The sequence below is a fragment of the Aulonocara stuartgranti genome (assembly GCF_965226115.1).
Source record: "Aulonocara stuartgranti genome assembly, chromosome: 15".
NCBI lineage: Eukaryota > Metazoa > Chordata > Actinopteri > Cichliformes > Cichlidae > Aulonocara > Aulonocara stuartgranti.
This window is the reverse complement of record NC_138951.1, coordinates 2,175,678-2,247,599: the sequence shown is the minus strand read 5'-3', so window position 1 is coordinate 2,247,599 and position 71,922 is coordinate 2,175,678. Positions and strand designations below refer to the sequence as shown.

At 42.9% G+C, this 71,922-nt stretch overlaps 3 protein-coding genes across 4 annotated transcripts; all 3 read left to right on the top strand.

The window, feature by feature from the left end:
* The first annotated feature begins 20,351 nt into the window (after window positions 1–20,351).
* On the top strand, window positions 20,352–32,453 carry LOC309689866 (potassium channel subfamily K member 13-like). Of its 2 annotated transcripts, XR_014271541.1 has the most exons (4): window positions 20,352–21,281; window positions 25,519–26,285; window positions 30,285–30,691; window positions 32,142–32,165. XR_014271541.1 is itself a non-coding variant. In XM_082506520.1 (3 exons), exons 1-3 carry the CDS (start codon window positions 20,945–20,947, stop codon window positions 30,438–30,440), a joined length of 1,260 nt encoding a protein of 419 aa, XP_082362646.1. In that variant the 5' UTR covers window positions 20,352–20,944; the 3' UTR covers window positions 30,441–32,453. The 2 variants fall into 2 exon arrangements, 1 of the variants encoding a protein (XP_082362646.1); XM_082506520.1 differs by having other exon boundaries at window positions 30,285–32,453.
* Window positions 32,454–36,727: 4,274 nt separating this feature from the next.
* Window positions 36,728–46,364, top strand: LOC309689865 (26S proteasome regulatory subunit 4). The gene is made up of 11 exons (XM_082506519.1): window positions 36,728–36,780; window positions 37,295–37,348; window positions 37,956–38,052; window positions 38,345–38,469; window positions 38,960–39,145; window positions 39,854–39,982; window positions 40,079–40,175; window positions 42,873–43,062; window positions 43,914–44,065; window positions 44,428–44,582; window positions 46,038–46,364. The coding sequence occupies exons 1-11, from the start codon at window positions 36,778–36,780 to the stop codon at window positions 46,170–46,172; spliced, it is 1,323 nt and encodes a 440-aa protein (XP_082362645.1). The 5' UTR covers window positions 36,728–36,777; the 3' UTR covers window positions 46,173–46,364.
* A 3,672-nt stretch (window positions 46,365–50,036) lies between these two features.
* On the top strand, window positions 50,037–62,424 carry LOC309689867 (calmodulin-1). Its single transcript, XM_082506521.1, has 6 exons — window positions 50,037–50,161; window positions 54,793–54,823; window positions 55,566–55,709; window positions 59,482–59,588; window positions 60,476–60,611; window positions 61,328–62,424. The coding sequence occupies exons 1-6, from the start codon at window positions 50,159–50,161 to the stop codon at window positions 61,354–61,356; spliced, it is 450 nt and encodes a 149-aa protein (XP_082362647.1). The 5' UTR covers window positions 50,037–50,158; the 3' UTR covers window positions 61,357–62,424.
* Window positions 62,425–71,922: the final 9,498 nt, after the last annotated feature.

Here is a 71,922-nt window from a genome sequence, read left to right as displayed (position 1 = left end):
ATTAGAATGCTACTCTTTACGCTACTTTTCTTTTTGATCTTCTAACTGTCCCTCTTGGCAGGCCGACGCTGTTTGAGCCCAATTAGACTGTTACAAATGCTGCTCTCGCATGTCTTTGTTCCCCCTTTTTGTTTTGTTCTATGCACCACTACAGACACTAATGTTTCTCTTTGTACATATTCATGCTCTACTGAAGAGAATGGAGTTAATGAGTCACTTGGTGTATTGGCTGCGTCAGATTAAAAAAAAAGAGAAAAAACTATGAAAGTATAAATAGTTTTGTTTATGTGAAGTCAGCAGAAGTGACCTGTCTGAAAACAGTCCTTGCTGAGCACTATTTAAATATACAGGCAATATTTTTTTTTTTTACAAAGCTTTCCATCATGACCTTGGATGATATCCCACATAGCAGACAGGTGTGGCCCAGATCTGGTGTCAATCCAGCACTGCTTGCTGACTTCTGGCATGGTAAGTGGTATGTCGTCCAGATATGGGCCAGGCCCGGTATAGATGGCACTGTCTATGTGATGGCATGGCATATCTGGCCCGATTATTGTTTGGTTTATGTGGCCCAGGCTCATAGAAAACAGGTCTGGCCCGGATGTGGCATCAAGCTGGCACTTCTGACTGACCGATGTCATGGCAGGGTGTATGTCCACCAGATGTGGGCCAGGTCTGGCAATGATGGCACTGTTTATGTTCCTATTTTCCTATTTTAGTTAGAAGACCCAAATGTCATGTTGCAATACTATACTATACTATACAGGTTTGACTGCATTTGAAATGTGCATAGGCTGATATCTGGGGCCAGTGCTGAAACTGTTCTGGGCCAGCACAGGGCCAGCAGTATGTCTGCAAATGCCCTTGTGCTGGCCCATGTGTGGGCCACCTCTGGCAAACCAGGTCTGGGCCACCAAAGGGCCGTCATTCTTTGCGGTATGTGGGCTACGTGTAAGCACATTGTGTGGGCCCAATCCGGGCCATACAAATTTTGCTATGCAGGATGGTTCACTTCATGCATCATTACTATCCACCCCAGTTCATTTAAGGGTTTCTGTGTATAAGTCCGCCTGCAGGGCCGAAGTTGATCCCCCTTTGTGTATTTGTATCAAGTATTAATCTCTGTTATTTTTTTTAGTTATTTGCAGTATATTAACAGTTCAGCAGTGAAGAGTAGACAAGAAAGAAGGAGCAGGGGAAAACACACAGCGAAGAGCCACAGGTCAGCCTCAAACCCGCCACTGTATTTTGGCTATAAGGCATATGGGCACCTGCTCATCCAGGCACCCCAGTATTATGTCTTTTAAGCCTACGAATCCTATTAAAAGAATTCTCCTCTTGCCCCTGCGGTCTTTATCCTTCAAGCTAGGGTCTTTAAGGCCTGGGAGCTTCAAGGTCTTGCGCAGTATCTTAGCTGTTCCTAGGATTGCGCTCCTCTGGACAGAGATCTCTGATGTTGTTCCTGGGATCTGCTGGAGCCACTCGCCTAGTTTGGGAGTCACTAGACCTAGTTCTCCGATTACTACTGGGACCGCTGTTACCTTCACCCTTCAAATCTTCTTGAGCTCTTCTCTGAGGCCTTGGTACTTCTCAAGCTTCTCGTGTTCCTTCTTCCTGATGTTGCTGTCATTTGGTATCGCTGCAATCAGATGTTTTCCTCAACACCAGATGGAGAGCAAAACAAAGCAAAGAGTGAGGAAATATTTCCAAGTCCGACTCTAGATGCAGGTAAACGAATGCTTGGTGTTTACTGGATAAGTGCCAGGGCTTCTGTTGGCTAACACGTGCTTGAATGTGTTAGAAACAGAATGCTTGTTGAACATACTCATGCTCTCAGTGATTGGTTAACTAAACTAACAGAGTTCACAGCTAATGAATGGCGACCCTGTGCAATTCATTATGAAGCACAGCTTGTGAGCATAAATGGTGTCCGTGGCAGTTCAGACAGCAACGGCACGACTACCAGTCTTAGTGCTGAAGCCAAGTCCATATGAACATTTGAACAAAGAAATCCTGGCAGAAATCCCTCCTTTTAATGCAAATTCTGCCCAGAAGCAAAGTCAGAATATCAGCTGGACTGGCAACTGAGTTGGAACAATCACACTGAGATGAAGCATCCAACTGGTCTTTGGAAATTTTTGCCAGTGAACAACGGTGGCAAGAAATCATCACCAAAGAATAAGATGGTGACTAAAGTGCCACAAAATTTCCTAAAGAGCTGAATTACATTTATAAACTTGCATGTTTTAAGGCGTCCTGCTGGTTTACATGCTAACAGTATTATACCGTAATTCTTTTGGTGAGGTAAGTGGAAAACGGTAGAGATCTGTGTGAATGGAAGGAGGAGGTTCTACTGGAAAAGAAGAGCTCACAGCATCTCCAAAAATGTTAGGAACGTGACTAAAAACTGAAACAGCAGCACTCACCTCTCTGTTTGCATAAGGCTTATCCATGAAACATTCGATGTGCCTTACTGTTCAAGTTCCTAAGCAAAAAGGATGAGCACGCTGAATCGACAACCAAGAGACACAGACTTAAAACAAGGGGAAGCAGGTAGTTTGGCTCTGCCCAAAGTTCAACACAATCCCCCAAGGCTCCCTAACTGACATGTTATCTTGTTTGTTGCATCAGTACACAAAGTCTCTGCTGCTGGTTGCCAGGCTACCAGACTATCAGACTCCTGGAAGTTCCCAACATGTAACTCGACCCTGAAAAACAATTTATTTTCACGTGTTAAATAAATGAGATAAAGTGTAATAGAGTGAGGACATTTACAGCTTAATCGCTTATAACTATATTGGGATGACAGTGCATTCACCCTCCTATCAAACTGTCTGCAACAATAGGGAGTAGAATATTTCCCAAGTGTCACAGAAATCACTAATAGCAGCTGGACGATTACATCCATGAAATACTATATAAGTAACCTGTGATGTCACATTGTGGAAGTTACGTTTTTCAGATGTAAAGACACTAAACACCCCCCCACACCCACTCAAAAAAGTAGATCTTTTGTTTCAGTCGTTTCCACTGCGCAAACATGTCCAAATGTAACTGTGAAAGAGGTGACACACGGTGGCAATAAAAGCAAAAGACGCAAATTGTCATGACTACACAGCCTCCCCACCCCTCTTTTCAATATCAGTCCAATAGCTTTAGATCCCCAGGTCCCTGACAAGGTTTATTAGAGTGCGGTGCTGCTGGCTAACTGCTGAGAGGCTGAATGAGGAAGGGAAAAGTGTTAATTTACAGCTGTTGCAGTGACAGCATAATCACTGAGGCTGGGGGGGCACGGATTGCTTCTTTACCAGCTGGATGGGGTGATGATGGTTGGTTGGTTAGTTAGCGTGTGTAAAGTTAATAATACAGCTTGGCAGTGTAATTGATTTGTTGTTCGTTAATTAGTTGTTTATCATTCAGAAAGATGCCGTCTGAAGCAGAGCCAATCCGCTGTGAGCGCTGCTGCTTCGGCTAATAGGTCATTACCAGTACAGTGTTTTCAGGCAATCTCATTTAACATGCATGGATGTTCTATTTCAAACAAAGCTTGTTTTTCTGCTTTCTGTTCAGTTATGACTTGCTTTGCAATATGAAAGCAGGGCACATACCATTCAAACCATTAGCGTATTTGTGTTTGACATCAAACGCACATCTTTGTGGACTCTGAGCACTTTCACCTCATCCAGTCTGTAGGAGATGACCGCAAGGCTATTATGCTGACCTGCTGATTCCTGGCAGTCTGGGAAAGTATATCAAGTCTTTTTTATCACTGTGCTTTGAAAAGAGAGCAGAAAGGAGTGGGCTGGGTTATTTAAAAAAATGGCCCTTGTGGAGCATTAGCGGATTTTATCCAGAAATCCCATTTGAGCAAGTAGTTGGTGAGGGTAAGGGGGGTAAGGGTGGAGAAAGACCAGAGTGAGTATAAAAAGATAGGAAACATCACACAGCCTGACAACAAACACCACAGGAAAGTAACGTGCAGAGTCTGGACCCTAAGAAGAAAAAACCCAGCATGTAGTGTTCACATAGAAATGCAAAGAGACTGAAGAATGGAGGACAGGTTCCCTTTGGATTACAGGAGCTCCAACTGTGTTCACTGAGGCTGTTATTTCTTTTTCTCATGTGTTGTAATGCTTTGTATCTGGTTTTATTTAACATAATCAAACCCTTAAAAATATCAGTGGTCATTTTCGGCTTCCTTCATGTGCATCGCCTCTTTAAGGTCAGTTTTTAAAACCTTGTGATGTCCCTCCAGCCTATGTGCTCACATTTTTCCAGACAACGAAATTTTGGAAAGCTTTAGAAAAAGAATCACTCTGATGTAAACTAAGATTTCCAAGGACACATGAAGATGAGGGTCAGGAATTTTTCATAGCAAGTCATCCAAACTTACCTCATGCTGTGGATGAATCATCTCACGTGTTCTCTTGACTTAAGCCTACAAGGTTTTCAGCATCATTTCACTGCCATGTGATTGCACTTATTTCTGTCACACTGACTTAAAGTTATGCTAACGTGTTTACAATATTCTAACCATTTGCTCTAACCATTTCTAACCACTTGCCCGCCCTGCAGCCACGCTGCAGGGCGGGTCCACTAGCTCGGCTAAAGAAACAGCCATTTAAGCCACCGCTTCCGAGTATTTTCCTCTCCAACGTCAGGTCCATAACCAACAAAATCGACGAACTGAGATTACAAATTGCAGTCAATAAGTGTGTACGGGACAGCAGCATAATATTACTCACAGAGACTTGGCTGCAGCCATCAATTCCGGACTCGGCTATTGAGCTAGCAGGCCGCACGGTTCACCGTCACGACAGGAACGGCCACTCCGGTAAGATCAAAGGAGGGGGTTTATGCATCTACACCAATGACAGCTGGTGCAAAAACACAAAGACTGTAGACAGCCACTGTTCCCCGGATTTGGAATACTTGACTGTGAAGTGCAGACCCGTCTACATACCTCGCGAGTTTACTGTTGTCATGGTAACGGCCGTGTATGTACCACCCGATGCTAATGCTAACTCTGCCATGGAGGAGCTGCACAAGACAATAAGCAACCAGCAGAACTCCCATCCAAACGCAGTGCACATTATAGCTGGGGACTTCAACCATGCTGATTTAAGGTCAGTATTCCCCAGATTTGAACAGCATATTAAATGTGCAACGAGGGGGAAAAACACATTGGATAAAGCCTACAGCAACATCCAAAAAGGCTACAGAGCAACCCCTCTACCACATCTAGGTTTGTCAGACCACATGTCCATGCTGTTGATCCCTGCATACACTCCCATTAGGAGAAGAGCCCCCCCAGTCACAAAAACTGTGAAAACCTGGCCAGAAGGTGCATCACATCAGCTGCAGGACTGTTTTGAAAACACGGACTGGAGCGTGTTCGAACATCAGGACCTTGAAGAGCACACAACATCAGTGCTCTCATATATTAACTTCTGTGTCAACAGTGTCACTGTGGACAAACGTCTCCGGGTGTATTCCAGCCAGAAACCCTGGATGACTAAAGAGGTCCAGGTCCTGCTGAAGCAACGTGACGCCGCTTTTAGATCCGGTGATGGTATGCAGTACAGTGCAGCCAGATCTCAGTTGAAAAGAGGCATCAGAGAGGCCAAGGCAGCGTACAAGAGAAGGATCGAAGACCACTTCACCACCAACAACTCACGACAGGTATGGCAGGGAGTTCAGCACTTAACCAACTACAAACCTGGCAATACCACGTTGACTGAGGGTAACGCGGAGCTTGCAGAGGAGCTGAACCACTTCTTCGCACGCTTTGAGGTGAAGGGACCAGAGGCAGCAGCAGCAAAAACATCGGACAGCAGCAGCCCAAGCCTCATAGTGCAGGAATATGAGGTGAGGCGCACACTGAGGGCAGTGAACCCCAGGAAGGCCACCGGACCAGATGGGGTAACCGCAAAGGTCCTAAAAGAGTGTGCAGACCAGCTGGCTGGGGTCTTCACTAAGATCTTCAACACTTCACTGTCCCAGTCCTGCATCCCGCCGTGCCTAAAGTCAGCCACAATTGTCCCACTGCCAAAGCGTACTAACATTAGCAGCCTCAACGACTACCGACCAGTTGCTCTAACACCTGTTATAATGAAGTGCTTTGAGAAACTGGTCCGACGCCACATCATGTCCTGCCTGCCACCCACACTCGACCCGCTCCAGTTTGCATACAGAGCTAACAGATCAACTGAAGATGCCATTGCTACAACGCTCCACACCACCATCTCTCACCTGGAAGTGCAGGGCCGTTACGCCAGGCTGCTCTTTGTTGACTTTAGCTCTGCTTTCAATACGATACTCCCGGACAGACTAATAGATAAACTGCTGGAAATTGGACTTCCTTCCACCACCTGCCGCTGGATCAGAGACTTCCTCTCAGACCGTGCACAGAGAGTTAGAGTGGGGCCTCATCTTTCCTCAGCCCTCAGCCTCAACACTGGCTCTCCACAAGGCTGTGTACTGAGTCCCCTACTGTACACTCTGTACACACATGACTGTGTTAGTTCCCACCCAGACAACACAGTCATCAAGTTTGCAGATGATACCACTGTGGTGGGGCTCATCTCAGGGGGAGATGAGACTGCATACAGAGCTGAAGTTCAGAGGCTGTCAGATTGGTGTGCAGACAACAACCTGGACCTCAATACCACCAAAACAAAAGAACTGGTAGTTGACTTCAGAAGGAGGAAGTCCGAGCTGCAGCCTGTCAGCATCAACGGGGAGTGCGTGGAAAGGGTCTCCAGTTTCAAGTTTCTGGGTGTGCACATAGACACAGACCTCCAATGGAGCTCTAACACCTCTGCGGTCTTAAAGAAGGCCCAACAGCGTCTCCACTTTCTGAGAATCCTCAGAAAAATGGACCTGAAGAAGGAGCTGCTGACCGTCTTCTACCGCTGCTCCATTGAAAGTGTGCTGACATATTGCATCGGTGTGTGGTTCTCCAGCTGCACCACAGCACACAGAAAGGCACTCCAGAGGGTCATCAACATGGCCCAAAAAATCATTGGACATCCTCTTCCCTCCCTGAAGGACCTGTACAGCACTCGCTGTCTCAAGAGGGCACGCAGCATCCTACGGGACTGCACACACCCAGGACACCGGGTGTTTAAGCTGCTGCCGTCTGGCAGGAGGTTCAGGCTGCTGAGGTCCCGAACAAATAGACTCAAGGACAGCTTTTACAACAGGGCAATAGCCCTGATCAATGTAAATAGCTGACCTGACTGGATACCTCCCTGGACTTTTTAGGGGGAGGTAACAATGTTTAAAACGATAACAATAATATTTATATTTATAACAAGGTGCAATAATAATTAATGTGCAATAATAACAGTGTGCAATACACATACACTTATTCTTCTTTTTTATACTAAGTTAATATACTGTGTTGTGTTGTTTGTTACGTTGTGATGTGTCATATCGTGTCGTGTTGTGTCATATGTAGTGCCGACGTAGGACAGTTTTTCCAATTTCATTGTACTACTGTACTATGTATGACTGTGCAATGACAATAAAGAGTTATCTTATCTTATCTTATCTTATCTTATCTTATCTTATCTTTAGCTAGACATCACTATATGTCAGTTAGCCCAACTTTAATAACCTCCAAACATCGCTGCTGTTTAGTTTTTTATTTGATTCATGTCTGTGTTTTGGCTTTTTATAAATCCAACATGGTTTAACATCATTAGGTGGGAACTAGCACAAGCTAACCTCCTGCTACCTTCAAATTCTGTTAAACTTCATAAATCCTCTTTTTCATGGATGCCTGGGTATAAAACTTTATTGTAACACCTGGGAAAGCAGCAGCACTGACCATTTTATTAAAGATGAAAGAATTTGGCTATTTTTCAACTTTCAGTAAGAGATGGTTTATTATCACCTGACGCTGTCGCCGTGGCTACGTGCTTGAATGTGGGAAATACACTATAAAGATCGCGCATCAGCTTGTGCAGCCTGAAATCATGACCCTACCAGAAAGGTTATGAATGTACATGCAAAAAGTGGTTCATGTAGTTTGGCCCCAGTCACACATGCTCAGAAGCCAGTTAGCGGAAACCAGTCATCGGGTATGTCAATCTGGCTGCAACCAAACTTATCCCAAAAAGGTTTTTTGGTGAAGCTCTTTGCGAATGAATTCAGCAATCAGTTGTCAGCTGATCAAGTTGACAAGTGGTGGTTGGCAGGGGGTTGCTGATCAGTCTCTAAGACTAGAAAAGCTCTATTATATACCAGTGATTTCGATGCAGTCTGCTATGCAATGATTTACCCAATGAGCCATTATTATTGGTACAAACGTTTGTGTCCACATCTGTCATCATTTAAAGGATATACCTTTTGGTGTGTTGCATGTAGAAATCACATCACCATTTGCCCTCCGGGGTGACGTTATCACATCCACCCACTGTGTATCCCACCATGTAGTTGTTGCTTAAACTGGTGGATCAATCAAACACGAAGTATAAGTAAACAAATTATATTAATTTGTGTAATAATAAAAATTGCACTGATAAATGTGATGCATATGTCACTAACATATGCATGACATATGCATATCAGATCCATAGACGCACACACATACAAGAATGCAATGTGCACACACACTGGTGGGCTGCTCTAATAAAGTGTCTGATTTCCACGCTGCTTAGTGGAAAAAGAACCATCTGCTACCTCTAAATCATCAGAAAACGAAGAGCATCTGTTTTTTAACACTTCCTCTGAAAAACAGCAACTTTTCAACACCTCCTACTGTGCATGAGCTTCAGCTTGAAACCATGGTGATGGTATTTATTATTAGGATGCTGGGTGAAGTGTTAGACTACAGTGGCATAAATGCTGCTAATCTAGTACTTTCTATTTCTTTTGATACTTAGTTTTCCTCTCTTAATCTGAACACAACTATTCATTCATCTTCACTTAAACACAGTTCTACCTGCAACACGGATGTGAAAGGTTGAACAGAGGCTAAGCAAGGCCTGACTTCCTACTTCCTACTGTTCTATTTGGGAGGCAACTTGTCTTCTAGTTTGCTTAACTAAACACACATGTGCATGAAAGTGGTTTAAAAGGTGCATCGCTGCCATATCGATAAGAACCTGTGTTGGAGTCACAGGGCAGGGTGGTACAGCACGGGTAGGAAAAGCTGCAATGATACATCAAAGGGCCCGTTACTGGAAATAGCCATGACAACCAGTGTGCCTCACCATGACATCCCCACAGAGGGCAAAAACACCGTGCGTGGCCTTTCGGATTTTTCTCCTGCTACGTCTGATTCACTGGAACAGAGGAAAGATAAGAAAGAAGAAGAAAGTATTTGATATGTGTCCCTTTGAATTTGCAAGATCATTTGATCAAATGGACGGCAGGTAATAAATATGCAGCCCTGCTGAAACATGATCCGCTTTATCTGTGCAAAAATGTGCATCAGTAAAGATACTTCAGTCTAGCAGTTTCTGTCACAGTCTTCAGGTAACAAACACAGTTCTCACAGCCAGTACTAGTATTTTCAAATCGCACTGATAGAGCTGAATGCACATAACAGCAGAATAAAGAGAATCTTTCGTGAAACGGCAAAAAAATAGTGTCTGCAGAAAAAGGACTGCTGCACAAATGTGCAAATCAGAAATGCTGTGGCTGCGTTAATCACCGAGAGGACAGCAGAATAATGTTCAAGGTCAAGGCAGATGTTAGAAATCGATTGGCTTCACTCTTTTTATGAAGTTGAGTGAGCGATAACTACTAACTGAGTTTTTTAAGAAACTGGAAAACTTCAAGCTAACAAGGACATCTCACACTTGAGGGTTGGCTATTGGTAAAATTCAGATTCCGACTACAAAGTCAGTCCGAAGTAGTGAAGTCATTATGACACGGATCAAGGAATGCCAGATTTCTATTGTATTTTTTCAGTTGCTCTGAATACGATTGCCTGTCAGCATTCACGCAGGCCTCCGAACATCGCTGAGCCATTAATTTATACAGTGTAATTGCCTCATTATTTGCTTATCGCCACATAATGACTCGTGCACGTTGCCCCAAATGTTAAAAAATGAGCCCGCCACGTGTTGAGCAAACATCTCCGATGTGTTTGGATCTTTGCTGACCAGCAGCTACAGTAAAATCCCAGAGGGGCAAAAACGAATCAACCTAGCAGCAGTGCAACACTGATCTGTGGCTGCTGCTTTTTTGCCATCTTGGCAAATTGGGATCCTGCTGTAGAAAAACCACAGAGGCACGTTTTGAGCATCTTGACAGGTGGTTAAATAACTGTTTCCTCATATGAACTCTTAATCTGTCGTAGTGAATAGCAGCAGATACTCTGCTTTACAGGCGCTCTCACTACAGGAAAACTGTGATTGGTGTAGGCGAGGCTGCTGCCAGCGTAGAGCTCGCAGGAGGCAGGGTTACCCTTAAAGGTAGGTTTTTACATCCTTTACTGACCTATGATGCAGGGCGGGTTCAAGGTTTATTTTAAGTGTGGTGGCACGTTCCCATCTGCCTTATCTGTAACTATCCAACAAAGGCAAAAAGGTCAGTAAATGTTCCCGTTCATAGTTGATACCTGGTGTTGTGTCTGCTGCAGCAGTCCATCTGCTTCAGGTTTGATGTGTTGTGCATTCACAGAAGCACTTCTGCATACGTTGGTTGTAACAGGTGGTTATCTGACATACTGTTGCCCTTCTACCAGCTCAGAACAGGTGTTCATTTTCAATCAAGAAGGTATTTTCACCTGGATGTTCACTTTTTCAGACCATTCTCTGTGAACTCCATGGATGGTTGTGTGGGAAAGTCCCAGTAGATCAGCTCTTACTGCTACACTCAGACTAACCTCTGACCTCTAACAAGACTGATTCTGTGAGAAATACACAATTTTAAAAAAACATCAAAAATTTGATGACATTCAAAGAAAAGTGGAGCAATCTCTAAAGTCACTGCTGACACGTTGTCGTGCACAGACCCACGCTGGTAGTTTGTCAAACAGCCGTATTCAATTCCCACATGAGTAGCCTAAAGCTGATGAATAGCTCTAGCAATATTGCAGTTGCTGCTATATACTGTCTGTGTTTGTGATAATTACCAGCTCATAATGCACACGTGCGCTCTTTGCTTTAGAAATGAAAAGAAGAAAAGGCAACAGGGCAAAAAAAAAAGGCAATACAGGTGGGAGAGGTTTCATCGCTATTACAGACCACTAATAAGCTGCCATCACCTTTCTCGCTCATGAATGATGAATCATTTCATTGACACTGGTTATATCAAAGAACCAGTTTGAAGGGCAGCTCTCTGCGAGTCAGTCAAAGTTTCCCTTTTTCTGTGGCCGGCGATACCTCCGCAAATTGAGCAAGTTCATTATCCGTGCCCGAGCAGTTACGCCGGGCTTGTGAAGCCACGGACTCTACTGGCTGCTGATTGTCACGTGCCACAGTGTGAACCCCCCCCCCCCCCCTTACAAAAGAGAGCAAAAAGCTGTGAGCATCAAAGGCATTGGAGATGAAGGCCTTTTACACTAATACCCAGAGTTGCACACAGTCACACAGACTCCCTCAAAGAAAACGTCTCATGGATACACAAACTAATTGGCTCGACAACTAATCCCAGCTCTGCGTGGCTGCTGATACAACTCCTGTGCAGTAAGAACATGAAGTGAGCAGGCCAGGAAACAGGGATGCAACCCTGAAGAACAACACATTCAGGCATTTACACGAGCAAAGGTGAAAATTTAATAAACCTAGTTATTTCTTTTTATATGAACTTTGTGCGAGTGTGAGTGCAGCTGGTTTTTAGATGAATGCAGATTTATTTAATTATTTTTAAAAACAAAGCTTTAGCACTTCTTAGAGGATCTGAGGCGTAACAAATGAGTCTGGCAACATTTTGTTTCTGTCAGTCCAAAAGATGAAAAGACTAAAACCAGCTGGGTTTGATGGCCTTTGATACATTGATTCCTTCAACAGAGTAAATCTTTAATCATTCAGTTTTGTTTTGTTTATTCTTTTATGAAGAGACTGTGAGCAAACATCACGCAGACAATAAAGACAGAGAGAGACATGGTTACACTATGGAAAACTACATTGATTGACACCCTTCATGCTGAATGAAGAAACATATTACTGAGTGTAAAGACATGTTTCAAATTAAGCAGTTTAAAAAGGTCATAGTATTGTATCCCTCCACAAAAGCACTTTTCCTTCACTCTGCTGCTTTTCTTGTGTTTCCTGGAGTGTTTAGAGGTAGAATGGGAGGCAGAGCCTTCAGCTTTCATGCCCCTCTCCTGTGCGACCAGCTCCCAGTTTGGCCTTCCCAGTTTAACAGACACCCTCTCTACTTTTAAGATTAGATCATCCCCAACTGGTTGCAGCAATATAAAGTGCCTTGAGTGCTGTTGTTGTGATTTGGTGCTTATTAAAGTTGAAGAAGAACTGAAAATGATGAAGTGCGGCCCAGTTCCCACAGGCCTGTCGCTAAGGAAAAAAAAGAGTGTTCCCCAATCGGCTTTAAGTAATTGCTGGTAGCTGCTAGCATGAAATTGGTCACAAACAGACATACAGTGCTGCAGTGAAAACCTCCATGCAATTGTTTTGTTCAATAACAGGTTGTTGTAGTCACCTGTAGTTTGCATGGACGACATCAACTTGTGTGCAGTGACTCACAAACTACAAATAATGAAAGCAGAGAAGATTCGTCTTCAAAGTAAAAGTTGTGCTGTTTAAAATGTGACGGTAAGATACAGCTTTTACTTTTGCAGACAAACATTTCAGCTTTGAGACTAAACAGCAAGTCTGTGCAGATAGGTCAATATAGCTTATGCAAACTATAGATGATTGTGGAAATCTGCCAGCAACCAAAGCACCTGCAAGTGCAGCTTCTTCTTCTTCTTCTTCTTCTTCTTCTTCTTCTTCACTATCTGAAACAAGCTGTTTGTTGCAGTTTGAAAACAAACAAAACTGACAATAGAGATGGTCATCTATCTGTGGAGAGGATAGATAGATCTGTCTGTCTCAAAAATTTGAACAAACTAAAGGACTAAAGATTAAATCACACAATGCATCATTTTCCTGAAAATGATGAACTATGAATTCAAATCAAAAATGTCACTTTTTATATTGGACGTTTTTAAATCATATTCCTGATGATGTATCAACTTGTTTATTGGTTGACCAGCACTCCCCCACCCAGCACCAGGAAGTCACTGAATATTGTTTCCTGGGCTTAATCTGGTTAGTCAGTCACATCCATTTTACATCTAAATTTGAAAGATGAAAAGTGGTGTTTTCGGGCCATTATAACGACTACAATGTAACCAATTTCTCACTGAGTAATTTTCCCTTGATTAAAAGTCTAAAAAGCATCTAGGTGATACACAGCAGTCAAGATCAGATTATCTTTGAAACAGAAAATGTATTTCTATATAAAATGTAAACGTGTTTTCTGTGCGTCTGGATTTTAAATACATTTGATTTGGTTGTAAAAGATGTTCAGATCAGCCGTCTCACAAAAGCTGCCTTCAGTGTCTGAGTTTTTGCAGATTAGATTTAATCTACAAAGCGCTCACCCTGGTGATTTCCATACAGTATTTACTGTAGCTTCTGTACAGACAGACTGCCTCATGTTTCTTTAAAAAGCTTTGCAGCCAGAGATGCTGTAATATGTGAAAGTGAGTCAGACGGTGAATAAAGACAAAGCCAGACACACATCCTGACAAAGATTTCTATTGACTGATGTGAGGCAGTGCGCTCTACGCTCCTGTGCACTCTACTGTTGTTTATATACTGTACTTTATAACCTAGTTTCTAGTTACTATGGTTACCTCATGCTCAGTGCATAGATGTCTCACTCCAGAGCGATCGAGTGAAAGAGAGAGAGAGAGAGGGAGTTGGTTTGTGTCTGTGCTCAGCAAATTTCACCTTAATTTAGTAATTTAGCCAAAACGGAATAAAGATTGTTCATTTGCCGTGTTGTCACTGGCTTAAAATTAAAGTCCAGAGACATAATTATTCAAATGCAGATGTTAAAGCTCTGCAAGTAGTACTCAATATCCAGCTAAAAGTGATTTTATGATTATTTCTATGATTAAATTATAAACAGATTTTATGTGCTGAGGACTCTAAAGAAGAAAATGATTGTTATATTTATATATATATATGTATATATATATATATATATATATATATATATATATATATATATATATATATATATATATACACACACACATATATATTTATTTATTTATTTTTTCTCTGTTTTCTGTTTGCATCAGACTAATTCTATTATCACTTAAGGGTTTATTAACAAGTGTTTGCAGACAAATTGGTGTCTTTCATGCAAACTACCACTGACTGCAATAATCTGCTTGCAGCCAAAGCAACCACACGGGTATTTTGGTGCAGCAGCCTTTACGTATGGCACTGATTTCATCCACCAGCAATCTCGAGCAACTATTCTCCAGCTAGAAAGATAATGCATATTTTTTCCTGGTAATGTGAGGTTGCCAGGGGGGTTGTTAACTGGTCTCTATGCCTGTGTGACTAAATCCTCAGTAGTTCAGCTTCTTGCTAACCTGATTTTTTCACTCTTATTTTGCTACACAGTGAGGTCAAAGGTCAGGATCAGCTAAATAAGAGCAGCTACCCTGGAGCAGCTCGAAATGTTTAGATCTTCGCTCAGAGATATTTCAACGATGCAAATGAGTGTGGACCCACAGGAGCTTAAATTAGAGCTGTGTGTGTTTGTGTAGCAGTTATTAGCACACTAGCCTAATGATGCTGCTTTTAAACTGGGGCGAAATAAGGCGAAGTGGCCACTTAGAGCTCGAGAGATGATGACAAATGGCTCTGACCTTGCCAAATTACAGCGTTGCTAATGTTGGAGTCAAAGTAAAGCTTCAAGGGTGTCATCGTGTCAACTTGTAAAAAACAAAAACAACAACAAAAAAGGAAAACCTGGACTCGTGCACTTTTACACTTTAAACAAATGTTTTGTGATTAAAAAAATGACAAAGAAGGTTGTTATTAGGATGGAGCAGGTCTGTTGCTGTGGTTACAAAATGTCGTAACGCTCATGAATAACCAGTTTGAATATTCCCAATTTCCATGGAAACAGATCTCATTCCTACCACAAAATAACAACAACAGTAAATTACATGAAGTAATTGCATGCTTGTGGATATGTTAATTATATAAATTAATAAAGCCCACAAACACATCTCGCAGGTTAATTCTTCTTCTCCTTCTTCTTCTGAATTTATACATACACACACACGGCCATAACAACGACATCAGAAATTTAAAAAAAATTATATTCAAAATATATCTCATATGAATGAAACCATTATGTCTAAATTATTCTGCTGTGTGTCTAAAACTATCATTTGAGTCGTTCGTCCGTCTTCGTGCTGAATGTAAAACAGGTTTTGATGCTTCAGTAGCCAAGTTTATACTCAAATGATTCCTGAAAATTGGCCAAGGAAAATACAAATTAATTTCTCTTCATGTTCACTTGCTATGAAGGAATATCAGGATTTGAGTGCATCGAGATAAACAGCAGGTTCATTCACTGCAAGCCAAATCTCAGCGGGTAGAGGACCTGATGAAACATGACGGAAATACAGCAGATTTTGTTTTAAATTTTCAATAATTTGTTTTTCACAAACTCAAAGTGTGCAAAAGAAATCTAATAAACTAAGTTACACTAACTAAAAACTCAAATACTTTATAAAGTGTTTCTGTAAATATAAAGTAACGTATTTTCTCACAGTTTAGAACAGGCTACATTAAAGATTTGCGATCTTGGAAACAGTTACATTTTTGCAGTGACTTTGTTTTTCCCATGACTACATAAAGCTCGATTTTTCAGACTTTCCAGAAAATAATAAATAAAGTGGTATCCTAGCTCACTACCACATGTGCAGCTTTGTAGCATGTCCTGTCAAAGGATCAATTTTTCCGCATATTGTAATGCTTGCTTTAAGCTAACCAAGTAGATTTGTTGGCTAAAACTAACCAAACACATGTTAAAACAAAAGGCTACACAGTACTTGGACCAGTTAGCCTCCATCCATCAATCTCATCTTCCAGTTGTCCAGTTCAAAGTCACATATAGTTACATAAATGTGATGTACGTGATATCTGATGTAAATCTACATGATATGTGATATATCATGTAGATCATACAGAGTTACATATAGTCATATAAATGAATACATCACATATCATAGAGAGTCATATATGTACTGTATCAGATCTATCTCAGATGTGCCATGTTTTAGAGCAGGGGTGGGCAATTCCAGGCCCCGAGGGCCGGTGTCCTGCAGGTTTCAGATCTCACCTTGGGTCAACACACCTGAATCACATGATGAGTTCGTTACCAGGCCTCTGGAGAACTGCAGGAGCTAATTTAGCCATTTAAATCAGCTGTGTTGGTTCAAGGACACATCTAAAACCTGCAGGGACACCGGCCCTCGAGGCCTGGAGTTGCCCACCCCTGTTTTAGAGCCATGTTTTACTTCAATTCACAACATTTGGAGCTTTGTGACAACATATTATGCCGTCTTTCAGTCACAAGCGCACAACAGTGTTTAAGTTTTGTCCTGAAAGTCCCATCATGCCCACTGATGTAGAATATGCGAGTTTAATTACACTCACATGATAAATATATAAATTCATAACAAACTGACTTTTTAATGAAAGAGTATGACAGACACCAAAAAAAAAACACATCACAGAAAAACCCATAAAAAATTAATTGTCTAAACGGCAACACAAGATGCTTGAAAGACATTTAGGGAGCATTATTTAAAAAAACTTTATTGAGAAGTCGTCATTCAGTCCAACTGGAAATTAAACCTTTTCTCTTTTCCCTGAGAAAATTCTTCTTCCCATCGCTTTGGCTGGTCTAATTGCTTCTGTTCCTATAAAAACAGAGATGAAATGTGATGTTGCTTTTAATTTAAATGTCTTGCAACAGGACTGGTTGCATCATTCCTCTTAATGGAGCTCCTGTGCTCACTCCAGAGATACGAAGCAAGCATATCACGACCTACAGAGCTCACATAGTTTGGTATTTTGCACAATTTACACAGACGCAGGTTCGGTCTTTCTATCTGCTAGCCTGAATAAAAGACTTTTTGCTCCTGCTAAGCATTAAAAGCAGTTGGCAAATTTTCTAAAATGCTGAAAAGCTGCTGTAAAAGTGCCAGCTGCTTGTGTCAGCGCTGCTCTACCTGTTAAAAGTAAGACAGTATTCACGCAAGTAGCAGAATTGCGACCCTTAAAGCTTGAGTCTTAATGACATGGTACTAAATGTCAAAAGAGTGGTCCAAGCAATCCATCCAATCATCTAATGCCAAACCATCTCAACTGGCTCCTCTCAGTGTTGAGGAGCAGCGGCTCTGTACTCTGAGCCTGTCTCGAATGACTGTACTCTTCACTTTATCCCTGATTGAGAGGCCAGCTCATTTGTGTCTTTCAGTCACAACCCAAAGCTAGCATCCATGGTTAAGGTTGGGGACATAGACCGACTGATCATAAGCTTCCAAAACAAAACACACAAAAAATGATGGTCTTTTCTACACATGGGGCTATTTTTTAAGTAAATATTGACTGTGACAGTGACACGGTCAGAGTCTTACAAGGCGGTCAGGTCTTTGCATTTAAAAATATCAAATGCACATCCATAACGTGCTAGACCAGGCTAGGTCACAAATGACCACCTCTAATCGAGGCCATAAAAGCACAAACAGGAGAATATAGATGCAAAGTCCTGTTAGTAAAGCTGCTGTTTGGAAAATCTACATTATAACATTTACATTTCATTTACAGTGGGGAGAAGGGTGGCTGATCATGCCTCTTCCAGTAATGGAGTGCTAATGAAACATTTACTGCTTGAACTAATATGCAGCGACTCCTGTCTGAACCCAGAATTAAGGGGAAGATTTTCAAATGTGATGTTGGTTCACTGGACTCTACTGTGATTTATATTATTCATTAATCCACCATCGCTCTGCTATTCTTCCATGCTTCATGAAACAAGACCAGAATGGTTAAATGAATCTAATTTTATTTATGCAGCAGCTGTCTGTTAGTGCTGCAAAATCAGAGTCACTAAAAAGTATTTAAAAGGAAATGAAAGTGTTCTGGAAGAACAAGATTTGAGTTGCACAAGCATAAATGTGGGCGAGGAGCAAAGGAAATTGCAGCTGAGAGCATTTTTCAGATTTTCATCTAAATTGTACAGCTTTGAATTGTTACTAGATAGCCTTCATTTTCTGCTTTTTTAGCACTTGGCAAATTGCTGGAGCGAGACAGTCAGTTTGCCGTCTCTGCAAGGAACTACGGCTACTTTTGCAAAAGCAGACTTTGCTTTGATTCAGAGGAAGACGTGGAGAAGCACAGCTCCTGACAGCTCCTGCAGCAAGTTATGTAAAACATAAATGTTTAGGGGTAATAAATCATATTTATTATCCCGGTCCCTGGGGTGCAAAGTCATAGAATAATTAACAGCACGCACTTTAGTGTGAAGGGAGCTTCAGCTGTTATATTTCACTGTGAGAAACAAGATACGACACAGATTTCATTAAATCAGAACCAAACATATGCAAACAGAGTTGATCAGTATTAAAGTTTAATTTTAGGTTGTCAGTTCAGTGCAGCATGGTTTAGCATAGTGAATAGTAGACTGTAATAAAATGTATATATTTTCTATTTATACATAGGGGATGTAGTCTAGTTTAATCATTAATAAATTGAGGAATGTTTGTGTGTGCTCTCATCTTTCTCACCGGTCTCAACATCTGTTTATCCTGCTTACTTCAGACTTGGCAGGTGTCGTGCTGGATACATGAATATGAAAAGCACAAAACTGAAGTTTTTCGGATGATTGGTGTTTTCATTTGCTGTCTGTTCCCTGTTGGAATGACTGGCTGGAGTCAAACTAATCCTGTCATGTGATAATGTGATCAGGTGTGTTGTAGCATTTAATGGTTGGAAGCTTCCAGAGGATGTCACAGAAACATCTGCCAGGGAACTAGAAGATCTGACTCACACGAATGCATAAGATTTACTTTATTTATCGCAGATTTGATCAATTATATTATCCACAAAGCAGTCCTCTTCATAAGAGTAAGTGTTATCACTTGGCAGCCACCTTGAAACTCCCACAGGTGCTTGTGTTGTTGTTGCTGTTATCTTCGAAATCTGTTTTTAAAACTTAAAGGTTTTGCTGATGTTGCCTCGCTGGAATTTATACTTCTAACACAATCTCTGCTGCTGTTGCATTCTCCCACAGATTTTAGCTCAGCTTTCTTTAAGTGTCTCGACCTTGTATCAGTTGTCCTGTCTTTAGTAGTTTGATGTAACTACTAAAGAAATGAATCTCTGTATGTGTGCTTGTTGCTACTGATGTCAAAGCACTGACCTTAACATTTACCTTTACTGATGCGGGCAGCGTTAATGCTGTATAGTATAATATGCCCGACTATACTTTAGTGTAGCGCAGTATAGTGTAGACTTTCTGTGTGGAGTCTGCATGTTACCTGTGCTGTGTGGGTTCTCTCCCACAGTCATGCATGCTAGGTTAATTTGTGGGTGTAAATGGTTGTCAGTCTCTCCGTGTCATCCCTGTGATGGACCAGCGATCAGTCTGAGGTGTACCCCTCATCCAGTAATAGCTGTGATAGGTTCCAGGTGCCTTAGGATGCTACTGGATAAGTGGTTACAAACAAAAAAAAAAACAGATGGATGGTAAAGTATTTGTCAATAGAAAACACGGTGTTTCAACCCTGAGTGTGAAGAATTGCAATTCGTATTTTGTCTCAGTGACCTAAGTGCTTATTTATCACTTGTCGATTTCAGATCCATGTCAGCTTCTATGAGTGAAGAACCTCTTGTCAACACTAATCTCCAAATAATTGCCTGTGAAACATCAATAATTTGCTGTGTGTTATGGATTCGAAACTAACAGCGCGTAATGATGCTGTGAGTCGTGCATACACGTAAAGATTCAAGTACATAATATTCAGTTCTGTTTGTTTTATTTCAGGTGTCTCTAGAATGTTTTCGAATATTTAAAAAAAATATTTAAACAAACATTAATATTAATTCGAAGCAGCTCTTAGTTGCTGCGCATGTTAAAAGTTAAGATCGAGGCATTTAGGGAGCGATGCTGCTCTGTCCGTGGTTCTGAAACGGCCTCGACTCGTCCTCATTTTGTTGAATTCCCAATTTTACAGAAATAGCTCCTTTGTTGTCCCTGTGATCCTGAATTATTTATTTCAGACCGTCTTTCCGCTGTGACATTTGCTCACATCGTCCCCGGGTAAGCATGTGCGGGAGCGTGAATCCCCCGTCAGAATTCGGAAATGTCAAGTGATTGATTTCACTATGCAAACACGCTCTATATTGTCAGGATCAAACCTCCAAAGTTACGGATCGGGTGGAACATGACAGGTGACATCGGGGCTCGTTGTGAGTGTTTGCTCTCGACATGCAAACTGAACGGACAGCTGTTTTAAGTTTACGCACATGTAAGTGGCCGATCCGTGATGCGTAAAAGGTGCGCTCCGGGGTGGAGACTTTCTCTGGAGAGGCAGCGGTAGAGAGCGCAACAGCACGACTCTCTGCATCCACAGGTTGCATCTCTCCTCTTCTCTGAACATCTTAGCAACCCGCTGCAGAGTGCAGTCACAGGACATGAAGTCATTTGAGCACGCGCCGGGCTGAGCACTCCGGACCCAGGCTGCAAACAGAAGCTCGCGAGCACGATGCCAAACCCAGGAAGAACTGCAAGACCTGATTCATCAATTTAAAAACGCATCTTTCTGATTTAACCGGTTGTCATGTGAGCGTCTCCTCCGAGGACTGCGCGTTGTGTTCGAGAGCACCATGCTACGGGTCCCTCACTGCAGCGGCACCACGGAGACAACGGCGGCATAATGGCATGCAGGAGCGGCTGCTGCTGCGGCTCCGGTCCGATAAACGAGGATAACGCGCGGTTCCTGCTGCTGGCGCTGTTCATCGTTGTCTATCTCCTGTGCGGGGCCGCCGTCTTCTCTGCGCTGGAACACCCAAAGGAGAGAGAAGCGAAGGAGCGCTGGGCGCAGAGGTTCGAACATTTCAGCCAGAAGTACAACCTGAGTAAGAAAGAGCTGAATAACTTCCTGAGGAACTACGAGGAGGCGAACGTGGCGGGGATCCGCGTGGACGCAATCAGACCTCGATGGGACTTCACGGGCGCTTTTTACTTCGTAGGAACTGTGGTGTCAACCATCGGTGAGATGAAGATGCTGGCCTCTGCAAACTCAGTCAGATACATCACTTTTTCGTTCTTTTACATAATCAGTTTCTGGCTTTTTGTTTCGTGACTCTGTGCTTTTGGTGGATGCAAATAGCAAACTCCCACATCAATGCGTCTCTTCATCACTTTATATTCCTTTCTCCCGGGAATGTAAAGACTGGCCAGGTTCAGTTTGATCAAACTTTTATACAGGCCAAATGAAACGCAGTAGCAGTCTTTACTGAAAAGTAGGCAGATCCACTTCAGCATCAGTTTAGAGAGTTGACTCAGTGCTTACAGTGTGGTTCAGTGGGTTCAACAGAACTACACACCCTCTCTCACACACAAACCTTTTAATGCCTACTTCAGAGATTTGTCCTTGACTGTTATTTCTCCATTTCAGGACTGGCTGCCCGTTTGAGAGCATTCAAGTCTTTAGTGTCAGTGAGGCAGACAAAAACACAGCCATCACTCACCGTTCTGCAGCTGATCCTTTTTTTTTTGTCAAAACTGCTCCTCTGATTTGTGCTTTTTAAGTCTTTTCAGATTTTTTCATGTTGTGGACAGGTCATGTTTGCAGCCATTATAACAACTTGATTGGAGTTAATTTGTTTGTAATGACTGTAACTGGCTTGCCCGTGGCAGTTTAAATGAGTGGACTAGCTGAACATATTTTATATAGAAGTACTCTCCTTATACAGCTTAATTCTTTGGGTTTTCAGGTGAAAGTGCCTCAAAAACAGACCTGAAACCACACTTTCCTCTGCTCGAGTGTCAGCCGTTGTGCACTTTTCCCTCTGACAGTGCACAACAGCTTTATTTAAACAGACATTTAATCCCACCTTAGTTTAGCTTCTAAGGATTAAAAAAACAAAACAGGATTGTCTTTTTGAGGTATGACTTCACAGTTATTCATGATACAAGCGCAGGGGGAAACAGCACCTTTGATCATGTTATAAGTAACAAGAGACGATCTCTGATCTTACAAATGACCTTAAAGTAATTTGATGGTATATTAATCGCTGTGTCCAGCCACTTCAAAACAATCATATGTAAATTGTTATAATATTTAATTCTTCCCCAGTTTCATCAGTCCCTCCTCATCTTTATTTCCAACAATCACCTCTCAGTGTTTGCCAGGGAAAGCCCCGTTAGGAACACATCATCATTTTGCATCTTCTCTGAGAGCACTGTGTGTATCACAGCTTGGATGAATGTGTCTCGATTATCAAAGAACAGCAGCCTGAGTGTATACGTAGGCACAAGAAGTCTATTTCAAAGGCATCTCGTATGTGTGCTGTATAATTCATTATGTTTAGAGGTCGACTTCACCGAGTAGACTGGTGAAAAAAATCCCTTCTCTTCAGTTTCTTCTGAGTATTTGAGTATTTTTATTACAGATATGTAATAATGTCGTCTGTTGACTGGTTAACTGTCAAATTTAAAGCATCACTGCGACGTTTAAGACAGCGGATCTATTATTTGATGGAAAACTAGATGACAGTTTCAAATCTATATTAAACAAACTTATGAGGTGCTTTAGACTGTCAGGGGGAACTGTAAAAAAAAAAAAGGTAAAAAAGAGCATAAACATTATGAACAATTTATGAGTACAACACATTAAAAACTGGGTAAGAAAAAACAAGTGTATCCAGAAAGGAGGCCGTTACAGCTGAGTAACTGCAGGCTTAATAATGTAGCAAACATCCAATCGCAGTTTAAATTTGAATCCTGAGTCGAATTTACAAATGTAGAAGAAGTGATGTGATGTTGGACTCCACTGTGGCAGGACTCCCACAAATTAGTGGCTTCACTGTAAGACTTTGTCATATTTTATATCCTCTGCAGTAACACTGGTATAATCACTAAAACACATTCATAAAGATCCTATTTTTACATTTCTGTTTTTCTATTTGTAAAAAAAAACTTGCCAACTACGCTAAAGGGTTGTTTCATGCTGCGTACATCCTGTAAAGACACAATCGAGTTATTATTTAATGATTATTATTGATCAAGAAGCAAATAATCACCCAAAAAAGACAAACTTTAGCTGTGCAACCCCAAATAACCCCGACTGTGTCCTGAGAGCGCTGTAATGGCGCTGAAATTTTACCTTTGTTCACAGGACTCATCAACATCAAATTTACAAAACAAGTGGAAAGAAATACACATCTATAAAATCCAGGCCATTTGGCTTTATTGTTGCATTTGGATGAAATCTCTGTTTCAATTAGCACCTTGAGATCCTTTCTGAATGTGAAGGCAATCAAACCCTCCACAAGACGCCTGCCTCTGGCATGGAGGCAGCTAGTCACGCTGCACCGTGTGTTTTTCCTGAGTGGATACAGTCATGTTTAACTTTGTTTTTAGTAAAAAGGACAATCATATTGTTAAACAATAATTTGTCGCACGAGCGTGTATAACTATGACGTTTCCACTCTAAAATAAAAGCCAGAGTTCGATTTTTCAACAATTGGTCAAGAAGAAGAAGAAGAGCAGCAGAGAGACAGACGGCACTTCATGAGCTTTAGTGTTAAATGAGGGATGAAAAGACATCAGTGAGAGTGGTGCAGCTGAAAGACCTCATGTTCTGACTCCCATTTTCTTCATCTGCCAGTTCAGAAGAGACAAAGTCAGTCACAGAAAAACATCTTCAGATCCCGTTGGAATAAAAATCTGCAAAATCTGTTTGACCTTTAAAAATCTGGAGAAAAAAAAGCTACACCTGAGGCGTGGGGTGTCTCCACTGCGTCTTTCATTTGCCAAAATAGTGTGGAAAAAAATACAGTGAAATGTGAGACTGGAACACCTCGGCTCTCAAACTGAGTGTTGCTGCACAGAGAGACAAAGCGAGAGAGGGTTAGCATGTCACCAATGGCAACCCTGTGGAGGAAAGCAGTCGCATGAGCACGTTTTTCACTTAGTAGGAGTAGAGAGTTGTAATTGGCCGTCTTTGTTGATGGCAGATAGGAAGAGAGCTTGATTTAAAAGATAAAGCAGCTGCAGGTTGGTAGCCACTTTTCTCTAGTTTGCTTGTGTGTAAGAAAAAACCCAGAAGTTATGGGCAGGACTCGCATTTTCAAGTGAAGGTGACGTTTTAACGTACGAGAACTCTTTTAGTCTGTCCTTTCATTCAAAGATGATCCGTACAAGCTGAGGATTTAAAGTTCTCTCATTAATCATTTTTCCTCTGACTTTGTCCTTTTTTACATGTAGCACAGTGTAGCGACAGCATGATGCTGCTTTGAGCGTGTAAGGAAGGAAACAAAATAGCCTCATACAGTTTTAAACTAGTTTCATGAAGTAGACGTGTGGTATGCAGCCTTGGTTATACTCTGCTAACACAGCCAGCAGCCTGACAGCAAAGCAGTCCTTCCTGTTTAGTCTCAGTTACACTTTCCGTGTCCGTGATTTCGCTTCGGTCCAAATGTTGTTATCAGATGGAGAGTGTCAGGGTCTGTGTGCATGACCTCACAGGTCTGACCACACAGAGTTTAGATTACAATACCCCAACTACACATGCTCCCCAGTCAGGTGGCAGACTTCAAACTGGGCGCCAGCAGAGTTGGCGAGCTTAGCTCCTAGCATCGTTGCAGACATGGCAAGTAAAATCGAGAGTCCACAGATGCGACAAGCCACAGCTCAGTCATCAACGCCTTTGGTAAAAAGAAAAAAAAGAAGCTTGATGTTTGTGAAAATGTGCATCAAACCAAATTCTTTTAAGGTTTCTGTCTTGATTTTAGTTGCTGATGATGATGAGGATGATTTTCCTCTAAGAGTGACCATAAAGTAATCTTATCACATCAAACCATTATCTTTTCCTAAACGTCTTCAAACAGATTTGGTGTCTAAAAGTAACAATAGTGTAACATCCATCAACCTTCACCTTAAGGCAGTGGGGGAGACTATCCTGGAGGACATTAGGTGAAAAGCTAGATCAGACTCTGTTGGTCTTTATATGACCTCTGGCTTCTGTTAGTCTATTTTAAAAGGCTTTTGTCAGAAGGTCTTTCTGCTAAAAAGCACTGAAGGCAGACTTCTACCGCTACAATCTTTGTCAGTGTAGCTACAAAGCTCACATCACAACACTGAGAGTGTTCGGTTGTAGTACTAGAGAGGGTAAAGACCAATAAATGTGAGCTTCCACTGCTATTGTCATCTTATAATGATAGCAGTAACACTGTGTAAATTTACTCTCACTACGTGATCTATTTCTCTGTGTGTGAACGTCAGGGTTTGGGATGACAACCCCGGCCACCATTGGAGGAAAAGTCTTCCTGATGTTTTATGGCCTGCTCGGCTGTGCGGCTACCATCCTGTTCTTCAACCTCTTCCTGGAGCGTGTCATCACCGTCATTGCCTTTGTCCTTAAGTCGTGCTACGAAAGACGTCATAACAAGGCTGTGCTGCCACAAAACGGACGTCAAGTCTCTGAGGGAAACAGAGCAAGTGGAGCCGGGGAGGAACTTGCAGGCTGGAAGCCCTCAGTCTACTGCGTTATGCTCATTTTAGGAGCGGCAGCCGTTTTGGTGTCTTGCTGCGCCTCGCTGATGTACTCCGCAGCGGAGGGTTGGGGCTACCTGGACTCGCTTTACTTCTGCTTTGTAGCCTTCAGCACCATTGGGTTTGGAGATATGGTTAGCAGTCAGCGAGTCGCCTACGAAGGCCACGCTACGGTTGCGTACAGGCTGGGCAACTTCTTCTTCATCCTGACCGGCGTCTGCTGCATCTACTCCCTCTTCAATGTCATCTCCATCGTCATCAAGCAGGTACTCAACTGGCTGCTGAGGAGGCTGGAGGCCCCCTGTCGCTGCTGTTTCCCCAGGAGGGGTCACCACCCGCACCGGCATCCCCGTCGGAATGTGGTGGCCCCGGGCCACCTCCGTGCCCGCAGAGACCCATCCATCGAGACAGACGCCATTAACGAGAGCGAGACCGACACTGGACGCAGGTTGTCTGGGGAAATGATTTCCATGAGGGACTTCTTAGCAGCCAACAAGGTGAGAGTAGACTGACCACTCGTGTGACTCTGCACCTGATGAATGAAATCACACCTGTCTTTACAAGCAAGCAGTTCATTCTTAGAGTAATCTGATGACTGATGCGAGTAGTGGAGGGAAAACTCCTTTGTCCTGCTGCTGTCAGATGTCTCTTTATGAGCCATAACCTCCACGTGATTACCGGTGCATATATGTTCTTATTAAAACTGATCAAAATATTTGTATTCGCTGTACATATGTGTGAGAAAATACGGGGGAGAATTCCTATTTTGATACAAGCTTATGCTTCATATTCAGTGTCTTATGTTTGGCTGCTGAACTGCTGGGCTGCATGCATATGCAGCGTCAAAGTTCTTTGAATATCAACAGCTAAGCAACCACCGGCACTGCTTATTCAGCAGCTCTTGTGGCCCCTCAGGAGTGTCAGTTGTCCATACATTTCCATATCTACTACTCCACCATGTAGACAAGACTAATGAGCAGTGTGAGCTACAATTAAATGTCAAAAGTGCGCGCCCTTCTGCACTGGATCAGAAATCCTTCTTAGATCTTTCTTTACAGGTCCTGGAAGTCCTGACTGAGAAAATTAGAAGGCCGAATGGTTTAATTCTGCTGAACTGACACAACCAAGAATAAGTTAACTGTCTTGTGTTGTGTTAGGATTGTTAGTGAAATATAAGATGAATGAAATTTTGTACAGTTCAGGAAACTGAGTTTAATCGTCTGATTCAGCCTCAGAACAAGCTGATGACATCAGAAACCTGTGTGAATACTTTTTATCAAGCTGTAGGAACTCATGTCTTTGTGTGTTGGTTGATGGTAAAATTTATTGCAAATTATGATATTTCCCTGTTAGAGTGAAGCACGGTTTCTAACCTCTGAAGCACCACATGTTCATTTGCGCTTCTTTTTTACGTAAAACATAATAATTTATGGGTAATTGATGGTAATCGATTTCACTCTGAAAATGTGAGCCTGGAATTTCACTGGAGCACCTGCTAAATCTGAGAGACCACCTTTGAATGTTATGTACTGCTAATACAACAATAACAGAGAGAAAAGGGGCGGGGGGGATATATCACAGAAATCAGCAACTTATAACAAAACTTATAACCTTCTTTACAAGTACAAACACTTTATAGTAATCTCCACTGCACAGTTAAAATAACTTAGCACTACCAAAGGCTTTAACTTTTTATTAAGGTGGAAATGCTGTTTGCACGATAAACCTGCAGCAGAATAATGGGCAGAGTTTGCTTTTCGGCCGGTTCCCTGTAAGCTCTGCTTTCATTATAAGATAAGATAAGATAAGATAAGATAAGATAAGATAGAACTTTATTAATCCCTCGGGTGGGTTCCTCTGGGAAATTCGACTTCCAAAAAGCACAGCAACGACCGAAGTTACAGTTACAGAATTGTTATATATATATATACACACACACACACACACACACACACACACACACACACACACACATATATAAATACAGAGACAAATATAATATATATATATATATATGACAGTCCGTCTACCACTGTGTGCCCGTCTCAGGGGAAAGCAAAGGCTTAATTGTGAAACCAAAACAGGAAGAGGACAGTGCGTTTGTGTTCCCTGGTGTCTATCTGTAGCTTTCCCCAGCTAGCTAAAACGGTGGATGCTGGAGCAGTTGGAGTAGCTGTGAAAAGTCTACGAGATAAAAGAGAAAGAGTCGAGGTAAACAAGGTGAAGTGAGCGAGTGATGGTTTAATAAGGCTGTACCCCAGATGGGTATTCATTCATGGAGAAAGATCTGATGGTTTAGAGGGTTCAAAAGCTCTGGTGGCGTGACTTCCACGAGCTCATTAAGTTACAAAAGCTCTGTACTTATTAACCTGATACAACTGGGTGTTTAAAAACTGTGAGGTCTCTGAGACAGCAGCGAAGGGGGTGTGTGTGTGTGTGTGTCTAAGGCATGTTAATGTAAGTCTGTCCGTTCCACATCAAAGCGTTGCTTTCACTAACAGCAAAGGAACAAGAAGGGAGGTTGAGGCTTGGAAATTCAGCTAGAAATATGTACATTTGCAACATTTTTCCAAATTTCAAAGGACGACTTTGTATCCAGGTTAGGAGGTGGCTGATGTAACTTGTAGTTGGTAACACAAACGAGCTTTTGCTTTGGGGTGAATATTTCAAGGAACGAACACCGTCCACCATCTGTGAACCATACATGACAGCAGGCCTCACTACACTCGTCTCCACCCACTCCACCCTACCTGTGCTCTCTTGCTTTCCATGGTTGATCTCAGGCATTTAAACACATCTACCTTCACTATCTCTACTCCCTCCATGTTCAACTTTCCACCTGTCTCCCTCTAATCCACAGTCTTGTATTCTGTCTTGCTTCTACTGCCCTTCATTCCTCTTTTCTCCGGAGCATACCTCCACCTCGCCATACTCTCGTCCACCTGCTCCCTACTCTACAGATCAAAGTGTTATCTGCAAACATTATAGTCCACGTCTGCCTGGCCTCATCTGTCAGTCTGTCCATCAATTTTCAATTCAATTCAATTCAATTTATATAGCGCCAAATCACAACAAAAGTCGCCTCAAGGCGCTTCATAGATACAGAGAAAAGCCCAACAATCATATGACCCCCTATGAGCAGCACTTTGGCAACAGTGGGAAGGAAAAACTCCCTTTTAACAGGAAGAAACCTCCGGCAGAACCAGGCTCAGGGAGGGGCGGGGCCATCTGCTGCGACCGGTTGGGGTGAGAGAAGGAAGACAGGATAAAGACATCACCACTGCAAACAACAAGGTGCTGATGGAATCCACTTGTTACTCCTACCTCACCACTTTCTTGTCCTGCACCACCCTCACATACTTCTCTGCACCTCCTGACTTCCTCATACAATGCCACAGTTCCTCTTTTGGTACCTATCGTATAGTTTCTCTAGTTCCATAGAGGCAGAGTGAAGTTTTTACTGACCTCTATACTTCTCCATCAACACTCTCAAAGCAAACATTGCATCTGCTCTTTGTCAGATTAAAGCAATACTGCAGCTCACTGATTGTCACCTCCCTTCTCAGTGTAGCTTCAACAACTATTTCACACGTCTTCATGGTGTGTCTGATCGGTTTTATCCCTCTGTAGTTACTACAGCTCTTCCCATCATCCTTGTTCTTGTAAACTGGTACCAGTACACATCTTCTCCATCCTCTCATTCTCCTCATAATAAACCATGATGTGCCAAAACAAACAAAACAGTCTAAAAATTGTGCCTCAATTTGGATCATCTGCAGGAGCGGCCACATTTTTGTAAACATTTGCAGCTTTCTAACCTCCGCGCTAGCTTACGCACTCACAATATATCCTCTTTCTGCTGGCTGAAAAATGTATCCTTTGATTGGCCTCTTGATTTCTGCTATAAAGCCAAAATGGCAAGCAACGGGCGTCAGAGGTGTGTGGTGTTTCAAGTGTTTGTGGTGCACTTATTCACCCAAAACAGTATGGAGGTGAACCGTGTGCCAGGTTTGCCAAAGTCAGCAGATACACTGTATTCACTCACTCATCCAATTCATTGAATTCAGGTGTTCCAATCACTTCCATGGCCACAGGTAAAATAAAGCAGCTGGGAATGGAGAAAGCAAAGTCCTTAAAACCATAAAGTCCTGACCTGACAGTGGATACATTTACACCCGATTATATACAAAACAAGCCTGTTGCATTTTCTGCTCTTTGTTGTGCAGAAAAAAAATCAAAGGTAAAAGTTGCTGAGTGGCAAAAGTTAAATCACTGACACTCGCGTCAATACTTTTCACCTTTGTTTGCTTAAAGCAGCCCACTAAAGAAGAAATACCATCTGGCAGCTTTTTAATGCACCTGTGAAATCAGATGCTGCCGTTCGATCTGTGTTTGTTTGCCAAGACTTTATAGCTTGAATGTACCACTTCACTTTCCCCAGTTTTCTGCAGTTTCCGTTTCCTCTTGTGATGATTTTTTTTAATCTCTTCCTCTAGGTGAACTTGGCCATTATGCAAAAGCAGCTTTCGGAGATGGCAGTCGGGAACCAGCGCCAGTCCAGCTCCAGTTCACGTCAGAACGGCTTCTCGGGAGGGGTGGGTGCACTGGGCATCATGAACAACCGCCTGGCAGAGACTAGTGTGGACAGATAGGGAGAAACAGCGCGAGATCCTTTTAAAGGAAACAAAAGACACACGAGAAAGAGTATGACACTTACACTGAGCGCCGCCTCCCCGAGGAAGAAGAAGCTTTGATGTTGGAGGAGGAAGGCTGACCCCAGCAGCTACTGCTTAGACGGAAACCATCTCAGCCCAGCTTCTTGCCAAGAACTTGGCAAGATGAAAGATGCACGATAGCGTGCTGGATTTCCACATCTGGACCAGGCGTGCTGGAATGTTCCCCTGTGAGGAATCCAGTTTCCATGGTGATAAATAAAAGCCTGCCTAAAGCCTGTATCTAAGCTTTAAAGCCTGATGCACTACGTGCTGCTTCACATAGACCTGCAACTTTCACTCATTCACAGCACTTCACAACACTTACTACGACTCTGCCCGGTCCATGAAAGGTATTATTGTCAGAGAAGTAGCTTTAATAAAGTCTCACAGCAGTCATTGCACAAAGCCCTGTGTCATGTTTGGAAAGTTAAAAAAGACGGGAAAACATGACTAACTAAAAAGATTTTAGTTCTACGCTCACAGCATTTGTGGTAAATGTTTCACAGCCATGTTGTTACACTATTCAGTGGCTCGCATCCATTCATTAAAACAACAAATAGCAACAACAAAGACAGAATCTCCCTCATTACAACCCTGAGCAGCCCTGCCCTCTGCAGAATCAGAGAGCCTGCACTGATCCCCATTATGTAGGATTTCTGTTTACTCCGAGTTTGTTTCACATTAGTCAAGCACAAATACAGAAATTATGGCATTTTCATATTTTGTTGTGACACAGGCCTGCTGGTGTTTGGTACTGATACAAATGAGGTAAAAACATGTAGTTCCAGGGCTCATTATTACATTTTGGCTCAGTGCTGCTTGCTGTTTCTTTTTTCTGTTAGTCTGGATCCACACGACAAGTGCAGTAAACAATTAGAAGAATATTCGAGGAGCCAAAGCCAATCCTTGTGTTGCAAATTTAAAACCAAAAGTGATCTGCAGCAACTCCAAAGTGTTTTACCTCCAATGTTTTACCTCCTCGCCAGGTTTCATGAAATTCGGCCTGATAGTTTTTGTCTAACCCGGCTGACAGACGACAGACTCTGTATCCTCAGCAGAGGAAAATAACTGAGGTAAATACTTCTGACTCGGCCTCAGGCACAGAGTGAGCATTGTCAGATCTGTTGTCAGAGGTTTGGGTTCTAAGGAGAATATTATGGATCCAAAATGTAGCCAAGCATACAGCATGGAATTATATCTGGGATATTTTCCCCATTGAGATCTGATGAGCTTTCAAAGTGCTCCTTTAATTTTTTTTAGCAGTTCATATTTTGACCATATTAAGATATTTTCCCCTTCAACATGTATTACAATAATGGTCTGGCTTTCTGCACTGAAATTACAGGGTTGTTATCCTCCGGGCTCCACCTCTGATAGTACCTGCTGTACATGTGACTTAAAGCGTGTAGAAGAGGCTCATCAGAAATGTTGATGACATGAATTCATTTAAATGTCAGTATTTTAAAATAGGCATGGCTTTCCCTGCAGCTCTCCCCACTACTTCACATGGGGTTCAAATCTCAGTCTCTCCAGGGAGACGTCCTGTACACGTTGCATCTACGGAGTTATTTTTTTCTCTTCATGCTTCTTTATACAGCTCATCTGATTTGTTCTGAAAAGACCTGTATTTTTTCACAGACTTTCTGCAGCTTGACGACAGAGCCGAGAAGGGGTGCAGGAGTGCAGTTCACTCTCAGACCACTTGAATTATAATATGCTGAAAGGTTATTATGGATGTTTTTGTCTGCCCCAGCTTTAAGTGCGTCTCATGACCGAAGATGAAGAGCAGAGAGAGAATACTCTTGAGTTTTGTCTTGATGAGATGACAGCCATGCAAACCTGCCAGGGAAGTAAGATCCCTGCATGTAGTATTAGTACAACACAAACTGCCAATTGTAGTTTTTTTTCTGTCTACTTCTCTTTGAAATAAAGAAAATACCCCAAATTTAATATGGTGCATCTACCATTGTACATGTTGGTTTTTGGGTGTCACTGGTTGCTTCAAAGAAAAGCTGTGGTCCTGACAGCAGACCACTGTGCTGAATTTCCCCACTGAATGCCACCTGATTTTAGCTTCACCACAGACTGAGTGAAAGCACAGAGAAGTGGGGGGGGGTGCAAAAAATTTAAAATGGTAAAACTGGGAGCACACACTTTTTTTTTAGAAACACAATCAAAGTTTGCAAAAAATGGCAGGTTGATCCTTTAGAAAGTTGGCTCGTTGTCAAAGTCAGCTGGCTCTGCTACTGCACGTTCATTATGGGCTGACAGAATGCCCGGGTGTTTCATGGACGAAGCCTGGAAAACTTTTCGCTGTAGAACAAACAAGGACATTTCTATATTTTCATCAAATAAACTAACCTGAAAATACACATTTAGACTGATTCTTTGCTACGGACACACAAACGCAATCACAAACTGCAACACACACAAACTATTCAAACGGAGAAGAATTATGAATATGTCAATATGCCTACATGGATAATAACAGCTTTGAAGAAATGTGTGTTCCTGTTTGTGTGTCTCAGAGTGCACAGATACATTATGAGTGAGACAGCAGAGCCACGGGCAGATGTAGACACACAAAGACTCTTTGTCAAAGCTCTTTTTTTTTAAACAAGTCACGACACCACCCAGAGAGTGACTGATACCACTGTCATATCCACTCTGTTTGATACGCACTCTAATGGAGGAGCCACGTGGGATGTGACAATATAGTTGATTCCACACTGCTGCACGGGTGGCCTCAGTGTGCTCCACCTTTCATGCTTCACTGAGAATAAACCTAATAGGTGGCTATTTTATTATTAAGCTTGCAACAGGTGATAAAACGTTGTGTACCAGGGTAAAAAAAAACCATCATGTGTGAATACAGCAATTTTGGGAATAACTGAAAGTGGCTGTAGTTATCAGACTACAGAAAATGCAAATGATACTAAAGAAAGTCAATAAAGCCTCAGCGTTATACAGGTACTGTAAAGGACAGCAGCTGCCACGCGGTGACTTTGCACATGTTTGACTACAGGGATTAGCAAAACAGTACAGCTAATTACCTTAAACTTTTTAATAAACTTTTTAAAGCATATGCATCGTCAGTGTGCACATAACTCTTCATACGTCATGTGCCTGAGTGTGTCAGGGGAGAGTAAACAGCAAATCAGCCAATTAAATAGTGTCTGTGAACACCGAGGCTGTGAGATTCAGCTGGTGCTACCTAAACATATGCAGAGTGAACGCTGGATGTTCACAAGCAGCACCTTAGAAAGAGCGAAATCTCTGCAGCTCCCTCCAGTTGACTGCAAGGACGTTAATGCTTCTCTTAATGCCGTACATACATCAAAGTCTACTTTCTGTTTGTGTTCTTTGTACATCAACCAATAAATTGACTTTTTGTCTTTCTGCAAACACGGGACTCTACTCACTCTCTTGTCTATTTACGTGGCTCACAAGATTAATAATCAGCCACTCTACGCAGTAATGTGCGGTTAAACCTTGGAAGCACACGACATGTGATGTTCATTAAAGTTAATTTAATAAACAAAAGTGACACTTCATTAAATGAATATATTACAGCAGAGTGCAGTCAGTAACCAGCAGAAAGTCAAAGTAATGCTAATAATTACAGATTTAACAGTAAGATGTTTAATAATTAGAGGTTTGTGCTGCTGTTTAAAGTCAACTAATGGTCAAAGAGTCATATGGAGTTACATATACATATACACAGATCAGGTATAATATGATAACCACCTGCCTCATACTGAGTTTGTCCCATGGACTCCATTAGACCGCTGATTGTGCTCTGGTATAGTCCAGAGCATAATCAGCATAATGAGTGGTGATGTGGGGCCTCCATGGATGGGACTTGTTTTTCAGGCACATCCCACAGATGCTTGATTGCATTGAGGTCTGGGGAATTTGGAGGCCAAATCAACACCTCAAACTCGTTGTTGTGCTCCTCAAACCATTCCTGAACCACTTTTGCTTTGTAGAAGTGCGATTTCTGCTGCTGAAAGAGACCTCAGCCACGAGGGAATACTGTTTCCATGAAAGGGTGTACATGGTCAGCAACAATGTTTTGGTAGGTGGTACACGTCAAAGTAAGACCCAAGGTTTCACAGCAGAACATTTCCAAAAGCATCACACCTGCTGGTTTTCTTCCCATAGTTCATCCTTGTGCCAGGTGTTCTCCAGGTATGCACATGCACCTGGAGAACAAACAAACAAATGATGTACAACAAACCGTGATTCCTCAGAGCAGACTAATTACTTCCATTGCTCCATGGTCCACTCTGATGATCAGGTAGCCATTGTTGGTGCTTTCAGCAGTGGACTGGAGTCAGGATGGGCACTCTGACTGGTCTCAGGCTCTGCAGCCACACACACAAGAAACTGCGCTGCTCGGTGTATTCTAGCACAGTTTTGGTATCAGAACTAGTGTTAACTTTGTGAACAATTTAAACTACAGTAGCTCAAGTGTTGGATCGGACCACACAAGCCAGCTTTCATTCTCTATGTGCATCAGTGAGCCTTGACCCTCCATGCTTTAGAGACTTATTTGCCTTACTGATTATTGCTTTTAGAAATTAATGTGAACAAAATACCTTGCACAACAACAAAAACAATAAAACTGAACATGTTTATGCTAGAAAGATTACCATAAAGAAAGTATGTTTGTAAAAACCATAATTCGTTTCCCTATAATTATAATACACTTGGAGGTATTCATAACACTTTCTGGTGGTAAGTGTTGTCAGGAGGTCCAGCAGGTCAGCTACTAAATCAGAAGGTTGGTGGTTCAATCCCTGGCTACTTCAGGCAAGGTACTAACCCCACTTTGCTCTCTGATGGGGTGTGAGTGTGTTTGAATGTTAGATAAAAAGCACTTACATAGAGAAGAACTGCTTGTGTGAACTGGTGAGTCAAGTGGTGCAAAACATTTTGAGTAGTCAGGTAGAGTAGAAAAGCACTATATTTACAATTCCACATACTTCACTTCTTCCACATTTGTCATGTTACAGCATTATTTCAAAATGAATTCAATTAATTTTTCACCTCAATACTCTACACAAAATACACAAATAAAAATAAAAAATAAAATACAAAAATATAACATGTACAGTATTCACAGCCATGACAGTCAAAATTGCATGGAGTTTGCCAAAAGTCACCTGAAGGACTCTCAGACCATTAGAAACAAAATCTCTGCTCTGATGAAACAAAGATTGGCATCGTTGGCCTGAATGCCAGGCCTCATGTCTGGAAGAAACCAGGCACCACTCATCACCTGGCCAGTACCATCCCTACAGTAAAGCATGGTGGTGGCATGTATCATGCTGTGGGGATGTTTTTGTGCAGCAGGAACTGGGAGACGAGTCAGGGTTGAGAAAAAGATGAATGCATCAATGTACGGAGATGTCCTTGATCATAACTTACTCCAGAGCACTCTGGAACTCAGATGGAGCAAAGGTTCATCTTCTAAAGGGCAATGACCCAAAGCACACAGCCAAGATAACAAAGCAGTGACTTTGCTACCACTCTGTGAATGTCCTTGAGTGGTCCAGCAAAATCCCAGACTTAAAACTGATTCAAGATCTCTGGAGAGATCTGAAAAGGGCTGCACAGCTCCCATCCAGCCTGATGGAGCTTGACTTGTTCTGCAAAGAAAAATGGAAGAAACTGCCCCAAAACTTTTAGCGTCATACTCAAAAATGGACTGTAATTGCTGCAAAACATTCTTCAACAAAGTATTGAGCAAATGACACGTGGGACTTGTTTTTTAAAGTGGTTTTGAACAAAATGTGGAAGAAGTGAAGCACTGTGAATTCTTACCAGATCCACTGTATGTAATACCACTTAAATTAGATGATGTGTTTGGCAAAGATGTTCAAAATTTGGACTGGAGTCTGCAAACATCTCTATCCCTAAAATGAATTGTGAACAAAAAATATCTGTGTCCTTATTAAAATGTACTAAATTGGTGACTTACTTTCTCTACTTATCAACTGCTAAGTATTCACTTTAAGTATTTCCATGCTAATCAATAAAAGAAGGACCAGTTGTTTTTTGTTTTATTCCACAGTAACTACATAATAATGTTTAATATCACGTAGAATTCGTTCACAAAGCCGTGATCGATAACCTTACACAGAACGTTAAATAAAACATAGAGGTTTTTGCCAACTCACTTCTCCATGCAGTGAAACTCTTCCGGCTGACACATTTTTGTCCTGGAGTGTTGCCGTACTGTGACGTCACTCGATAGCGACGAGCAACAATGGTAAGTGAGCAAGCAATTTTCTCTACGGCTCTTAAAATTAAAATATTGAAACCTATTATTTGCTACTTAAACTTTATTCTTCTAATTTTAAACTCCAGTATACGCGCTGCCACGTTCTTTCAGACTATTTTATGTATAACATGTGGAGTAAAAATGGAATTAAACATAAACATCAGTCTGCTAGCGAAAGGAAAGGCTAGCGACATTTGCTTTTTTCCTCGGGTGCCGTTGTCGAAGCTCTCAGCCATCTAAGCCATTCATATTTTCGATCGATGATTTCATCTATTTTTCTAATGTTAGTAATGTTTTAAAAAGCACAACGGGTTCTCTGTTAAAGTTTGTTTTTCCCGTGGTGTAAAATAAAGGGCTAGCACTTTCCAGTTGCCTGTGAGGCGCTAAATATATCGCTGAGCTAACTGGTGATTTTGGCTTACAGATATAATCGTCTTTAAGAGACAAAGTGAACTCGTTCTTTAATTTCTACTGTGTTAACACAAGTGTGTTTTTCTTCTAGGGACAAAGCCAGAGTGGAGGCCACGGTCCAGGAGGAGGCAAGAAGGATGACAAGGTGAGAATGCCAGCTGATTGTTTTGGTAGCAAAGGTTTATCTTTACAGTGACGTCTGAACAAGTACCTCGTACCTTCTTGTCACTATTTTTTATTTCCAATACTGTGCAAAGGTTTTCATGCCACATTTTACTTCTAATGAGCCAGACTTGTTTTTTTAATGTGGCATGGTAATGAACCCAACACAACCAACACAGTAAAAGCATTTGTGGATAGAATATTACGCAATGGAACACCATCAGTCAAGGATTGGCCTCCACAGAGCCTGGACTTAAAATATTATTTAAACTCTGTGGGATAATCTTGAAAGAACAGAAAAAATATGTGCATTTTTCTCCATGACTGTACAACAGACGAGTGCCAAATGAAAGACATGAAACTGAATTCTTACCTCTAAAGTGAGGGGATCTGGTGGCTTCCTTACATAGTGGGTTGCATTTTGCTGGCGTCATGGTTTGAGGAAATGGATTGTATGTATTGGTATGTATTCAAAGGTCCTACATAATAGGCTGATAGGATGTGTTTATGTTGTTACATAAGTAGTTTGAGCTTTGAAACTGTATATAATGTTTCCCACTGTTAATTTGTTCTTTTTCTGCTAAATGAAGGATAAGAAAAAGAAGTATGAGCCTCCAATACCCACCAGAGTTGGCAAGAAAAAGAAGAAGACCAAGGGACCAGATGCTGCAAGCAAACTACCATTGGGTAAAGGAGTGAAAAGCTTTGCACTGGGAACAAAAATCTCTGCTGCCAGCTTGTTTTCCTGTAGATCAGAAAATTGACATTCATAATTACATTTTATTCCATGCTTTTATTCGATATTCTGTGTGAATTCATTGGATGCATCCCTGGACACTTTGTTTTTACTCAAGATATCATGGATAATTGGCAGTTTCTAAAGTTGAAATCTTTTCCTTTGTGTGACATAATATTTGTGGTTGTATCAACTGGGTTATATGCTGTGCATCTTTTTGACGTTCTGCTTGTTTGCTTTCAGTTACACCTCACACTCAGTGCCGCCTGAAGCTGCTGAAGCAGGAACGGATCAAAGACTACCTGCTTATGGAGGAAGAGTTTATCAGGAACCAGGAGCAGATGAAGCCCCTGGAAGAGAAACAGGAGGTCAGCATTTGCACCTCAAATACCACACTTCTTTCTGTGAAGCAGGTCTGGGTGAAATGAAGTTACCAAAAACAAAACAGTAGTGTTGGGGATCTTGTCAAAATTAATTATTAATTTAACTAATTTAATTAATTATGACCTCAGAATTCAAATTCATCATGCAGTACCACCTGAATAGCATCTGACTTCCAATGACTTCCTTTTTCAAAATGACAATGATCCCAAACACATTGCTGTGCAGTAAAAGCATATCTGGGTTAAAAACACACAGTGGAGCTTTAATTATGCTGAGGTCTGGCTTGTTTTTGTAACCCAGATACCTCAGCATAATTAAAGCAGCGTGGGATCATCTTGACAGTATTTGTCAAAAAATAATTTCCCCCAGGGATCAATAAAGTATTCTGATTCTGATTCTGATTTGTACCTGACTTCATTTTGTGCTCCATGTCTGGATCAAATGAAGTTATTCCAGTGCTGTTTGTATTTACAGGAGGAAAGGTCAAAGGTAGACGACCTGCGGGGGACCCCCATGTCTGTAGGCACCCTGGAAGAAATCATAGATGACAACCATGCCATTGTGTCCACCTCAGTGGGATCAGAGCACTACGTTAGTATCCTGTCCTTTGTGGATAAGGATCTTCTGGAGCCAGGCTGCTCTGTCCTGCTCAACCACAAGGTAATATTAATATTTTCTTATTTAGATTAGATTAGATAGAACTTTATTAATCCCTCGGGTGGGTTCCTCTGGGAAATTCGATTTCCAAAAAAGCACAGCACCGACAGAAGTTACAGAGTTACAGAATATTATATGTGTATGTATATATATATATATATATATATATATACATACACACACACACACACACACACACACACACACACACACACACACATATATATATATATATATATATATATATATATATATATATATATATATATATATATATATATATATATATATATAATACAGAGACAATATAAATAAAATATACGAAGGGGATAAATAGGAATAAAAATACAAGTGAATTGCACATTTCAAGTATTGAGTCTATTGCACCGTTGACTATTTACAAAAGTATTGCACAAAAGGTATTGCACAGTGAGGTGAAGAGGCACTACAGCTTAGTTGTTCCCCCCTCCTTTGTCCTCCTGTTTCCCCTCCCTCTCCCCTCCAGGGGGAGAGGACCAAAGAAGAGAGGACCAGTGAAGACCAAAAAAAAAAGTGTTAATGAACTTCCCAGCAGTGTTTTTGACCCAACTCCACCACCTAACTTAATACTCATTGACCTTGGGTCAGTGAGTATTAATCAATTCCCCAAAACTGAATTTAGCTGACCTCAAAAATTCACACTAGTTGTCTTGTGTTTGTATATTATTGTAGGTTCATGCTGTGATCGGGGTACTGATGGATGACACTGACCCCTTGGTGACGGTGATGAAGGTGGAAAAAGCCCCACAAGAAACCTATGCTGACATCGGAGGACTGGACAATCAGATCCAGGAGATTAAGGTACACTATGACAAGAAGCCAGAAGCCAAACTGACGTCTTATAGTGAAGTGCTTCTTTTTAGAGATTAACTGCATTTTTAAACAAATTTCTAACAGGAGTCAGTGGAGCTGCCTCTTACACATCCAGAGTATTATGAAGAGATGGGCATTAAGCCTCCCAAAGGAGTCATCTTATATGGACCACCTGGCACAGGTAAGTCTCTGAACTGTGGGTTTAGGCTCTTAAAATTTTTTTCTCCTGCCAACAAACATTAGTGTCCACACTGATATCAGTCATGCTGTAGGGAAATAATAACCTATGAAATCATTTTAGTGGTTTTGTGTCATCTCTCCATTCATCCTACTTCTTAGAAGTTTTAAGATCCTTTTCAGATCTAACCTTTAAATATTAATACTTTTCTGTAATTTTCAAACTCCACTATAAGGCACTATAATATGATATTCAGTGTGAAAGAAAGAAAAACTCTGCCATCAGTTCTTTTTAATAAAGTGTCCAAAGATCAGTTTCTGCCTTTAAAAAGAAGTGATAGTCCTGTTTACTGTTGTTGTTGTGGTGGTGATTGGTTGTACAGTGAACTCCACCACAAGTGTTTATAATATTTTAATCGCTTAATGTCTGCTCAGAAATCACACGACACTGTTTGAATATCTCATTTTATGAGTTTACATAAAATCTGTTCTTGACTGAAGACGATGTCAGCAGCATGTCCCAGCACAATGACTGGGACATGCATTGTGCTTTGACTTAGCTGTAAATTTCACTGTCGTGTCTGGAGCTCGCTGGTGTTTTTTATGAGGCGCTGCATGTCATTGCCGTTTCACGTAGAAAGATGCTTTGGGCTGCTTTCCTGCCACGAGGGGTCGCCACAGCAGACAGCTCTGCATGTTTGATCTGGGAGAGTTATACGCCAGATGCTCCTCCTGACACCTCCCCAGTGGGGCTTTGTCTCTCCTGCTAGAATTGAACCAGAGATGTTGAAAAACACAAAGCTAGAGCAGGGCGATGTGACCAAAAATATTTATCACGATATACATTTGAAAATTTGCGATAACGATATAATTGACGATATAATTGACACCAGACAAAATACTTTACAACTCCGCAACTTTATTAGTGCAAAAAAAAAAACCCATCAATGTATTTTCACTTAAACAAGCAGCTGTTTTTTATGTGCATTTAAGTTATATAAAAATGTAACAGTGCAAATTCCTCGCTGACAGTTTAACCAAAAAACATTTCCAGTGGAAACTGGCCGACATATCCTCAGCATAACCATGTATAACATCCACAAAACTTAAAAAGAGGTTAAACACACACAATACAGTAATATTATGTTGAAGCACAGTACGTATCACTCCGCGAGGCTCCGCCTACAATAGCCGTAATGCTCCGACAATCCATCAAGCGGTGCGGCTTCGTAGCTCAGCAAAGTCGTACTGAAACCTTTAACAGATTTTCGAGCGCCGTGCACATAAAATCGTTTCGAGGTCAGTAAACACAACCAGAGTTCAGACATAAGGCGCACGGGATTATAAGGGGCACTGTCGATTTTCAGAAAAATCAAAGGATTGATTTTAAGTGTGACGTATTTTCCAAACAACACGGTAATAACGACGGCCCGCTAGCATGCGCTACCAGAAATAGTGCTTTGTTGTGTATCTGACGGACGAAAGCTGAACCAGTTCCACACCAGTGAAGCTGCAGCATTTTTACAAACCAGTTCTGGTTCATCCGTTTCATTTAACGATCTGCTTTCACCGCCATGCTTTTTCCGACGTGTGCGCATGCGCGTTTTACCCATATTCTATCGCGATATTTCATTTTTCTATCATTGCCCAAAATTATACTGGTATTCCCGTGAACGGTATGATATAGCCCAGCCCTACACAAAGCTATGTATTTTGGTACACTTCATATGTTTGGCTATTTATTCTGTAATTTTCAAGGGCGTCCAAACAAACATAGCAACATAGTTTCACAATTTCACTCTAAAAATGGTTGTCTTGAGGGGATTTTGAGAAATATCTTAAACAGAAAAATAATAGTACGGCGACTGCAGAAAGTTGACTTTCTTTCAGTGAAGGTATTTTTGTGTGAAGGCCATCGTGTCTGTGAACTGTGCAGATGATTGAGTTCCTAATTTAGCTGCTCAGTGTTTAATATTTTATCTTCAGAGTTCATAAAATCCTTTTAACTTCTAATAAAACATTTCCAGTAATGTTAAATACATAATGCATGGAAAGCGATAAAGCTAAGTGAGTAATACAAGCGAGTTAGCTGTGATTATGTTATGGAAAGCTGTGTAACTCTTTCCCCTATAAAGATTCCATCTGATGATCTCCCGTCTACCCGTAATGATGGGTTCTGACGCCTCAGTATAAATCAATAAAAACTTTGTTTGAGGACAATTAGAATAGAAAATTTACAAAAAAAATTTTTTCAAGGGTAGCTGCGTCGGCAGAGATCACCCTCACTAACTTCTGATGCAAAGCCAGTCGTTGTGTTCTGTAAGCAGGCCTGAAATATGACACAAACTGCACAAAGCTTAAAGCATTACTTTTAGGAGGCTTCCATAGGGGTAAAGAGTTAAGCCTTCTTAGAAACTGTAGCTGGTGATCTTTCTGTCAGCAGCCACAGGAAATGACATTTGTGTAATGAGCTCTTTGCGACGCCATTTTTACTGGAAATGTCCGCAATTGAATGCAGGCTCATGGTCACAGACTAACTGTTCTTCATGTTGCATTGAAATGAAAGATTAAGGTTCAAGTGAAACAGAGTCCAGTCCTACGCTGGACTCTGTTTCACTTGGATTAAACTATACTCTTTTAGGGAGTTATATAGACGTGTGGCAGGTATGTTTTACGCTTTCCTCTGTTATGCATGTACCAGGTAAGACACTACTTGCCAAGGCTGTAGCCAATCAGACATCAGCCACCTTCCTGCGTGTGGTGGGCTCAGAGCTGATCCAGAAGTATCTGGGAGATGGGCCCAAGCTGGTGCGAGAACTCTTCAGGGTAGCAGAGGAGCACGCCCCTTCAATTGTCTTCATCGATGAGATTGACGCCATCGGCACAAAGAGGTAAAAAGAAGCTCTGAAAGCATCGGCACAGTGATGTTTTACCTGTGCTGCTGAGGAGCTGGAAGGGGACGCCAAGGTGTTGATTAGTATGTGTGATAAATGGCGGCGTTTTTTTTATATACTTTCACAGCACATTAACAGTGCAAGGTGATGTGCTGCTGCAGGGTTTTCGTCATCTCAAGTACAGGATGCTGAGTTTATCAGTTACACTGCACAGTCCTTTCTTACACGTTTTACACTTCATTTCGCCTCTCACCCTGCTGCAGGTTGTAATAGTTCAGGGTGTAGTCTTTGCAATAGGAAATGTGTTTCTGTGACCACAGGCAGCTTGCACAAAGTGGTGGCTGCACAGTGTAGTGCTGCTAGGAAAATATGGCACTACTTGACATTAAAAGCTGCTCAGTTCCCTGATTTGTTTGTAAAAACTTTAAAGGATAAAACAATTCTGAGCAGTGTGTGTCACTGTTCCCATCCTCTGCCCATGTGTCTATTGTAACTGTTTTCTTTTTCTTTGCTTGCTGCATGTGCTGCTCTTGTTGAGCGCTGTGAGATCACTGCAACAAACAGACTTTGTTGTATGAACCTCAGACTGCAGGTTACTAGGCTGCACTATGATTTCGACAGTCAGTGCACCTCCTCCTCCTTTTCTCCTCGATGAAGGTCTACATTTTGTCCAGCACATTCTCCAGTTTTTATCTTGATTAATTCTCAGCCTTCACTTTAAGCTGAATAAAAGGTGCCACACAAATGAAGCCTGTTTGATGGAGGACCATAAGCAAGCCCATGACGGGAGACAATGTACGGGATGCCTTTGATTTTCACGTGGTGTGTTCACTGCCTGTGTTGTGTAGGTACGACTCTAACTCCGGCGGTGAGAGGGAGATCCAGAGGACCATGCTGGAGCTGCTCAACCAGCTGGACGGCTTCGACTCGCGGGGAGACGTTAAAGTTATCATGGCCACCAACCGGATAGAAACGCTCGATCCAGCTCTCATCAGACCCGGTCAGTACCAGTGTGACTGTCACCGGCCTTCCATCTTTATTCACATCCACAGTACTGTAAACTAGACTGACATTCAGGACATGGCTGCATTTTGTTGAGTCACTGCAGCGCTGCTTTTGGAAGTGACTGTTCATATTTTGTTCTAATCAGCCACGAGCAGTAAAATGTTCTTCCTCAGTGTTTTTCCAGAAAAGACTCAGTGCTGTCTAAGCTTTAGCAAACACTGCTCCAAGTCCTGCTTACGAACAGTGTTGGGAGTGTCATGAGAAAAGTAGCTCCATAAATATCTTCCCTGCATTATTAATGTATGATTGATCACCTGAGTTTGATTAACAAGACGGTTTTTCTGTCGTACTCCTCAGGGAGAATCGACCGTAAGATTGAGTTTCCCCTTCCCGATGAGAAGACCAAAAGAAGGATCTTCCAGATCCACACCAGCCGTATGACAGTAGCAGATGATGTCACCCTCGATGACCTCATCCTGGCAAAGGATGACCTGTCGGGAGCAGACATCAAGGTAAGAGAAGACTACAGGCTTTTTTCTCTCTCTTTGGCACTCACACCTTTTTCTTCAGAGTACAAAGAAGCACAAAAAACAATAACTGAAGACAGAAACTGACACATTCTAGCTCAGCACAAGTTTTTCCCTCCCAGTCCTCCAGCTGTGATGGTTTGACCAAGTGAATGCTGTGAGGCTGAACTCGAACTGTATTGAATTTTCTGCTCAATGCAAACTTCAGTTTGCTCATTTTTTCCCTTCCATGCAGACTCTGCCGAACAGGAAATCCATTTTTAATTCACAGGGAAAATAATTTTTCACATTAAAACTATTTTTTTAAACTTTAAAAATTAGTAAACAAATAAAACTACCATGAAATGACTTGTTCAGTGTTAAGAAATTACCCCACAAAGTTTGCTGTTCACTTCCAAAAGCTGAAACTGTGGCTGTACTTGTAGACCTGACAGTTTTAGCTACCAGTCTATTAACCACTTTACTGCTTTAGCATTAGCTAACACCAAGCTCAAATTGTCTGCCAAAGCATTTAGATGGTTTTTAAATGTTTCACCCCATTACATTTTTTTGTGCATTTGTGTGAAAAATAGAAATCGATAAAGATGCTCAACCTGAAATCTGAATTGGCGTAGGGATCTCTGCTGGACTGTTTAAAACATGAGTGAAATACGAAGCATGTCCAGCCTCTTTGCATCCTAGCAGAGGAGCTGTGTCCTGCTTTCTTCATTTGCTCCGGCCTCGCTCTGATGCTGCAGCCATCTATTGATTGTGTGAGGGCTTGGCGGCGAGCCAGTTCACACTGTGGCTCAGCAAAACGGGGAATAAAATGAGCAGAAAAGGCTGCTTGAAGGAAAGCAAGCGGGGGTTGATTTTCTAAATGATTTTCACATCAACACTTAATTAACTTTATTAAGTTCCCCGTTAAAAAAAGACCTGGCCCAAAGTGTTCGGATCACTCACACAGCTTTGCTGCCCTCGTGTGGAGCGTGGCAGAATGACACATGGAGATTTCTTGGATGACATTTAAATGGAAATGTTTGGGAAGCAAACAATGAGTTTGAATATTAGGGATGTCCTTTCTTTCCTCAGACAAACATTAAACATTAAGGCTCTGTCTGACTCTGACTGACATGACTGTTCATGGTCAGTTTGACATCAAGTCAAGCCACAAACAACCGGCTGTTTATTTATTATAGCTCGTACCGCTTTGTCACATATTTGTATCGAATTCCTTCAAGTAAGCCATTTTCACGTTCTATTTAGATGTTCGTAGGTTTTGCCTGAGATTATTCAATGAAGCATTTATCCAGGAAGATAAACTTAAGAATCTAAATAACAGCACAAATCAGAGCTGTTATCACAACCAGTCTACGTTATTTTTAGACTGTGTAACGTGCTTGTTTTTCCTCCAGTTTGACTCTTGTTGCTCTCCCTGTGTTTCCTCCTTTCATCCTCCAGGCCATCTGCACAGAAGCAGGCCTCATGGCTTTGCGAGAGCGCCGAATGAAAGTCACCAACGAAGACTTCAAAAAGTCCAAGGAGAACGTTCTGTACAAGAAGCAGGAGGGCACGCCAGAGGGGCTTTACCTCTAACCTTGAAACATTTTTGTTTTCTCTCATCCTCCCCACCCCATCACTATCTATCGCTGTGTGAAAGAGAGGAGGCAGCAGCTGAGTCGCCTCCTCAGAGAGTTTGATATATTTTGTGCATGTCATGTCTGGCTTATCCCGCTCTCCTTTAACCGTTACGTGTTAAAACAATAAATGACAAAATATAATATCTAATCACTGCGTGTTCTCATCACTTTTTCTTTCACTTTGCTGCAGCAGCATCTGCTTCCTTTTCACTTCCTGTAGTCTTCATTGGTTGGCTACAACATTTTGAGATATTCACATGAATTATGAGACTTCTCCCGTTGACCCGAGTGTCATAAATAGTCCTGTTAATACACAAAGTCTTGTTTTGTGTGTTCCCCATACGCAGCACAGCACACTGGCTATTTAGAGATTCTCAGAATGTTTGGGATGAAACGCCCTGATTGTGATGTTTCACTCAGCCGTCACCTCCAGGAGCTGCATAATGTCACTGCACTAATGCCCAACTTTTTAAGTGTTTAGAGAATGCAGAGTGGGTTTTGGTACATGTTTATGTTTGTGCGCACAACCCCCTCCCCTATTTAAATCAGCCTCCAAGTTAAGTAAATCCAGCTAAGCTGCCCTTGCTGCAGTGTGACACACGGAGAGCGGCAGCGTTGATTTAATTCCTCTTGATGTGGAGCCATGTGCAACTCGCTGCTCAGCAGAAAGTGGCCCCATGCAGCACGGGCATCAAACCACTCACCGGGCTCCAGTGAGGACCGAGCTGCTGCTGCTGTTCTGCAGCCCCCTCCTCGCAAGCTCTCTCGCCTTATTAAATCAGTCACGCATTTCAACTGCAGCTCATTCAGCAAATGGAAGAATTGAAGGGGGTAAAAAAAGAAAAACATTTAAATCAAGCGCAGCGCGTTTGGGTGCCGGCAGATGGGTGCCGTGTTTTATAATGAGACATTTGCCCTGTCAGCTCAAGGCTGGGGTTGGGTATTAACAGCCCCCGTGAGCGCGTGCACACACACGCACCAATATGAGCTGATGCAGCTGGGTGTCGACACACTTTGATAGTTTCCATTTAATGCGCTCTCCCAAAAAAACAACAAAACCCCTGAAGTTCCCGCGTATTAGAGAAAAAAAAGAACAAAGTGCTGTATCAGAAATGCCTTTAATTGTCTTTGTGTTGGTTGGAATATTTAAATACTTATTTGCCTTGCAAATCTTGTATCAATGTATTTGTATATTTTAAACAGCTCAAAGTCTTTCCTAATGGCTGACTAATCATTCTCTGATACTGTCTCAGGTAAGCCCCACATATCCCCCGCCCCCCTTAATTTTTTTAAGAACATAAAGGTTTAAGGTGAGAAAAGGGGATCGTAAGGCATACATACAAAACAGCAATATTATGTTTCATATGCCATTTGTGCTGGAAAATAACCAGCAGAGCTCATGCTTTCGCCTCTGTGATTCTGCAAAGAGCAAACAATTTAAAGAAAAGACACAAATGTGTGAGAGAGAGTCGGAGAGATGCAAAGCAATAGCAGGAAAAAATGTATATCTGCTTATGTAATGGCCATTTCTCCCGTTAAACAGGGCGAAACACTGAACAAATTCAGTAAGAGGTCACGATTAGTTCCAGCAGATTAACAAATGAAACGGCTCAACTTGAGTTAGTTACTCGACCTGATGAGAGGGCTGCGAGGAGCCCGGCTGGAACACATAGACGCACTATGCCGGGCTAAAGCTTCCACTAAGATATTTAAGAAGATATTTAAAGGATGATCTGTCTTGGTGACCAGTTCCACTGCTACTCTGTAACTGTAGATATATTAATCATATCTAATTATAAATACAGTCATAATGACTGTTGCATCATATGTTTTTTTATTTTTTATTTTTGGGGGGGTTGTATGGAGAAGAGTCGTAATGTTCAAAGTTCTGCTGTTAAAATAGCTTTGACTGTGATTTAAAACATTTTGGGGCCTTGTATCAGTTTAGTCTCAGGATACCAAAGGTCTTCTCTCTAAGATCAAGGTTGAGAAACAAAGCTGCGACTGATGAAACATTTCAGCAACCCACACGCTGTCATCTCACTGTTAGAAATGGTTTATGAAGGATTCATACCCTTCATACGAGGCATTTTTTGTCCTTATGAAGTGTGTGGCGTCCTCCTGTTACCCGCCTGGCTGCTGTAAACAAGCGTCCAAAATTTCTCCACTTTGTCCGCTGGGTGGTGCTTTGTTGTCGGGCACGCTTCACACTCTGTGGCGGGGGTCTTGGTGGTGTGTGTGCGGACTCTTGTGACAGCACTGCGATGCCGTCTGCTCTGCCAAATTCTGCACCGTCATTCCCACCTGCCCAAGTCACAGTGTTATACCCAGGAGTCAGCCACTGTTATTACTAAGAGTAATAACACAGGACGGCTCATTTTTAAACCCACTCCCCTTTTCTCGTCTGCGACCGAAAACAAGCAGCTAGCAACCCCGCCGTGCTTTACTGTTAATTTCGCGCAGGCCTTCCAAACCTTTGTGGCAGCCAATAGCAAATGTGCGCACTTCCTATATCGAGCCTATTAAATGTTTACCCCTCGCCAATGAAAAGCCGTCGCTTCTCCTCTCGCCCCAGTCAAATTTATTATTATACAAAATAAATAATTGCTTAAACTCCTCAAACAGCGAAAGCGAGGCTCTGAAAGGCGCGTTGTTTTTAAGTTTTATGTATTTGTACTTATTCTGTTTCCATCAAGTGCCACTGCCTGGTGCAATGCAGGTCCCGTGTAGCCAATCGATGGTGCCGACACATGGAGTATAATATTGCAGGTCTGCAGCGGCCAATCAGAAGCGACCTCACACACCGGCACAGCAAATCTCCGGCGTCAACCGGGCTTCCTACACTGGCGGTATCCTTCCGCGACTGCAAACTAGTACTCATATTAGTAAAACATACCTGCCCCTAGAATAATAATAACAATGTAAATCCTGAGCTATAGCTGGTAGCGTCAAAATTTCTTGTAATTTTTACTTTACAACTCGTCATTTTATAAACCCAGTGAAGTTGCCAGACTTCAACTGTTCCGATCTCTTTTTAATTTAAAGACACAGTATGTTTTTTACCACCACATCGTGAGTTTTGAACATTGAATGCTAAACTTGTTACCAATAATAAAATAAACTTTTGGCTAACGCTAATTATCAAACTGTAGGAAAGGTTTTTACAGTGTTTCCAGATAAGTATTAATCACTGGAGTTCGGTCAAACAATTTACTAGTGCATGCTATCCTCTGAAATGTGGCCTCATCTTATTCTTGATAAAGATGAAGGTGTTAATGGTTTGCTTCACACTCCTTCTTTTCTACTTAAAGTTAATTATGGTCTTTATATGCATCTTAATGGCTCCATAAATAGTTGGGCTTAACTTTAATGTGCTGCTTTACTGCTGCTTCATTCAGTTATTGCCTAAAAGCTCCCAAGGGGAACTAACCATGTAAATCTATAAGCAATATTAGTCTGCATTAGTCAGCAAACATCCAAGTGAATAAAAAGTAACATCTAGAAATATTTATTCAGATCATGTTTACTAGCAGGCTCAGAATTTCAACAACATGGGCAGCGGTGTTTGTCTGCATCAAAAAGAAAAACAACAACACAAAACGTAGAATAATGTGTAAAATAACTGCATGTCTGCCACATCCCAAGTTGTGTAGTTTGACACGAGTGCAGGGACGCTCTCTCCATGTACTGCAGGCGTTTTGGCCCCAGTGATTGACGTGTCCACTGCTGGAGGCCCGCGTCGCTGTTGCTGCTGCAACAGCCCTGAATTGAAAATAAGGAAGTGAGTGATCAGTGCTAGTGTGGCGGAGGGATACACGAGGCAATCCCCATTCTAACCACGGCCAATACACTCACTCCTAACCCGCCAGTGGAACTCCATCTAAGGAACGACTACACTCCTAGTCTGCCTCCACAGACCAACAAGCACACAACCCATCCAACATGGTATGTATTGTCATTCATTCCGTTTAGTAGGGAAATGTGTTTTAAACGTAGGGAAAGCCTGCTTATTAGAAGCGCAAACCTACCATACGTGTATGTTTACTGTTTAGTCATTGATTCCTCTTATCAGCTATCCGGTTTGCGCGGAGGAGGCGGAAAACGCCCGCCAGGCGCATTTTTTAAGCTAGTGCATGGGGCAATATGAAGTACACTATTATGTGTTTTGTCTGTACGTTTTAGTGACTTTCTAAATGGAAATACTGTCCACTTCCAAATGGGTTTGCTTTATGCTTCATAACTGCGCAATTCACACAGCATTATTGGCTATTCGGCTATATGGGGTCAAGTAGCCGCTGCACGGTGCATATCGAATTAATTCTTGGACTAGTTTAACGGTGTAACTAGCAAGCTATTCTGGGTTATTACGGCATAATTCTGGAGCCACGGGTGAGTTAGGGTGCGTTTTTACAATCCGCCTGAGGAGCACACCTTATCGAGAAGCACACCTATCGTTCGGAGAAACGTAGCCGAGCCATAAAGCGCTGTTTCCCCAGCCGGGAGAAGCGTGTTTGAACAGAGAAGCGCGGTAAATTTCGCAACGTGAACGCAGCACTGGTAATTAGAAGGAAAACGAACCGGCTGCGTTTGCTTCTCCCTCCCTCCATTTTTCTTTCTTTCTTTCTTTTTTTTAGGTTGCACCACCTTGTTGGTCGAGCCGAGCCGTGTCATGATGGGGAACGGTTGTTGTATCTCGTCAGTGTTCCGCAACGGAAACTGACCATATTTATGTAATTGCAAGGTTATGGCTACATTATACGTGTCATCCCGGCCTGTAAACAACCACTAATAGACGCAATTCCACCTTTAATGCATGCAGCCTTTACTGGTGGTTTATCGTAAGCGGGGTTATCTATTTGTGTTATGGTGGCTGATTTGCTTGGCTCTTTGCAAATTTTTCTCGATGTTATGCAAATGTGGTGCCTGTGTGAGTTGTCCAAGAAGCTCTTTGTGGCGCTTGGTCACCGCAAAAAAAAAAAGAAAAAAAGGCATCAGCAGCTGGAGAGTTCAGTCGACTTTTTCCAAAACCAGATGTTGCGAATTATGGGAAGTGGCAGGCTTGCACTACAGAATGCAGTAACCTGAATTCTGTGAGGGGGGGGCAACTAACAATTTTCACCAGATCCCTGAAGCCACACACACTCTTGACATCTGCAACCAGCTAACGAGGCAGAGCCTCTCTGCTGGCTGTGAGGAGAAGTTAACAAGTGGAAATGATCTGGATGTGGAAAAGAGGCCTTCGAGCTTAATCCATTGATTATCGGGCTTGATAGCTCATTAATGGCTCAAGGAGGTCAAGAAGCTGTAGACCTCCTCCAGCCCCTTTGCTGCAATCAAATACCCCATATATGGTAACAAGCTGTGATGCAGTTTCATGTTGCAGCGCAGTGCAGTAATTGGAGTGTAAAGGGGAATAGTTGTCCCCGTGTATCAGCCGCTCTGAAAAGTTTAATCCACGGCCGTAAGCCCCCTTGTCTGCATCAATACATGCGCTGAAGTGGAAACAGACTCCCCCATTGAGGTGGACATATCGAATATGTAGCGGGACCGGGCTAAGGCCCTATCCTGTTCCTGTTACGCGCTTGCTTGCTGATGCATGTTTAGTAACTCAGTTGACATCCTATCCAGTGCAGTGAATAATTTATACGCTTGCCGACAACACCTAGCCAGGTCCCGTGTTCCCAGTGTTTGGCGGAAATGAAGTACAATGGAGTACCCGGTCACCTGCCACCACCAGCCATATGGTGAACGGGCGCCCCCATTGCAGGATGTTGGGAGCCTGGTGTTGTTTACACCATCCTCACTCCCATTAGACACAGCTCGGCCCTGAGGCCTCGCTGTTCTTTTTCTCTTCTTTTTTTTGTCCAGCCTCAAAGAGAAGAGGTGTTAAATGCGCTGTGGAGCTCAGTGCTAGTATAGAACAGGACCGTGTGTGTGTGTCATACCCATCTGTCAGACTGACAGCTGGTTCTGCACCTTTCACTTGGTGAATGCAGAGATGCTAGCTCAGGAATTGTTAGGGCACCTCGGTGACAGATGAGCAGCAGCAGAGGAAAAAAAATGCACATTAAACATTGATAACAGGCTGTTAAAGAAGAAGATGATAGTTGATGGTGTTCTCTTGCGCTATTTTGCATCCCCTATCTAATTAAATCAAGTATGAACATAGGCGAATGCAGTGTTTGTACAAGCCTGATATGGAAGGAAGTGAGAGCTAAAAGCTATTTTACGCTGGCCCAGGGAACTGTCTCCTGCCTCCCGCAGTCCTGTTTGGAGTGCATAGCTAGGGCTGACTGCCCAGGCAACAGTGGGAGTGGTTGACCCACTCGTGCCAGTGAATTATTGCCAGCAGAGCACACCCCATCCTCAAACAAGCCATTTTTAACACCGGAAGCCTGGCAGCAAACATGGCTGTCCATAAGACAGTGAGGATGGTGAATCATTGGGAGTTTCCTCTCAACAGTATGCCACATATGGAGAGAGAAGAAGGGACACACAGAGGAGAAAAGGTCTGAAGGAGGAAATATTGGCAGAGGTACAAGTGCCAGGGAGAGGAGGAAGGACAGGAAGAGATGGGTCAGTAGTGAGCCCAGTGGTGCTGCGGCACCATAAGGCCCCGACAGCTTGGGCCTAAGCCAGGAGAGGTTCCATAGTACTGAGTCACCAGTGCCCACACCCTGTCCGCTTAGAGAGACAGCAAGAGACAGCACAAGCAACACAGCTTGACAAAGAGGGTGACTAAGGGAGGACTGGAAGGTGGAGTCATGAACACAGTGAGAAATTCACACAGGGGTTAATAAGGGACGAAAAATGTAAAGAGGAAGAGAGCAGCAGCAGAACTCAAATACAAAGATGAGACTGAGAATATCGGTCGACCCAAGTGGCACGTCAGCGTCGGGGAGGTTGCTTTTGTCTCTTGACATTTCCTGTTCCATCAGATGGAAGTGGAGACAGGAGGAGGGCAGAGGCAGGGAGGAAAAAAGCAGAAAGAAAGAAAGAAAGAAACGTGTTCAGAGCAGGTTATTGAGTCAGGTCAGCTAATTGTACGAGTGCTCGCGAGGTTCTTCGTGAACCCCTTGCTGACTGAATCGATCCATCCCCAGCCTGCTGCTACTGCTCAAGCCGTGAGGCTTCTTTCTTTGGTGAAAAGTTAAAGGTCATCTGGCAGCACATTGTGTGGTGATCTGCTAAATCGTATCCAGTCAGAGCAAATGTATGAAGCAAATTTGATTTACTGGTTTAACTGAGAAAAACAAGATACTCTCACTCCCAAATGTGAACTTCACAAGGGTCAAATCGCCATAGCTACGGCGTATAGGTACGACCTGGAGGGCGTGTTTGTCTGTACCCAATGCAAAATTACATGTGCAAACACATAAACACACTGATGGGCTGCAGGAATTCGCTTTGAGGCATAACCGGCTACTCTGACTAATTCACAGGAAACATGGGGGTGGAAAGTATTGGTGTTGAGGAAGAATGCTATTAAAAGGGACTCTGTGTATGTGTGCGCCCTAGCTTACTCTTCCATGTTTGTCTGTGTGTGTTCCTTCCTTGCTGCCAAGCACAATGATGTCAGAGCGTTCTGTTAACAATACTAATAAAAAACCCAAAATCATGTTTTATAAGGCAGAGATTGGAGTGTACCGGTGGGAGTTATCTGCACCAGTAGCTTTGTATTCACACTTTTACAGCTGAAGGTGTTTGTTTGAAATCGCTGGCTCTTTTTACAAGCAAGCTTAATAAATCTATGTAAAAGGCGTGGTGGTGGATGCTCGGTTTCAAGCCATTTAAAGTATGTGTGAGTCACTCTGAGCTATTAAGACAGCTCCAGCTGGCACAGCGAGCAGGGCTGGGAGGGCAACCAAGCCGGGCCAACCCGCCAGGCCATTATTCTTGTTACTACGGTTATGGAAAACACGCCGGCACTGATATGTCCTGAAACAACCCCGCCTAAACTTTGACTCCTGGTCTGGAGGCAGCACTTAATCAAATTTATTGCAGTATCTTGTTACCCAGCAGTCCTCCTTGTGAGCACTGCTATGGTGTAGCCTACTTTTATACACGAGGACGTCAGTCTTAGGGAGCCACTCTTCGGCTGGAAATTACATTTCATACATCACCTTCATGTAGTGCTTTTATGTGTTAGCTCTGTGCCAGTCTTACAAATACAACCTTGACGGTATGACGGTAAGCCTCCGCTCTCACTGTGAGCAAAACCTGATTACTAGCTTTTAGCGTCAATTTTATAGCATTACATTTGAGACTTACTGCCATGTAATTGGCAGTTAACTATTATATGAGAGAACAAAACACTATTTTGATAAGAAATATAAGGAAACCCATTTGGAGTATTGTTGTGGGTAGGTTTTGGCAGCCCCAACAGGAGCTCCTAGCTGAAGCCAGCCAACCCCAGAACACTGTGGCCAGTGTTTAGCTGTGTGGTGGTTGCACGGTGGGGATGATGAGGAATGTAATGACAAAACTACTTGGGATTTGCAATCTTTGCCCTGTGACTAAGACTTGTTTGTTTGTGACAATAACAATCCATTCTCCCCCCCCCCCCAACCACACAGGCTGACCAGCTAACAGAGGAGCAGATTGCAGGTAAGAACAAGCAGGTTTTCCCTACTTCCCCTTTTCTCTTGGTGCGATGTCCCCTGTGTACTAGTGGATCACTTACATGCTGTAAAGTTCCAGAACTGAGTAAGGAAATGTCTCCCATTAGCTGTTCTGGCAGTTTCCATGTTGCTTATAGGGAACATGAAGTGAAAGAACATTGAAAGATTCGGCACCCGCCCTCCCTCAGCAGATCATTATCATTTCAAAATGAACAGGACATAAGGGGAAGAACTATTTGCAGCAATCATAAGTCAAGGCTGAAACCCGTGCAGCACATAGACGGTTTTAAAGCCAAGCTTAGGAACAGTCTCAATCACTGAGGCACCTTGATATTCTTAATAATAAATGATGGGAAAAAAGTGAAAGCTGCACAGTTTCTTCTCACTCAAAGCCCCTCTGTGGCTAATTAGCTTGTGTTAAGCCTCAAGGCTGATGCTCACTATTGCCTATTTTCAATCTCTGGATGGGTTTTTATGGCCTGTAGTTAAGAAGCCTGCTTGTTCAAAAGATAAAAACAGACACGCTGGCTTTTTCCCACTTCCAGTCTTCTGAGTCTTATAAGACTTCTTTGTGCAGTCAGAGCTCGGCACACGTGTGCATTAGCTTTGCAGGTTAGTTGAGAATCAGTTGACCTTTCTAGACCTGACCGCAGCGTCCCAACACAACCTATTCTCTAACTGCACAGCAACAGCAATCTAACTGGCGCTCTCACCTCCAACCCCCACAGAGTTCAAGGAGGCTTTCTCCTTATTTGACAAGGATGGTGACGGCACCATCACCACCAAAGAGCTCGGCACCGTCATGAGGTCGCTGGGCCAGAACCCCACAGAGGCTGAGCTGCAGGACATGATCAACGAGGTGGATGCTGATGGTCAGTATACTCACGCTTCATTTCTTGGCATTAGACTAACAAAACTGTGTAAAGTTACTCATTACAATTATGATTTGTCAGTTCAGTACATGCCTAGGTGCCATATAAGGCAGTGAAGTTTTCTTGATTGGTTGAAAAAGTACTACCCTAACTTTATGTTGACGATTATCACTTTTATTGAGAACATTTTTTTAACCCCGTCTTTGTGCCATAAGGTGAAGAGTTTGTGTTTGATGTGATAATTGAACAATAACGTTTTCCAAATCCAAAAACAATATAGGCGACTAGAATGAGGGATGCACGTGGATGTTATTTGTGGTACGGTGCGTCCAGGCTACAAAAACAAGACTTACGTTCTAAACCAGGGAGATGGGTTTGAACATTTGGGTTAATATGATCCTTTCCTGTAACGGCCCCACTTTTAATCAACAAAATGACCGGCAGCTGTCATTCCCAACAGAGAAGCAGCAAAAATTACACAACTGCGACTCATTTGCCTAAATACAGTTGGACATAATTTAACTGATTTTCAGGAGTGGGACTTCACCTCCATGCAGACCCCTTCTGGTTCTGTCTATATGTGGACCCCACCCCCACGCTGCACGCTGTTCGTTGTTGTTTTGGTGGCCCACCCACACACCCACCCTCTGTTTTTCAATTCATTCACTTCTTGTCAGTACATGGGGATCTGCATCCAGTCCCCAGACTGCAGCCTCAATTCATGTTCACGCCATCTGCCATTCTGTACTAGAAACACTATCAAACCTAAATGAGGATGTGGTCCCAGCTAGGGAAAAGAGGACTAACTGTTTGGAGATTTGTCTGTTAATTTGATTGGATGGTCTAATGGGGTGGGTGGGACTTTAATTTCTAGTTAACATTTCATTGCGTGACTTTAGCGATAAAACCTCTGTTACAAATGGACGAGGGATTAGTTCGACCATCCATTACGGCCCTTTCTCGAAACACATCAGCAGTGCTGTTGCCCACGTCCCTCCCTTTTCTGCCAACTGTCAACCAACTGTCCAAGCCAACTGTCCGGCCAGCCTTATCTTTAGATGACGTATCCTCTCTGTGTCAGCAGTTTAGTCACCGTGCGTTCAGCTCCATCACAGTTGTCAGTGTCACGCATATGGATGTGCACGAGGAGTGTTCAGTGCTGGTGAGTGCTGTGTGTCGAAGGCTCAGCGTTACCGAGCCCATGTTGAACCACCGTCGGCTGACATAATTCTCTTCTCCTGTGCATCCGTCCCTGCGCTGCAGTGTGAAACAGACATAGTGAGACAGCAAACTGAGTTAGAGGACAGGAATCCAAGTTGTTGGCTAGTAGCTCAAAAGTTGGCTGTCCTTGAGCTGCACAGGATGTTAGCTTTCAGTGGGGCCTTTACCTCAGTGCTGCTCTGTCAGCTTATAGGATTTCGTAAATGGGAGCACATTGATCAGGAGAAATCAATTGCGTCGCAGCTTGGCTGCCCCTTTATTGAAACGTCCTCCCACAATCCTTGATGCCCTCCCCTTCTCTTACACCCAAGAACGAACACACACACACACACACACACACACACACACACACACACACACACACACACACACACACGAACATCCCCTTGTTCTGCCTCTGCCTCCCTTGGCTGATGCAATCTAGGTCAGACAGCAGTGAAGCTAGTAATGGAAAATAAAAGTGGTTACATAAGGCCTCTCTGCGCTTTGCACATCCAGTACCCACATCAGCAGCCATGGGATGTCAGCTGGCCCATTGAAAATCAGCTTTATTTACCAAACAAGGAGGCTGGGGTAAAGAATTACAACAAATGGAGACAGGATGGAAGGCTTTAGCTAGAGACGGCACTGTGTCGGTGTGGTATCAGATAGAAATGCTGGTTTTTAATTTGCCACCGCACAGAGTTGAGCACGAAAGCATAACCACACATGCTGTAAAACACCCGGGAGCTATTATATTCCTCAGCCTAAAAGAAGATCACATCATGTTTAAGACAGGATAAAAAACAAGCGTAATTATGAATTAAAATACAAGCTTTAGCTGCAGCACATCACTCGTCATCATTACACAACCCGACCCTTCCTTCCCGGCTCTGGGATGGACGCTGGCTTTATGATGCAGGAAAATCCAATGACCACACACAAGTGTCGAGATGCCTCAGCCTTCTATAGTTTGCGTCAGCACCTCTTATGTGTAATCGCACCATCTCCCACTCGGTTCACTCCTTACATTCTCTCCTCTTCACATCTCCCTCATCTCCAGCTCCCTCTCTGCCACCCACTCACTCCCTCCCTCTCTTTTTTCTCTCTCTTTATCTTACCACCCTTTTCTCTTCCTCTTCCCATCTGCCTTCCTCCCTATCTTCATCCATCTGCTTCTACCGTTCTTCCTCATTTGCTGTTGCAGCTGGCCTGAGGTGCAGCTGTACAGATATCGCTCAAGGGCTACCTCTCTTGTTATTTTCCCCCTTGGATTGTGGTCCCCCCCCCAATATCCATCTCTCCCAACCCCCCAGTGGCAGCATGTGTTTTCCCTTCGGTGCTGCTTGATGTCTCTGTGTTAGATAACAGGTCCTTAGACTGCTACCGCAGGCCATGAGATCGCCATCTGCCCCATCACATTACGACATTCCTTTTTTGATATACACGTCCATCCTCTTGTTCACTCTTTAGCTCTCCCTCTAAGGCATGCTCTGCCATTGGTTAATCTGCCCACAATCCCACCCCAGGGCTAATCCTCATGGTTACTTTGCCCTTGGTGTCCCTGACCTTCATTTCAATTCCCTCATAAATTTCTGGGTATTTTTTGTCACTTGTTAATGAAAATACATTTCCCATAGTTCTTACTGATTCTTCAGATCTTGTAATAGATCTGGAGATCTGTTACGTCCCCCACCAGCTTTCCCAGCCTCCTTCTTATGGTGTTATTGGTGAGCCACTAAGCTCCCCATAGAGCCTTGCACTGTCAGGAATGTCTGATCCTTTGGTAATCCTGTCTTGACAACACCTACATGGATATTGATCGATTTGCACACACATGCATGTGTCACTAGCATAGCAGCTACCATTAGCACCATCTGGAAAGCCATCGCTGGTTCACGTGTGCCAGATATTGCACTTTTTCTGCAAACAAAATAGTAGATATTTTACAGGGAACAGGAGCAACAAAGATGGATAGGAGGGACGGAGCATCCAGACCTTTTCTCGTTCTCCCTCCAGCCTCAGTTTGTGACTGTGGGGCCACAAGAGATCTTTCGATACATGCAGGCTCCTTGAAGGCAAAGCTGCACAGTACACTAAATGTCTGCATTATGGATGACTGCCCATGGGTCCCCTCACTGCAATCCTGCTGCGTTGCTTATAACATACGCAACATTTTCCAAGGGCTTCCCCTAAGGAAGAAAAGGAAGCACATACATACACAGAGTCACCCTCACACATACCCCCCTCCTCCTCCTCCTCCTCCTCCTCCTCCTCCTCCCAGCCTTCAGTAGATATGTTTAGCACAGCAGTAAAGGTGTATGATAAATTATTTTTGAACTGTTCAGCCTCAAGCTTCACTGTCAAAAACATCTTTGAAGAGCAGACGTGGCCTAAATGCTAATATAAATGTTTCTGTAATACACAGCAGCAGCAGAAGGACATAAATGAGTATTTTTGTGCTTTTCATCAGCTAAATGCTGCGTTGTATTATGTCTACTTATCAGTGTTTGCTTTTACGTAATTGCAGTTTTTTGCTGATTAAACGCGCCCCGTTGATCACCCATTGCAGGTAATGGAACCATTGACTTCCCAGAGTTCCTGACCATGATGGCCAGAAAAATGAAGGACACAGACAGCGAGGAGGAGATCCGCGAGGCTTTCCGGGTATTCGACAAGGTAAATAAGCTTTTAAGAGCATCATTAAGGAATTACAGCACAGCGTCCGTGCTTTCCAAGCTGAAGTTTTGGTTTTGGTGGAACAAGAGGTCGACGGATTGTTAAATAAATGGTAAATGGCCTGTATTTGTATAGTGCTTTACTTGGTCCCTAAGGACCCCAAAGCACTTTACACATAATAACAAATAAGCCCGATAATTCAGAGCAGGGAGAGCTTTTTGTTTTCTTTGCCTTTTTAAGATTAGTTTTAGAGGGGGAAGAAATGCAGCAAATGCTTTGGTAACGCAGGGACTAAATGGCATTTGGATGCATGTGGTATGCGCCTTAACCTCTTGGTTATTAAGTTGCATGATAATGTAAATTTATTACAGCAGGCCAGGCTAATGTTCAATTAAAGCAGAGCTATTCTATTCATTTCCAGCTCAGTGGTTTTTATTTTGGACTCTACTACAGTAGCGTTAGACAATCCACACAATAATCCTTAGTTGTCTCGTTCTTGGCCGTTGTGAAGCCCCTCAGTTTCTCCTCTGTGTGGAACAAGCTGCCTTTCTTCCTCCTTTATGTCAGCCTTCTTCTGATTGGCTGCCCTTCCTAAACAGAGTTTGAACAGCAGGTGGGTCAAACTTTTTTGAGATGACCATATTGGGAATATCCTATTTCTTTGACATGAAGATCCAAGAATTGAAGACGAGCATCTCCCGTTGTAACAGTAGCCTGTATGTGACAGAAAATAGACCTGATGCAAAGAAAAGTCGTCTGTTCGTTTACTTCCTGCTTGCGTAACACCTTCTCCTTACTTACTTACTCCATTTTTACCTGAGCAGTTGTCAGCCTGCAGGGTATTTGTTTTACCGCTTGATGCGATTGTTCCCGTGCTCCGTTTCTAGGACGGAAATGGCTACATTAGCGCCGCAGAGCTGCGTCACGTCATGACGAACCTGGGAGAGAAGCTAACGGACGAGGAGGTGGACGAGATGATCAGAGAAGCAGACATCGACGGAGACGGACAGGTCAACTACGAAGGTAAAGGACTGTGACGAGCGCGAAGGAAAGTGCATGCTAAAATGTCACGCTACACAAATAGCTTTAGTTTCTAGGCCAGGGTGCGAGCTTTTATTAAACAGGGAGAACGGAGCGCTTCATTTGCCAAACTGTATTTCTCTGAGGGCGACCGCAAGACAAGCCAGCCGCACATTATATTAGTTATTAGATGGGGGGTATAGATGGAGCCTGCTGAAACAGAGATAGGAGAAAGCCATCCTCCTGAATTATCATCAGTGCGCCAGGAGCCTTTTCACTCTTTCTCCCTCGTCCTCCCTTCCTCCCACTGTTGGTCCCCTGGCACATTACACGAGAGACTGCGCTCATTTTCTAGAAGGCTGTTGATATATTATGAACAGTCCATAAGTCCTGGCTGCAAAGTGCCCTACTTCTACACTCCGACCGGATACACGAAAACCTCCTTTTATTTGTTCACTCTTGTCAATTTCACCATCACATTTCTCCCCAGCTGTAAGCACAACGCTCGAGCTTTTTAATCAAACGGGTTTAATGAGATGAACACGGAAGCTGTTTGGAAAGGGGACACTAATTAGTATGTGTGTTCTGAACCTGCTCAAGTTGATTAAAAAATTAATAAAGCATTGAACAATTTAGCAGGTGACTGCTCTTACTGGCTGTGCCAAAGCCGCACACCCAATGTCCTCATTGTCTCTTGTCCCCTCTCTCTCTGTTTGCAGAGTTTGTACAGATGATGACTGCAAAGTGAAGCTTGCCTGCCCCGTCCTGCCCCCTCTTAGAAGAAAAACAAACAAAAAAAGGATAAAAAAAAAAAATCAAAATGTTTTACTTACCTCTTGGAAAAAATGTTCATTTATTCATACTGTTTCTGTATAGAAAATAATTGAATGTTGAAATAAAATATCCTTCTGTCCACACAGGAAAAATATAAAAACATACAAAAAATATCTGCATGAAAATGGTTAGTGATCCTGTCCCCTCCCCCCCGGAGATCAGTTTAGCATCAGTACTTAACAAGTAAAAATAATAACGACAAACCCTGTAACTCCCTTCAGACTAAAGCAGCAGCATTTGGTGAACTCCTTCCAGTTCCATTTGCTAGTGGTAAAGTCTGGGCTGGCCATCTCTTCTTTCTCTCTGTTTTCTGTTCTTCATGCATGCAGCTTGAGACCGGAGCACTAACCTAACCCTCCGACCCCTCCCTCACCTCCGCCCCTCCTCCGGGCTACCAGAGCGTGCTGATTCCACTATGAGCTGTCCTCTTGTTGGTTTGGTACAGTTTTTTGTATTTGGAGAGGAACTCTGTACTGTTAAGATGAGAGAATATAACAGGTTCTAACTCAAGCGTTAAAGTGGAACGGGACTTAATGTATGCTAGATAAAAAGTGGAAAAAACAAAACCCCACAATGTACAAAAAACATTTTCAAATGTTTGGCATGTTCTTTTGTTTTTGTTATGTTATTTGGACGGCCATCTTAGTAGTTGTGCGTCCCGCCCTTTGAAAGGAGGGGGGACTTAAAGAGTCTTACGGTGAGCTTTCTCATTTCTTTTTTCTTATCTTTCTTTTTTCTCGCTGAGATGCAGTGTCTGTCCTCTTTTCTTGCAAGAGAGAATCACTGGCCTTCACTTTTCTTCTTCTGTTTCTCGACTCAGACGTGAGCATAGTGAGGGGTGTACTGTGTTCGCAGCGCATGCTGTTAGGAGTGTCGGCACACCGGTCTTTGCAGATGTTCTTCTGAGTTCAGTTTACATTCATTCCAAGTTGTACATGCTAGTCTTTATTTCTTTTTTTCAAATAAAAGACCATGAACTTTATCGTGTCTTATGTCATTTTTCTTATGCTTGATTGTGAAAATGATCTATAAAGACAGCATAATGAGTCTGTATGTTGTTTACCGAGTAGACAAATGTGTCAACAATAAATAATTCTGATCATCCTCTCCATGTGCCGTGTCTTTGGGTGGTGCTGAGAAGGACCGGGTGGTGTGTGATACTCCTTTACATGGCGGTGAGGTTTACGGAGAGCGAGCGCTCGCAGGGGAGGGAGAGGCAGCAGGATGTGTTTGCTTTCCCGCTCAGCCGTGGATATACATACACATCCGTGACGCCTCTTCCCTCTCGAGACCCAGCTGGTTGCTAGGCAACAGGAGCATGCTGTAACTGGGATGTTGGGGGTTTTTGAAAAGGCAAGTGGGAGTTTGAATAAACCCTCCTGCTTTCTGCCAACGACTCCATGTTGGCTTGTCCTAGTAAGGCAAACCGGGCCACAGCTTTTTACACAACACGCACGGACAGAGGCAACGTAACAGGGAGCAAGCTCTGCCATGCCTCAGTGCTACCTAAAGGTCTGAAAGTAAAGCCAGACCTAAACTGTTTTACTATATTTGGACTGTAACGTCACCGTGTTTGGAAAGAGGAAAAGATGTGGCCGCTCTCCTCCCACCAGCATGCATGTCTGGCAAGCTCGAGCTTGATGTGAAGACTTGCCTTAGACATATACGTTGAAGAAAAAACACAGAAGGGTTGGAATCTGCTTTCAAAAGACAAAACACAGAATATTCTCTGCATACCTCACGTCATCATTATCTCTGCTGATCTGGTCTAAATTAGGTGGTATTTAGCTTCTGTGGACTTGCCTTGCACACGTTAATCAGATAAAAAAGGAAAGGGTGGGTAACAAGAAACAGCGCCACCCGACTACTGCCAGGAACTGGGAAGCCTATCTAATTACAGTCATGATGTTTTATTTGGAAGAAGACATAAACTCGGCTTTCCTGCTTTGCCCCTCCCTGCAGTATCAGATGAGCTAATAGCAACTGCTGCTCAGCTGATTGACAGCTGGGACCGTACCTCGGTTAGTCTGATGCTCCATCTGTGATTTTACTTTGAAAGGAAGATAAAAGAGGTCTTCATGAAGCCCATAGACCAATAAAATCATGAATGGTGGGATAAAATAATGAAAACAATGCGCTTTTGTGAAAGTCATCCTGCTGCTATAACATTAAAACTTTAGCATTAGTCTCACTTCTGTTACAAAATTTTTTTTTTCTTTAACTGAGCCGTAGTCTTTTTATTTCAACATGACATCCTTGGATGTGGAGCTCCTGTTTGCTACTATTATCAATTTCAACTATATACACATGTATATGTGTGTGTATATATATGTGTATATATATATATATATATACACACACACATAGATATACATAGATATTCAGTTTTGTGTAATATTTATAATTAGAGCTATTTTGTTACATTTAGTACATTTAAAATATATTGTATTATTTAACTTCGTCTAGTTAGTTACTGTTCTTGGAGAAACTAATAATTTTCTCCTGGAATTAATAAATAAATAAATCTAATTTTGAAACTATGTTACTGTGTCTGCTTTAAGGAGACTCTTTGTGCCAAAAACATACAGCCAGATAACTGCTGCTTCTAACATGAGCTCTACAGTTTGATGCCCAGAAAAAAAATCCAGGCTCCTGTTAACCTGGTTTAATCAGCCTGATGTCAGAGGATAATGGCCAGACAGGCCATTCCTGTAACAGGAATAACCACTCCTTAGATGAGCAGAAGGGCACATCTGAACGCACAACACAGCAAATATTGAAGCAGACAGGCTACGGCAGCAGAAGACCGCACCAGGTGCCTCTACGGAAAACCGTGGTCTCAATTTTTGCTGCGACATTTAGATGCAGCGATCAGAGTTTAGTGTCAACAACATGAAAGAGCAGAGCCACCCTGCTTTCATGTTGTTTACTAACATGGAACGGTTTGGGCTACTGCTGGGGGTGTAATGTGTGGGGGATCTTTTCTTGGCACACTTTGGAGCCCCTCATCACCGACTGGGCCTAATGGCCTACACAGTCACCAGCTCTCAATCCAACACAGCACCTTTGGGACGTGGTGGAAAGGGAAAGTCACATCCTGGATGTGCAGCTGACAAATCTGCAGCAACTGTGATACTACCATGTCAGTATGGCCCAAAATCTCTGTTGAATGATAGTAGCAAGGCGTACCCAATGAAGTGGTTGGTGAGTGTATAATAGATTTATTTTCTTAAAAATAGTGAATACTAGGAAGTAACACAGTCTTGGAGCCAGTAGCTTGGTGACTGTAAGCTGTAAAGGTGTGCCTGCAGGTGCCTGTTCCCCCCCCAGCATCAATCAACACTTAAACGCTAGCAGACTGACAACAAACAGCCACACTGGCTTGTTTGCCTGTAAGCACTAACCAACCAATGAAGAAAAAGCAAGCACATCCTCTCAACCAATCCCAGAAGAACAGGGGTGTGGTTTCAGTGTGGAGGCTGCAGGTTCTCTGGAAAAGGCCTCTCCCCCGGCTCTTTGGGAGAGGAAGGGACACCTGAGCACCCCGGGGGTTAAATTAAGAACATCAATATTTCACGTGTAAATGAAGCAGCTCACTGCAGAGGCGGTAATGTGAGAGGGACTGACCGGGCACGGATATCAAGTATCAATGCTGCTGGAAAGAACGGGCACGCTTTTAAGACAGACCTATGACATACAGGATGAGTGTGTATCCTGTATTTAGTAATGTGTGTGTGTGTGTGTGTGTGTGTGTGTGTTGGAGGGCAGGGCATGGAGCTCTGCTGGTTGGTGTAACGTCCAGCTGTAGTAGCAAGTCAAGGAAGTGGATGAGCGGAGCTGACGGAGACGTGCAATCAACATGAGAAAGCTTCTAGTACTTTCTATAAGTACCCCTACACACACACACACACACACACACACACACGTTTTCACATCTTAATCAGGCCTTCCCTGAAACCACATTTTGAGCCTCAAAATTCCACGAGTACAGTCCTCACAAAGACATTTAAACAAGTACACACGCGCACACACACAGTAACACAGGTCCATTTGCACCAGCGTAACGTGCTTCGGACTTTGCTATATCGACCTAAACAAGCATATTTGCCTTTGTGGTGGCTGGAAAGGTGGCAACGTTTTAAAGGCCCACCTGTCTCCAGAGTGAACGGCACAAAGCCACGAGGACTGTAATAAAGAAAGGCAGGCACGACCTTTCAGAGCGGTTTGATCTTTACCCCTCGCGCTCACGCTGTGTACGTACACACACGCGAACACGCTAATCACTTGGAAACTTGTGTTTTGTGTGGAGACGTTACCTGCAGCAACACAAGGACCTTCCCCAGCTGTGTTTTATGTTTTGCCTTTAGAGCCGTCTTTACTTATTTCACTTCCTTTTGCTGTATTCATGGTAAAAAGGAAAGAGAGTAAAATGATGCTATTGCAGCCTCACTGCTTATTTGAGGGTCATTTTCACCGTGCTGCACTAATGACGACTACAGAGGTGCCGGAGCAAAGAGTGAGGGGGGGTTCGGCTGTTCTTGTGTCCTGGACTCTGCAATGCAGCGAGCTCTCCACCAGCACCATCCCACCAAACCCAGCTAAGCTTCCTCTGTAAATCAGTCCCGCTGCCTTTTCAATTACTGGGCCAGCGTCGGTCTCCGTCTCTCCAACTCTAACTCTTTCTCTCAACGTCTAATAGCTCCATCACTCTCATTTTTTTAATCCTCCGCCTTCTCACGTCTTGTCTTTTCTTACTGTCTCCCTCTCTTGTCCTCTCCCTCCCTCTTTCCCCCTCATTTACCTTGCTCCCTCATCTCTGCCTGCTCCATTTGTCTTACAGTGTATTTTTATGGACTCAATCACTCTTCTAGCATTTTTTCTGGTCCCTTCCTCTTCCAAGCTCCCCACCCACCCCCACCCCACTTTATAGCACGTCAGTGTCACCGTCACCATCTCTGGGTTCCTCCTCATTGGTGCCAGGCCTCCCTCTATTTACCTAGAAGAATAGGCTCATCCATCTTTGATTGTTGTGAAATATTATGGCGGTGTCACGACAACCAAGCCTCCCCGAACCTCATGCAATATTCAGAGGCGATGATATAAGATTCCTGCTAATGAAAAAAACAGCAGGCAATACAAACAGCCCTTTAATAACGGCCCGGCAGAACAGCAGGCTCCCTGTTGAGCTCAGGAGTTGTCTGAGACACAGAGACAGAGTGAGAGACCCTGTATATCAGTGCTAGGCCCCTAGGGTGGAGGCACCAGCACCCAGCACCCGTTTGCTCTAAAAACCCCACTTCATTAGTACCATGGACATATCTAGAACAAATGCATGCAAAATACTGTTTAACATGTATATAAAAAAGAAACATATGTAGCTACTTGTCATATTAAAATATTCCTCCATGTTTCTCAGATCGTTAGAGGAGAGCTTGTAATGATCTGCAGTTTGTTTGGGACGCTCCACTCCAGCAAAGCCTAAAGTAAAGCCTGCATGTTGATCCACTTTTCTAACCCTGTCACGCTAAATTGCACCAGTCCACCTGCTCCTAAATCTCCATAGCAACTCAGGCTGTCGATGGAGAGTGATTTCAAACTTAGATCAACGCCATTACATACTGTGTTAACCTGGCCGACACATTACCGACTCAACACTACTGCGCCAGAACTCTAGCCACCCTGAAACTAACCAGCTGATTAACTCTCACCTTTGCTTCACCAACAAAAAATATCTCATCCTTCGCCTCCAGAGCGGCAGCGCTGCAGCACATCAAGCTGAAATAAAACTCGTTACTTTTTTAAACTTTAATCCGAGCAGCAGTATAAAGGAGACAGATAGACCTTGCCAAAGTGGCGCTGCAGAAAGGATTTTTTCTGTAGTACTGCAGCTACACACAGCATACAAGTGTCCAAGAGCTTCAGTCTTTCAGGATATCTCTGTTTTTCCTTTACAAGTATTTGGGGCTTGAAACGAGATGATAAGATCACAGTCGGTGTGTTGGAACGGCATTTCAAGATCCTGCAGGTGTATCACGCCGGTCACATGACTGAAAAATGTGAAGGAGTGACAGGCCTGGAGCGTGTATCCTTGTGTTGTGTAGAATTGTGTAGTACGGGGTTCAGCATTACTTCAAATATGCCAGACCGCATTTTGCTTATTTATTACAGAAATATACTTAATAAGTAAGAGTTATTTATTACGTAGAAATAAATAATCTGTTTATTTATTGGATGGCGCCACAAAACGAGATCTGGTAGCATCAAGATGTCTGTTTTATCAAACGATGGACGCACATGTCGTTCCAGAAACTATATTTACATATTGTTCAGTATCAGTGGTGTTGGTCAGTGAATGAATTTCAAATTGTGACCACAAGATAGTTTTCCACTCCGCCTCAGTACGTCCTAAACGAGCCCTGGAACAGAGACGGTGGCTGTTTTTCACGATCATGTCAAAGAAATTTGGCACATCAACTCGTTTTCTGCAGTTTGACACTGAGAAATCTTCTCAAACAGTGAAATCACTGGCTCATGCAGACGTCCACTGAGCGGTGATCCACTTCCCTGAAAGCCTCGCAGAGTCGCTCCCTTTATTCCCACTTGCATTAGGATTCAGCTTCAGGTGTGATGTTCTACCAGTGTCTATGTTTTTTAGCACTGGACAACTTTTCCTGTCCTTTTTCTGCACTACCCCAATTTTGTTTCAACATGCTGCAGGCATCAAATTCAACATGCAGTAAATTGTCTGTGTCAACATTTTACTATCTTCAATTAAATACGAGGTCGATGGCGACAGCAGTTCTAACAGTGTCACACACACACACACACACACACACACACACACACACACACACACACACACACACACACACACACACACACACACACACACGTTAAGTGTATGATCAAAAGGGAGGGGTTGGCTTAGTGGCAGTGCATTGCGTCAACAGCAGGGATAACCCTCGTTCCTCGTTCCTTGTCCCAAATGCGCAGATCAATGCAGAGGCACCTATCCAAGCACGCAGCAAAGAGACGCACCAGCGGGAATAAGGAAAAGATGGGAGGGAAGGGAAAATGATGCAGAAAAATGGAGGGAGGAGGAGAGAGGTGTCAGGGAGAAAGCGCTGAGCTGGAATCCTCCAGCCAGGGATTTCCTTCCTCTGATGTACCCCCACCCAGACCTTGTCCTTTTTGTTTTCCCCCCTTTTTTCCTGCCGTAATCTTTCTGAAGTTTGCTGCTTATTCCCAGCAATACCCGGCCTGTATGCAGAGCAACTCACTGCCAAGTCTCTGCAGACAGGCACTACCCCGACGCTGGAGACAGTGATGATGATGTTAATGATGGTGAGGGGTTGGAGGGAAAGAAAAGGAGACATAAAAAGGGCAAGGGGAGATGAGAGAATGAAAAGGGGGCCAGTCTTGCAGAGGCAATGCAGAGGCAATACGATGCAAATGCAACATAATGCAGTGGTGCTGGGGGGAGGCACTGCAGATGAGACGGGGCAAGGGCGTCCAAGAGACGTCTGCTGCTGCTGAAGGCCCCGCCAGTGCTAGCAATGATCTTTGCAATGCACCCTTGACCTTGATACATATACTTTGTGAATTACATACTAGTACGCAATGGAAACGCGCGACAGCAGACGCAGACGAAAGCGAGAGCAGCCAGACATTGTCCCCTCCATCCCAGACGCCAGATTTGTTTGACACGGCATCAAATCCAAATTCCAGCCCTCCCCCCTCCCAGTGCACGCTTAAACATTCATCAACTCGTACGTGCGCTCTAATAACGATCCACGTACTCATGCCCGACTCTTCAATTATTCATTACCAATATACGCTCAGTCTGAGCAAAACACAAACAGCTCAAATGTACCTCGACACAAAAGAAGTCATTACTGCAGCCAGGCTGGGTTTAGGTAACGCAGACATGGCGATCTATGCTGACGCAGTACAAACTAATACAATTTTCACAAGTAATCTTGTTTCAAGTCTTGTTAGACTGCATACAGCCAGAGAATCACGATGCCGCTCCCTCTTCACTCGGGGTACAAGCCTGGAGAATGTTCCCTTAAATGTTAACATCCTCTTTTCCCCCCCTGATTTAATAATTCAATAAAGCTAAACTTAAAATGGTCTGCGCTCTCTCAGCACTGCCAGGAACAATTCAATTAGCCAGACAACGTGTTGTGACAGCCCGGTTTACGCTTGGATCCCTTATTTGTTTGTCCCGTTTGTATAACCCCTCAGCCCCAACCACCTTTCTCTCCCTCCTCCTCTATCTCGCTCTTTCTGTCAGTTATTTCTGCATCAACAAGAAAGCTGAGGCAACTAGCCGACTCAGACTTTTTCTGTCCTACTCTGACGAGCCGCGGGCCACATTTGCTGTGGGGATAGGGGATAAAAAAAACCCTGCTGTCAAGGGGTAGCTGGAACAGTGGGGAGAAGTGTGATGGGGATGGCGACGTTCTGCATTTGTACAATGCTGTATGTGAAAGGTGCTGACGGGCGACAGTGTGGGAAGGGCACAGCATTTGTTCCCAGGATGGGACGGCCAGCCGCCCGTCAGTGCGGGCTAATCCGGAGCTGTGTTGATTGACAGAGAGTCAGCTGTCAGTAAGAGAAAAGCGCTTTGTTTTCCCAACACACAAAAGCGTTTCTGTTCGACGGCAGCGCCCTGCATGGACACGTTCACCTCGGCCAACGGCAGAAAAAGGAGATGACTATTTAAAGGAAACGCTTTAAATGGTTAGGCATTAGATATTCTACAGAAAGGCCTCGATCGAGCACATGTCATTTTGCAGTTTGACACTGAGCAGCTACTACGTCATGACTCTTAAATCTATTTACATAGTGCCAAATCACCCTCTAAACTCTTCAGATCTCACAGGACCCAAAGTTTCCCAAATCAGGAGCCAAAGATTTGGAGTCTCCAAACTGGGAGAAGGTTTCACACAAGAAGGGCCTGAAGGCTCTGCGTCCCGTTCTACTTTTAAATATCTTATGAGCCACACCTAAATCTGCAGTCTGAGAGTGAAGTGCTGTGTTGGGATGATACAGTATTACGAGGTCTTTAAGACAAGAGGGGCCTTGTTGTATGTGAGGACAAGGATTATAAATTCAGTTCAGGATTTAACAGGGAGCCAATGAAGAAAAGCTAATGTGGGAGAAATCTGCTCTCTGTTTCTAGTCCCTGTCAGGACTCTCGCTGCAGCATTTTGGATCAACTGAAGGCTTTTCAGGGGCTCCTTAGGACATCCTGATAATAATATGATAATAATCTCAGAGTTGTTGCGCAACTGCTACCACTGAATTCTGAATGCAAGTGGCTGATGCAAATATCTGCTTACTGTGAATAAACAGAAGTTTCATTCACAATAAACAAAGATTTGTGAGTTAGGCAAATTTATTATGTGATTAGGTTAATAGCTGTATTATCACAGACCACATGTAACTGCTACCTTGACCCATTCAACTGCAAACAGATAGTAGGCTCATAGCATGCTGACTCCATCTTATTTTATCATCATCTCGACGCACCAAACCTGCTTTAACAATGGAACGTGACTGCGAGATGTTGTATGGCTGAAGCAAACAATTCAAAGTTCATTGCTCATCAATTCATTGATCATATCACAGTCTCCAACTGCTGTTCTCCCTAGTGTAACAGTAGCATCGGGTACTGCAGTCAGCAACAATATTATAGACAGGTTCAGACAGGTGAAGGAAATAAGATTAAACTCTCTTTCCCTTTGACAACTACCACCCACTGAAACACAAGCCCCAACCCACCCAGGCGGATGCAGCATCACATGCATATGGAAAATCTACGATGTTCAAACTCTCCAGATGTCACATGACTCAAAGACTCTATGTGACGCTCCCAGAGGTGCCTGCCTCGATCAGTTTGTTTTGGCAGTTTTCACCTCATCGGCATTATCTGGCTTTATGTGATGATTCAACTGTATGCACAAGTGTTTCCCATTAAACATCACCAAATGTTTTCTGTGTTTTATGTCTGAAGTGAGAAATGCAGTCAAGCATAATGCAACGTCACTGCTCGTGTTTGGCCTAATGAGTGAATGTCAAAGTCAGCTAGCAGTTCAGCTAATAGTTGTTGAGTTCATGTGGTCTGGACCAAAGTGGGCAGACTGACTGACAATAAGCCACACTGACAGCACAGCTAAAGAGCTGAGATATTGATTTAACTCTGTTGCAAAGTTGAGCATTTTACCATGCGAGTCTTTAGGGAGGAATGCACTTTTGGAAAGACGGTTAGTAGCAAAAGTGCATTGGCTTCATTTTTCTGCTCAGATGCACCAGACTGTGTTTACCTTTGTTTATATGAGCTCTTATTTGCACTTATACAAAGAAAAGACAAACAACTCTGAATAAAAAGAAAAACAGAATCTAAACAAAACATGGGCTGCTTGGTCAAAGTCAATCTGGAACCTTTGTTTGCTCAGATGTATTTGACAAACTG

Bases quoted from the DNA above. Each gene is read 5' to 3' on its own strand.
- LOC309689866 (XM_082506520.1), top strand. From the start codon at position 20,945: ATGGCATGCAGGAGCGGCTGCTGCTGCGGCTCCGGTCCGATAAACGAG. The intron at 21,282-25,518 runs GTGAGATGAAGA...TGTGAACGTCAG, and splicing joins AACTGTGGTGTCAACCATCG to GGTTTGGGATGACAACCCCG. The intron at 26,286-30,284 runs GTGAGAGTAGAC...CTCTTCCTCTAG, and splicing joins ACTTCTTAGCAGCCAACAAG to GTGAACTTGGCCATTATGCA.
- LOC309689865 (XM_082506519.1), top strand. The intron at 38,053-38,344 runs GTAAAGGAGTGA...GTTTGCTTTCAG, and splicing joins TGCAAGCAAACTACCATTGG to TTACACCTCACACTCAGTGC. The intron at 38,470-38,959 runs GTCAGCATTTGC...TTGTATTTACAG, and splicing joins CCCTGGAAGAGAAACAGGAG to GAGGAAAGGTCAAAGGTAGA.
- LOC309689867 (XM_082506521.1), top strand. The intron at 54,824-55,565 runs GTAAGAACAAGC...CAACCCCCACAG, and splicing joins AACAGAGGAGCAGATTGCAG to AGTTCAAGGAGGCTTTCTCC. The intron at 59,589-60,475 runs GTAAATAAGCTT...CTCCGTTTCTAG, and splicing joins CTTTCCGGGTATTCGACAAG to GACGGAAATGGCTACATTAG.